This window comes from Carassius auratus, chromosome 13, assembly GCF_003368295.1.
Source record: "Carassius auratus strain Wakin chromosome 13, ASM336829v1, whole genome shotgun sequence".
In the NCBI taxonomy this organism is placed as follows: Eukaryota; Metazoa; Chordata; class Actinopteri; order Cypriniformes; family Cyprinidae; genus Carassius; species Carassius auratus.
Window position 1 is genome coordinate 5447409 of NC_039255.1, and position 71145 is coordinate 5518553.

The following is a 71145-nucleotide window of genomic DNA, read 5'->3' on the forward strand; positions in this document are numbered from 1 at the left end:
GTTCGTCTTTAATTTGTCAAATATGTACTATATATTTCAGTATCTATTTAAAAAGTAGCTGGGTGAAAGATAAAAGATCAACTGAGCTGAACTGCTTCACGTCATGGCCACATTAGCACCATCAATTTTCATTAGTGTGCATTAACTCGAGTAGTTTTTGCAAATGGTATTAAAGCATTCCATTCCAATTCAAAAATCCAAAGAGAACAGCCATTGGTGAGTATTAAAAGAATGCACACAGCACCACACAGCTGATTCCACATCAGTCGCATACAGGCCTGCGGAGCTCAACAGCTTCAACAGACACTTGAGGGATTGGCACTAGTTGTCACACACAGACAGTGTGAAATGACAAAGGTGAGGAAAGGAGAAGAAATCGATGAAGAGGGAGAAAAAGCCATCTCGCGTTTACACCAGCCCAATTAGAGCAGCTGCAATGAGCTGCTGACATTTGAAGGGAGAGTTATGTGTCTCCATGGCCAAGTTCACCGCAGCTCAGAAGTAATTACGGAAGCGGCAGAGAAATAGAGCGAAAGAGAGAGAGAGAGAGAAAAGGGATTTACAGGCTCCCATTCTCTAGAGCAACCTATTCTTCTCTGCATTTTGGAGAATAAATATTGAGGTTCATTTATCATTCGTCGATTGCTGTCGCAGATATAGTGATTGCAGCCAATGAGATGTCTGTGTTTTCCCAAACATTTGTCCTGGGTCAGGTCTGCTCATCACCTCTTAATGACTTCAGTTTTAGATCATTTATCCTCACAGGAGTGTGGCAACATGGGATTTGTTAACTAATAGTCTAGACCTACTTCATAACCAGAACAGAAAGAGAGAGAGAGACTGCAGGAAAGAACAATCACAAATGAGATCCCTTTAATATATCATTCCTTTTTAAAGGAAAGCAATTTACTTTTTGGTCTCTCGCTTCTCAGAATATCCTCCTCAGAAAAAGGCCCCAGTTAGAGTTTAGCAGATCTCAGCAATGACTCAAACTGCTCAATGTCTCAATGTCTTCAAGAAACATAAACATTATTCCCAGTGTCATGTCAAACCGCTGCAAATATGCATTGTGCATTGCTTATATCTATAGTACCATGGCAAAAGATATTACAATTCACCTTAAAATGTGAGCTTGCAGTCTGAAATTAATGTGATGGAACAATGCAAAATAATAGCAAAAAAGTATTTCTATTAAATCATTGAACATTGCATGCAAAAACAAAGCTAGTCCCGTTCACTAAGAATAATTCAATAAGATATTGTGACGAATCCTGTTCTGAATGAACTCTGAATCAACATCGGACTCACTTAATGATCAGCAAGATTCTCTGAAATTTCAGTGAAAACTGAATTCATTTTGAAACGCTGTGTAGGTATCAGTTATGCTGAGATCTGGGAACGTTAAACCTCCAAATGATTTCTTACCAGAACACATACAAGTTATTTTTATGTGTATAAAAAAACACCAATGCACATACAAATCCACTATGTCCATGATATTCCAGTCCAAAACAAGGATAGCTAATTCTTCTAACTGGCTCTTATTACCATGTAATATTAAGTGCTCTGAATAAGTTACTTTTTACGTAATGCATTCTAAATCTTAAATAAATTCTGATATCCTCAGATATTTGCTTAAAAGCCTCATGGGACCCTTAGTCAATTCTTAAATGATCTGTAACTGAGAACTCCTGAGTCTCCTAAAAGAGCAACCTCTGAGCCATAAAATTTTCCTCTAGGGAATCCGCTTCACAGCTGCAATCTGGAGAATAACGACACAGTACTGACTTTTTCAAGAACAGTTTAATTGGTAGGGCGCGCCTCCACCTTCAAACACAACTCTGCCATTTCTTCTCTCTCTCTCTCTCTCTCTCTGTTTCTCTCCTCCACAGCTGTCAGGATAATCTCTGCTTTGGCACAGCAAGAATAGCTCTGAATGAGAGGCAGGGTGTCTATTCTAGGCACCTGAGTGTCTTTATCGGTTCAAGGCTTGAGGGATGCAGAGGTCATAAGTCTGAATGAGACAATACAGAAAAGGTAAGAGAGAACAGTAGCAAGCAAAAAAAATAGTAATGGGGTAAAGGAAAAGATATATATATATAAGAGAAGACATGTAGATGACTTTTAGCACTGGATTTTACAGCTGGCGCCGTGAGGCACGTCCAAAAGATGATTCATGCAGGATCTTCTGGCCAATCATAAGTCTGACTGTGTAAAGTTTTCTAGATATGACTCATAAGATATTTCGAGCAGCAGCAGTATCTGGTATCTCACTGGCTTATCGATTTGATATGTGACAGGTAAATCTGATATTTCACGCCCTGAAGGAATCATTAATGTGTAGTCTGTCTGAGGTGTGTGTCAGTGATGACTGTACAGCTGCGGTACATTTATTAAACCTGCATACGTGCGTGTAAAGGATGACCTACGGTGATGAATACTTGGGTTGGAAGCTGTCACTGAAAACTTACATTCATCCAGAACTCTGAGATTTACTGGACATACTTTTTATCACATACACATCAATACTCGCTCAAAAGCTTTCGCCAACAGATGAACGTATTAGCTGATGGAAGAAATGTGGTGAATTTTAGAAAGCAGTGTGTAGTTTCCACAGGTTTGATGAATGCACTGTAAATTTAAGAGATTTTTAAGAGCACACTGAATTGTATTAGCAACACTTCATAGTCTTCAGGTCACATTGCAAAGAAAGTGATGTTCTTCTGGAGTACTTTTGCCTTGTTTTGAAGTCCAATGGTCTTTATTATGTCAGTATTACTCAAGAAATAAGTAAAAATTAAAAATTCATGCTTAAAACAAAAATGTACATATATATATATATATATATATTAAACATTATTGAAAGGGAAAACAAATTTTCATAACCCATTATTGACAGGTATTCATTTTTAGGCATAAGGTTTTGTACATTTTTTGAGACATTTTACATTTGAAGTAAATGTATTTTTATTTAAAGGGGTCACATGACGTTATTTGGTGTATTTGGTGTAATGCAATGTGTTTATGTGGTTTAAGGTAAAATAAAAATATATATATATATTTTCCACATAATGTACATTATTGTTTCTCCTCTATGCCCTGCCTTTCTGGAAATCATTCTGAAAAGCCAGGTGTGCTCTGATTGGCCAACTATCCAGTGCGCTGTGATTGGGCGAATACCTCAAGTGTGCGATGGAAATGTTATGCGTCTTGTCATACTGTGATGCCATGTGTCCCTGAGTACCGACTACAGTGAGAAAGTTGAATAAAGTTGAATATTATGCCATTGCGTGACCATTTGGGAGACTTTATGCAAATCTTCCCACATAGTGACATTGCAAGTGGGGTGTGTTAGAACGAGCGTGTGGTTGACTCTTAATTTTTATAAAGAATATCTCTTTCGATTTGAGTCTTTAGTCTTTGCAACTTTACAGATTTGAGTCTTTAGTCTTTAGTCTTTAGTCTTTGCAACTTTACAGATCTTCTTTATGCGCCAAGAGCTTGTAACACTCCAAAGAGAAAGGAAAACTTGAAATTACATCATAAGACCAAAATAATTAGTTAATAATTACGAAAATAATTAGTGTTTTTAATCAATTCCCCTGGTCTGCCACTGACAGAAAAAAACAACGACATACAGTCTCACCTTAAACTCACTATTAAACTCTATTTTAACATCAAGGAAATTACACACATCACATTTGTAGTCCATAGGAGAAAATAAGTCATTCAGGTTTAAAAAAAAAAAAAAAAAAAAAAATTAAATAATGGTGAGTAAACAGAATTGTCATTTTTAAGCACCCATTGCAGCAGCAATTTGATATGTATTGTGCGAAAACCATTAAGTTTTCATTTCAAAAACATCTGTCAATGTGAGACATCTTTTTGTTTGTTTTTTTCAATGTAAAATTAATTTTACTGACTGGTGTGAAAGATTTATATCTGTGTTGGGTCTCTTTTAAGGATAAACAGAACGTGGCGTTGTCTGTCATTTATTCTTATCACCCTTTCCCCCGGTGCTCTCTATATATCTTTAACCTTTCTTTTCTCTCTTTCATGTTTTGTTCCTCTTTTTCACAGACAGCCGCACCACACACCATCTCACATGGGATGATTCTGTCCCTCCGTCTCTCTTTTCAGAAACCCGTCTGCATTGGTGACATTTGATCCCTGTATGTCTGTGTGGATTCATATGGTAAGTTTGTGTTCATATCAGATTCTAAAGGACTGGGAAGCGATGTGTGTCTACAATTTCTATATGATGGAATCATGAAATCTCTCAAAAACAAGTCCAGGTCATATTTAACCCAAAAATAGAATTTGCTATAAAAAGTTCCTTAAGTCTGTTTTAAACAGTGTTAGTCTGTTTTTTAATGACAACTTTTGTGGAAGGTTACCCACTACACATGTAAGCTGTGTGTATTTATTTCAGCTTGAACATTAACAGGTTACAATAGTCACGCTTTATATTTATATACGCTTGAATTTCTACTCTTAGCTTATTTTTACCACACGTAAGCATGTTGAACAGAGCAAAAAAGGTTGTTATAATGCACTTCAAACCATTGTTTAGGGGAAAAAATTGACATAAATGAGTCATCTGTGGACATATAATAAGATTATAGAGGTATAAAGGCCAATTCCACGGCACCAGATGCAGACACAAGCCGTGGTCACACTAGACTGTAAGCATGCAGAATATCTTCAGATACTGCAAGCATTAAGCACTTTTTTTAAACACAAATACATTAATAATAATAAATACAAAAAATAAAAAACGTACAATCTACAACACTTTCCAGCAACACTGCAGTTTTCCATTTATGTTCTTTTAATTCTGCTACACAGTCAAGATGTAGTATATTGACCTTCTATTCGTCAGATGTGATATGAATTGGTGTTCACTGAACTTGAACTTTGAAGCACAGTGAAATCCCAAACTTCTTTGCGTGAGCTTGCATATCAGGGTTGCCAGATTGGCCGGGTGGACTAAATTTGGCTGGTTTGGTTTGTTTTCAAACATCCATCAAACAACATGAAGGAAAGTGCATTATTCTTGTTTGTTAATTTTGTTTGGATTGTCATACAATATGTTGCAATGAATGACACGTGCGAAATACCTGCAAATTATGTTGCTTATTCTGATCGCTTATATTGGGCACTTTTTGCATTTAAAGTTGACTGAGCCATTTTGTTTGGTTCAGTTGTAGAATTCACATGTCTAATCTTGTAAAATGCGCTGTGTGAGCTGCTATTGGTTGTTTTGGCTGAGCGGATGATTGTCTTATCTTCTAAGATCCATGTGATGTTATTGACAGGTTTTGTATTATTACACTTCAGTCCACTGAGGACTGTATATTCTTCTGATGCTCCAAATATAGTAACTTTAAAACACACTGCTGATGGAAACCGAGACAGAGAGAGAGATTGAGATGAAGCGAGAGTTTCTATCTCGTTTTACCTGCTTCACTGGCTTTGTGGATGTGTAAGCAACAAAAGAAGCTCTGTGTGTGTGTGTGTGTGTGTGTGTGTGTGTGTGTGTGTGTGTGTGTGTGTGTGTGTGTGTGTGTGTGTGTGATAGAGAGAGAGAGAGCTAGTGAAGAACTGATTGAGTTTTCTCTTTCAACACTCTGTTCGTCCTCAACACCTACACACCTCTGAAATCTAATTTAACTCACACTTTATTTATTCTGCGCCTTTCCAGCAAACAACGTCATACAAAGTGCCTCACGTGAGCGGCATGACAAATAAGAATGATCAAAGGTAGAGATAATAAATAAAATAAACATGTATTAAATTGAAGTCAAACAAATAGCGCAAAAGATATGACAAACTGAATAAATATGAATTTCATTAGCTTACCAAATTAATAAGAAGGATTAGATAAGCCTATAAGGCAAAAGTTATTTACAGACTTCTCAAACATTTATTTAACAACAATTTAGTAACACTGTTACGTGTATATAAGAATATTGTGATACATAAATTCACTTAAAAATATGTATTATGTATGTTTAATAGTCAGTATTGATCAATATAGTATAAATATTGGCTGATATTGCATATTTAATTGTGCATGCTAATGTCACTATTTTTTATCTGCAGCTTTGCCATCAAATAAAATTTTAAGATTTTTAAAATAATGTAAACTTTTAAAAAAAAAACAGTTAAACCTTAATTGCAAATATATATTACTGTACATTATAATATCATGACGTATAAATTCACTTGTAGTGATTTGATGTATGTATTTTACATTCATCTTAATTTTTTAGCTATTCATTTGTCAGTTGATATTGACTGATATTGGATATTTAATTCTACATGTTTCTCCTAGACAGCAATACGATTAAATTTAAGCATTAGTTGACTGCTGTTGAGCCAGTATTGCAATAATAATTTATGTAACCAATGAGATTTCTGCAGTTTCCCAAAGGTTTGTCGCAGGTCAGTTTTGTTAATAACCTTTTAATGACTTTCTTGACAGTTTTAAATAATTTATCTGCACAGTGTGGCATCATGAGACTTTTTTGACTAATAGTTCAGTACTTGGTATTCTATGAGAGAACAGAGTGAAAAAAATAACAAATGAGTTGCAATTTTATCTCTTAGACAGCTTGGGGTCAGTAGGATTCATAATGTTTTTGAAAAAAGTCTCTTCTGCTCACCAGAGCTGCAATTATTTGATCAATAAAAACAGTAATACTGTGGAATATTATTACAATTTTAAATGTTTTTTCAAATTTAATTTATTCCTGTGATGCAAAGATGACAGCATCATTACTCCAGTCTTCAGCGTCACATGATCCTTCAGAAATCATTCTGATATGGTGATTTGGTGCTAATTTGAGTCTTGCAAAGAGTCTTGCAACATTATAGATGTCTTTACTGTTACTTTTGATCAATTTATTGCATTCTTGTTGAATAGAAGTATACATTTTTTCTAAACTTCTGAATAAAGTAACTCTACTCTTGCTAACAACTGTCTCATTTTTGACTGTTTTATTTCTTCTTAGGAATTCTGAATATCTCCCGAATATTTCTCAGTTGTTTTGAAGAAGTTTTGTTATTAGTGTCTGTATCTGGAGTGAACTGAGATTTTGGCGCAGTTAGTGGTGGATAAGGCTGCTAATTGAAATGCGTGTTTGTGTATGACTGCGCGGTTGGCAGCAGCCGGGGTCGATGTAATTGGGTGGGTGGTTAGCTGTTGGGTCAGAGCTCTGAAGGTCAAAATCATGGAGAGAGCTTGAAACCAGCGACCCTGTATAATGAGAACAGCGGGAGAGGCCAGACGGATCAGTGCTCAGGGGATCTGATAAGAAAAACATTTGTCTCTGTTACTAGTCTATTGTCTGCTCTGGCCCAACAGACAGAAGTTAACACATGCATCTGATTAATGTTGAATCCATCAGCATGTACAGTACACTAAAATATCTTGACTGGATGGTTGTGTACACAGCTCATTTAAAGGAGTGATTAAAAGTTCCTTACTGGCACGGGCAATTCCAAGAAGAAGATGCATGTAACCTTTGCATTTCACAAAAGGTTCTTTACTTTAGACAGTGGAATGAACCTTTTTCCATGATAAAGAACATTTTGTGGAATATAAAAATTCAATGGAGATTTAAGATTCTTTATGGAACCAAAGAACCTTGCATTGAACTTTTTTTTTTTTTCTGGTATAAAGAACATTTTGTGGAAATGGAAAGATTCCATGGATGTTACATGTTCTTCACTGAAAGCACAGATGCTTCTAAAGAACCTTTAAGTTTAAGAGTGTAGATTATTATTATTATTATTATTATTATTATCATCTTCATCATCATTATTATTCAAATGTTCTTAATAGAACACTTCTTTTTCTTAGTGTGAAAGGAATTGCTCTGAAATGTTATTTGGGGAACCCAAATTGGGTCTTCTATTGCATCACTGTGAAACCCCTTGATTTTTAATAATGTATACTGTACTAATTTTACTTTCATTTTAATGATGTAACTTTCAAAATCCAGAGTCTCAAAGGATCAGGGAAAAAAATCTATTCCCCGTGAAATGTCCACTTTAAAAACCTGTCCAGTCTGTCATTAGATAGGATATCCTTCGACCTGTACATCTACATATCACACGCAAAACCACAGTAAGAGAGAAATGCAATATTAAACCTCATTAAAGCTAACACAAGGTGAAAAACAGCATCTGCCTTTTCAGAAGCCATTATTAAAGCACAGAAAAAAAAATGCAAAAACACAGATATAAATAAGAAAAGAAAGATGGAGCATGTTTTTCCAAAACCTTTCATTCCAGCATCAACACACTGCATTAGTCATATCTGTCTGCTCCGCCTGTCCTTTTTTATCCCTCCAAATGTTCCTCAGCATGAGCACCAGAAAGAACAGAGCATCTATCTGCAAATGCTTAGTCTGGCTTACAGCACGCACACCAGTCGACACAGAACCAACAACTCCATCTGATCCCAGCATGCATCCGTAGGCCCGCTGCACTGTGAGAGAGAAGTCTTGGAGAGGAGAAAGCAGCAAAACTGCAGGAAATATTCAGTATTGCACACTCAAGTGCAATCATATTAAATGAAATTTTCTGCCACTTACAAAGAATTGTAACGATTAGTTCTGATTATGCTGGTGAAAAAAATGTGTGGAAATTGTGTTTTTTCATACTTAGACTTCTAACATTTTGCAGCTTATCTGGTCAGAAAGAACTGGAATATCTGACTCAATAAGGTCAAGTAAAGCTTTGACAACACGTTTTCTATAAAAAAAAAAAAAATTTGGAAAGTTCAAATATAGTTCAGGTTAGGTAAGATTTTGAAATGGTTTTAAAATAAGTTTCTCAGGTTCACCAAGGATGCATTTATTTGATTATAAATACTGTAAAAGAAAAATAGTAATATTATGAAATATTATTAGTGTTTTCTCTTTGAATATATTTTAGAACATAATTTTTCCCTGTGATGTAAAGCAGAATTTTCAGCATCATTACTCCAGTCTTCATTGTTCCTTCAGAAATCATTCTAAGGTGCTGATTTGCTGCTAAATAATTTTATTATTATTATTCTTATCAATGTTTTTTTATTATTATTATTATTATTATTCTTTGATGATGAATATAATTTATTTGAAGTTTAAATCTTTTGTAACATTATAAATCTCTTTACTATCACGTTTGATCAATGTAATACATCCTTTGTGAATTAAAGTATTAATTAATTTTTAAATTTAGGATTCAGATTTTCTTTTAGTCTTTAATCATGAAAATGAAAAAGGACCTGTAGAGTGTGTGCAACAGCACTCATTATAGACAAGTTGTTATGCTGATGAATTGACAATTAGAGATGTTAATGTCCAACAGAGACAGTACTGGATAATGTCCACTGTGTGTGTATGTGTGTGTGTGTGTGTGTGTGTGTGTGTGTGTGTGTTTGTGTGTGTGTGTGTGTCTGTGTCTGTGTGTCTGTGTGGGTGAGCTGTCAGCATGTATTAAAATGCATCTTGTGAATTCCCCCACTGTTAAACAATAGCTCTTCAAGGCAGCTGTTGAATAAAAGAACCAGACAGCTAGTCTTATTGACAGCACTGCACTGTTGAGATAATATCAGAGCGACTGCACAAAAAGAAACCAACCGCACAGACACAGCATTTCCTAGAAATCTCTCTCATCTCTCGCCACCATAGAGAGGGTTTGAATTCATCTGCAGCCGTCTCTGTTTCTGCCGTCCCTCCGGAGCAAAACGTCTGAACAACTGCATCCCTGTCTGTTAGTAACACAGAAAGCATGACATTTATGTTGGTGAAAGGTAGACGTATCATGTCTGCACATACACTTAAGCGTAATTCACAGAGGTTTAGGTACTTATCAGCTCTTCTCAAATAAATCTCACTGCTTGTATTTTATGCCTTTTGCTCAGATCATTGTCATATTAGCATTCCCCTTTATGTATCTTATAAATTGATTATTTTTACATTTTGCTATTTTGCAAGAACAAAATCACAGAATGAGTACTTTTAAATCACATTAATGCCACATCAAAAAAGTTTTTTAAATGTCTGTGGAAGCTATTTTTCTGCTCTGTATGTAATGCAATGGTTATTCACAATTTCTGCATGTTTCTCCTGAATTTTTCCCCAACATAGAGGGGATTTTTTTAGCCCAATTATTGTTGTTACACACAGAAAAAAGAAAATAATAATAATAATATAATGAAATAGATTTATTTATTTATTTATTGCTCTTAAAGACATCTGTTATGTATTATGTATATGTTTGTCAACTACAAACTTGAACCCTTTTATTCTCACCAAGGCTTCATTTATTTGATCAAAAAACACTGTAAAATACTATTTAAAAGAACTGTTCCCTATTTTAATATATTTCAAAATGCAATTTATTCCTGTGATGGCAATGCTGAATGTTCAGCCATTTGTGCTTAGGAAACATTTCTTATTATCATCAATGTTAATATACTTTTTTCAGGAATGTTACTTAATGCATAAACTAATAATAACTCATTAACTAATTAACTTTAATTGATAAAAGTTCATGTTAGCCCAGGTCCCTTAATTAATATTAGCAGAAAAACTTTGGATTCTAATAATGTAATAGTGAATTTTGAAATTAGTATGAACTGAGATAATAAATGCTTCACAAGTATTTTTCATTGTTAGTTCATTGTAAGTAATGCAGATAATGTGAACAAATGTAACCTTACTGTAATGAGTTATAAAAAAAAAAAAATCTTAAACTGACCTAAAATTTAGGTAGTGTACAGTATGTGTGTTTATTTATTGATGTATCTGGATAAAATATTATTAAAAAGGAACATGAATGTAAACCTAAATATTAGATATTTCTTGCTGGATGGTGTAAACTGTAAAAAAAAAAAAATCGTTTATTTCTGCTGAGATGTGTTAAAAGTAGTTTATTGTGTGTGTGTGTGTGTGTGTGTTTCTGTGTGTGTACATTTAACAAAAAGTTTTTTTTATTTTTACACCTCTAAATAGTCTTCTTATTAACAGCTACAAACTTTTACTACAAAATCTTTTCTTCATCTTATTAGTTCAGTTAAATTTCTCCAAGGTTTGGAGTTCAAAACGTTTCTATGAGCGATAATATCTCTCTATGAGAGATAAAGTTTTTGTTGGGTGCATTATTGATCCATGGACTGTGGAAATCTGTTTCCAAATACAGTAAGTGTCTCATTACAAACAGAAACTCATTAAGGGTGTGGGGGACAAGGTGGCTTTAGTTTCAGGCCAGGCGACAATTAGCTCTTTCCCTTTGAAAACTTACTAATGAACAGCGAGTCTCTTTCTCAGACACAATCACTTTAAATCAACCCTTAGACCTCATCTCCTCTTTTCCAGGCCAATTTGCTGAGCATATATTAGTATTTACTGTTCAGTTTCACTGAATTAAACAGCCTGAGCAAGACTCAACAACAAGATCGGTTTAGCTAGGCCCACATTTTTTCCCACAATTTAATTAATAACAGGAAGAGGGATTGTGTTTCTCGCAGTCTCCGAGAAGACAGAATATCAATCAGCCTCGGCCTGTCACGTGCTGCTTTCATCCCGGTTCAGAAAGCAATAGTTAAGGAAGCGCTTAAATCCCGACTGACAGCAATACGAATCAGAGCTTTAATGCATTAGCATAGTCCCTATACTGTCACAGCGACAGATGGCCGGGCCGTCTTTGCATTTCTTTGTTAAAGATTATAACATGTTGTAATTTTTTACAATGCAATTAGATGCTAATGATCCAGGATGAAAAGGTGCCTTGCGCAAACTTTGTCGGGATTAATTATCCTCCGCATCTGTATGAACACATTTCAAAATATGCCTCCTCTCTTTAAAAATATGTAATTACGAGTGCGGTACTTTGAAAAACAAATAATAATTTAATAGTTGTTGTAATATTAGAAAGCATTGAGAGATCACAGCAGGCTTCTTTCCTCTTGAGAGAGTCAGTCTGCAATGATCTGAACTATGTGAACAGGAAAACTGAAGCTACATGAGTTATTGCTATATTAATTTTACCATATACAGACAACAAATAATGATAACCATTGTTGTACTCGGACTGCCATCCTTTATACCAGTATTTGGCAACAAGTGACTGTGTTTATGAGTGAGACTTTATGCTTATGAATCACTAGCCTAATACATTTATGAATCACTCAGTCATTTGGTTCAAAAACACTGATTCATTCAGGAACAAAACAAGTGCGGGTTTTTTTTTTTTTTTTTTTTTTTTTGATTGAACCACTGAATCAATCACTGAGACAATTGTTCAGTAGCGGCTCCTTACTGTGATTAATTGTGACCCTATTTCATAATAAACTCAAAAAAACTGACCACATGCACACACACTTTTGGCAGAGATCTAATCTCCTTGTGTTCAGCCAGTCGATGGCACGCTGATGTTGATTGACTGGCTCGAAAGTACACTCACACAGAATCCTACTACAGAATTATTGTTAATATTGTCTCTGAATGTTGATTTAGAATTTTTCATGTTGTAGTGGAATTTAAGTGAGGAAACGAACATCATGTAACATAAAACAAACACAAGAAAACTATATAAAGGCTTTTTATGTGAGCACATTAACTCTTTTTAATTAATTGAAAACACGATTCCACATAGGAAAAACAGACATGCCAGCTACTTACTGACCTGATGAAGACACATATAGCTAAAGCGGACTGATATCGTCTAGGTCTGGAGTGAAATAAGGTAATGTGAAAATAAGCTGTCTGAATGGCTCTCAATTGGAGCGTGCTGCAGTTCCACTTTTCACCACAGATTTACATTGTAAAATTGTTGGGGCGCTGTTGAGTGATGGAGCTGATGAGCTCTCAAGCCACCTTTCCACTATCTCTGACAAATGACAAATGACATTTCCAATGGAGAGAAGTGTGTGAGCTGTGTGGAGTTCCGATCATACGCATAAAATTCAGATCTTTTGTCAGTTCATCCGGAACACTGAGTAATCCATTGAAGGAGTGGATGCCGATTTGCCATATCCTTCATACTGATATTAATTATTTTATTACATGATTTCTTGTTTGACTATTAATCAAGTTATAGCAAGAGTGAAATGTCTAACCTTATGTGTGCTGTATTTCTTTTCCTCAAGATTAATGTCCACATATTATGTGTGTGTATCCAACCGTAATGATAAGACACTCGCCAGAAAGCCTTGCATTTTAGATAAGTTCTCTGTGTACGTGTGTTAGTATCTGTCTGTACAGGGAGAAGCTCAGACAGTCCCAGGAAAAAAGATCAACTGCCAGTGTCCAGCATATCAGATATACGTCTTTGGAGAGTTTTATCTAGGTTTTGGAACCAATCAGAATTTTGTTGACTCATGTATTGACGCAATTAGTATCCTCTGTCAGGGTATAACTGTGGTTGATTTTGTATTGTACTGGGGGCGGCCTGCGAACTCCTTCGAGAGTGTTGAAGCTGACTTCTGCTGATCAAATTGCAAACTATTTTCTTCAAGTAAAATTATTATTATTAATTGAACTCATCTCTGACTCCTGGTCTTCATTGCGACATATCTGGTCCTTGGGTTTTAACTGTAAATTCCCCTACACCATTTGCACACTGTAATATTTTCTATGCACTTTACTGTCCATGGCACTAGTGTAAATTGTTCATATGTTCATAGTTCTGCCTATAGTGTTCATACAATTTTACATAATCCATCTGTATAGTATGTTCATAGTACACCTATCTGTATATCATGCTGATAGTATTTAAAATCCTATGTGTGTTTTAAATTTAATGTTGTAAATTATCTCCATAATACTTATCTGTATAGTTATTGTACATATTGTAGACTTTGTATATTCTGTACATACTGCTTATTGCACTTCTGGTTAGATGCTAACTGCATTTCGTTGCCTTGTACCTTACATGTGTAGTGATAATAAAGTTGAATCTAATCTAATCTAATCTTTTGAGCTTCGGATGCATTAAAATATTTGAACTGTACGACCAGATGAGATGTAGTCTAATCAAAACTATAAGTGCAAGGTTACAATTACCAATATTTTTACATTTTAACTTTATTCTGTAAACACTATCTCTGTAAAATGGCACTTTAGAATAATCATGGAAGAAATGTTTACTGTACATTGTGTGGATATATTCATACAGTCATTAAATTCATTAAAAGTATTAATTTTAGCAAGGTAAATAAGCTGAAGGTAAAGGTGGCCATTTCTGTGCAACTGCAAAATTGATATATTATCAGCTAGTTAATTCACTTCAGATCCACCTTGTATCATTATTGGATAATGTAACAATGTTTAAATGAGGCAATCAGTCCTTTGGTAAAAAATAGTTTTAATTTCCTTATTTAAAAAAATTGGATCAGGTTGTTAGCAGCCCTGAATTATCTCATTTTTTATTTTTATTCTACCTCATTATCTGTCTTTTAAAAGCTCCCCTTGGAAGCTAATATTCCATTTTTATTCAGACAATGTAGAAAAGCTGCTAATTGCTCATTTGTTATTATTTCCGAAAGTGATTTCCACAACTGATCCTGCTTTTAGAGGCACCTCAATCATTAAAGCTTTTTACTGAAGGCTACCTAATTACCTTTAATCATTCTTTAGAAATCATTTTCATGTAGGAAATGTCCTGCAATATATTAAAGTAATTCCAGAATTTGCTAAAGGGCAGGGTCCTGGCACTACATATGCATTCAAGCTCTGACAGTTTTCCGGTTGGCAGCAACAATAGAAATTTAAAAAGTGGCAAAAATTATAAGTAAAATAAAGATATAAACATTTTGTGTGCCACAGATGGTTCAGTGTGTGGGGAAAAAACAATACATAATTTTTATAACTTATAAAAAATTATTTTGTGTCTGGATTCACTAATTGTTGTCCTCTGCATTATCATTATTCACTTATACTCCACCCCAAAATGAAAATTTTGTTATTAATCACTTACCTTAATATCGTTCCAAACCCGTAAAAGCTTTGTTCATCTTCAGAACACAATTTAAGATATTTTGGATGAAAACCGGGGAAGCTTGTGACTGTCTCATTAACTACCAAGTAAATTACACTGTCAACGTCCAGAAAAGTATGAAAGATATTGTCAGAATAGTCCATCTGCTATCAGGTCAACTGTAACATTATGAAGCGACAAGAATACTTTCTGAACGAGAAAAAAACTAAAATAATGACTTTATTCAACAATGTATCTCTCTGCATCTCCGTAGAGCCATTTTGGAGAATATCTGCTGAACACAAGCAGTTTACGCTCTTCTGTGTCAGCCGCGATAATTATATTATATTATATTATATTATATTATATTATATTATATTATATTATATTATATTATATTATATTATATTATATTATATTATATTATATTATATTCAACTTTATTGTGACTGCACATGTAAGGTACAAGGCAATGAAATGCAGAAAATATTTCAGTTTGCAAATGGATTACTCAGTGTTTCTGAATGAACAGACAGTAGTGCAAGTAATAACAAGTTTACTGTTTTTTGGTTGTTGTAAATAAATAAATAAATCAGTCAGATGTAGTGATGAGGAGGGGGAGGAGTCTGTGTGTGTGGTGTGGGGGGGTTAAGCGCTGGTTTGATGTTAAAACCTCACACACAATGAGGTAATGACTTCCACAAATGGGGATACAATAATACATATAGAAATTACTTTCCCTACATCCAAATATGCCTACTTGGCCAACATATACTTTCAAAAAACAAATTGTATACTAGTAATTCATAGCATTTGTAGAACAGTAGCCAAAATGTACACTGATAACCCTCAGTACTATCTCTGGCGAGATTCTTAAGTGCACATTCAGTAAATTCGTTAGTTAGTTAGTTTGTTTGTTTCAATTTAGTTTGTTCACTCTAACGAAAATACTTTTTAATTGGTCGCAAAAGTTTCAAAACGAATGTAGTAACTATTCAGACTGTAAGACTGTAAGACCAAGTATACTTAAAGAATAAACTGAAGAGTATATCATGGTTTAAGGTTTGAATAGTTCTACTCCCAACCACTAGAATATGGAAATAACCTGTACCTACACTGCCCGAAATATAAAATTATGTCTTGTTTTCAGCCCAATCTCACGGCAATTCGTACTTATTTGAGAAGATGGCTCATTTGTACGCATTTGTACGATCTCACTCATATGAATTCATATGATTTGAGAAAACTTTTATGCATTTTAAGAGTTGGAAAATTTGTATGAATTCATACAAAGAATGACCTAACCCTGCCCTTAAACTTACCCATCAGAGAAATCATATAAAAACGTAAAAAATAGCCACCTCATAAAATACTTACGAATTGGCTATGAAATAGCTTTGCTTGTTTTCCAGTGCAATGTTTATTGCTATGGCTTATGAATTTAAGATTCTCATCCCTAACTGATTATAATTCAAATAAACTAAAAATTTAAAAAATTAAACAGGTTTCTTTTTTAAATCAACCCTTAAAAAAACTGAATGAGAATAACCTTTGTTGATAACGTCAGGAGTAATCATTAAAAACATTTCCCTATGCTAGCTGAAAGCATATTAATGGTGGGCTGCACAGCAAAAACACCTACAGTATTTGAAGAGCCCTTGAAACATGCCTTTTGTACAGTAACTGGTTTGCATAATTGCCTTCAGATTCATAGGTTTTGAGCATTTAGCAGTACATTTTGTGTGATGAAAAGCCTCTTTCTTTTAGCTTTAGTGTGCAAAAATGTCCAGTTAAAGGCAACCCACTGCATTTTAACAGGTTTGGTGAGTACACTTTATACAAACGTTCACTTGATCTACCCTGCCAACCTGATGGCTTTGTGTAATAGTCTGTACCCACTTGACATTTCTCGTTTGGCATTAGTACTTGTGGGCTTTCAAGGCTGTCAAGACTAGCTTTTGGAAAGCCCACATCCCTGCGCTGTCATGGTAACAGTCTTCAGCGCCAGGTAAGTAATGAATATTTACATTTTGAGGGATGGTTATCCATCATCATATCCCTCTGAGATACACTCATTCTCTCAGGGCTTTGAAAAACTTGCAGAAGAGATAACCTAAGATACCTTAAATTGTAGGTCAACTAAGAGCCAAGAGCATAAGTAGAAATAACTGCATAAAATAATATAATATTCCTATCGATTTGGGGTCTGTAAAAAATTTTTGCTGTTTCTGAAAGAAGTCTCTTAGTCTCACCAAGACTGCGTTTACTTGATTATATAAACCGTTTGTGAATATTGTGAAATATTATTACAATTTTAAATAACTATTTCTATTTTAATGTACAAGCTGAATTTTCAGCATCATTACTCCAGTCTTCAGTGTCACATGATCTTTCAGAAATTATTTGTATATGCTGATTTGCTGCTCAATAAACATTTATTATTATTATCAATGTTATTAACATTTGCTGCTTAATGTTTTGTGGAAACTGTTATCCATTTTTGAGGACTGAAATGGAGAGTTCACAAACAACATTTATTTAAATATAATTGTGTGTGTGTGTGTGTGTGTATATATATATATATATATAATGACTTTAGTGTAACTTTTGATAAAAGTAATGTATCTTGCTGAATGAAAGTATTCATTTCTAATATATTATATTCCATATACTTCCATATAATTTTATTTATCAAATTATATATAGATATATAGAGATAGAGTGAGAGAGAGAGAGAGAGAGAGAGTTTGAGTTCAGATGCAAAAAGACAGTTCAGATGCAAAAGCCTCTAAGTGCCATCTAAAATTCTCTTTTTTATTAATCTTCTGTGTTAAGGTTCAGTAATGCAATTAAAGTGAAATAAGTGCACAAAAATGTAGGAGCCTGATAAAAATGAGTGAACTATGCCTTTGATTGTAGACGTGTACTCAAATGATCAAACATCAATTTGTTAAATGCTAAAACCATTTCCAGGGTTCTAGTTTGGTGGTGACTAGTTGATTCTTCGACGTTCTGATTTCATCAAATGTGACTTAAAATGTTTCTAGTTTACCACTGCAAATAACCCAGAAGCACATCGTGCCATTTCAAACACAACCTTCTTTCATTAAACACATCAGACAACTAGTGGAGATGTCTTTGAAAGGATCTCTGTGTTCTCCCTGAGAGCAGTAAGAGTCTCTCCGGGTGAAAGTCACTGCAGATTGGATCAAGATCAGACAGTGTTGAGAAATGCTATGGGACCGAGCGGCAAAGAGCCTTATTATTTCTTTCTCACCTCTAATTTACTCCCGTACATTTAGAATCTTGTCTCTTTAAGTGCTTGTGTAATGGAGAAGAGTTATGCTGATGCATGTTGAGGAAAGACACTGACTCACTCAGGAAAGGCGTGAAATTAGTACAATTTCTCAGAGGGGCAGAGGACCAAGCAGCGTAAATTGCTCTGTTTCCAATGGACAGAAACCAATTTCCAACGCTCTGTGCGATGCGAGGCCTATAGAGACCCTACTGGGGCATTTTTCAGAAGCAGGCACTGGCAGATTACGTCTGGAGGGCTCTCAGTCGGCATGGAGAAAAAGCAAGAGGTGAAGATTGGGTATCACTATGACCATTTTATATTTCAAATCAATGGCAGATTGCAGTCATTACAGTAACACTTTAAATCTGAGACGATCTGCTTAGGAATGCCAGCATACATCGTCTTATTTGAGAAAGTGACTAAGTTCACTGCACCATGAAAACATACAGTAAGATTCGTTTGATTGGTTGAATATTTGACTGCTTACATTTACACATCAATGAAGCCTGTTCACTCTGGTCTCATGAGAAGCCATCAGTATGTATGAGACAACAAAATTATGACCCAAACATAAACTTAACCATTAAGCTCAATCCCAAAAGTATTAAATGGCATACATTTTTACAGTCCACATAAATCAAACAATTTCACCATCTCACAAATTATGAGTTGCTGTGAAATTGTGTTGTACGTAACAATAGAGTTGTTAAAAAGCACAGATGCTTTGGTACAAATCAATATTTAATTTTAAAAAATGTAATGATACCAGCCTTTCAACGGTAGCGAGTACCCGGTCGATTTAGTAGCTGCTAATAAACAAAGGTTTCAATTTACAAAAGGTTTCTATTTTTGCTATAACCAACAAACTATAAAGAATATATAAATAAGATAATCATTGTGCAGTATAGACAGATTTTTCTTGTGCTTCAGCTGAATTGAAGTGATATCAGCTTCCTTGATTATAAAGGCAAAACTCTTTGCTCAGTTATTTGTATCTAACCCAACTGTTATTTGAAGTGAAGTGATATAACATTTGGCCAAGTGTGGGTAACCCATACTCAGAAGTTGTACTCTACATCTAACCCATCCAAGTGCACATTGAGTAGTGAACACACACACAGCATGAACACACAAGCAGCCATTGCTTTGGCGGCCAGGGAGCAGTTGGGGGTTTGGGGACTTGCTCAAAGGCACGTCAAGGTATTGAAAGTAGAAAAAAGCGCTGTACATTCACACCCCCCACCTACAACTCCTGCCAAAACTGAGACTTAGACCCCATAACTTTAAGTTACACTGCAAACTCTCTAACCATAAGGCCACAACTGCCCCTAATTTGAATATAAGCTTTCATTTTCATGCGGCAAAATAAACACTGGAAAGTTTTGAGCGTAACAACTGTATTTAAATGTGGGCCTGAATCTAAAATTATGATGTTTGACAGTGATAATTGAAAAAAAAAAAAATAATAATAATGTGTCAAATTAGATCTGTGCATGGAGTCTTATAGTGTTAATTAATAGACCTGACACTTTTTGTTACCTGTAATCTGTTTCTATGTTTTATTAATTTAATTAGACCTTTTTGATTCAATGTTTATATAATTTAACAATATTGGAAGCCTACATGCTAATGTGTCTGATGGAATGATCATCAAGAAGGTGAAACCTCTGTGTGTGTGATATGATGAATACAGTGATTGATTGAACTATTTGCATTTAATATGGTTTGCATGGTCCGATGTGGGAAAAATGCATCTTTCTCCTTTGACAATTAAAATGTCCTTTGCAAAAAATATATTTCTTCAGAATGCACGACTATTTTAAAATGTACATCAGTGCAGAAACAGGCACCTGGTCTGTAATAAGTTAACAATAATGAGCATTTCAAAGTGTCAACACAGTCTGAGATTTCTCTCTCAACTGTTAACCAGATGAATATGTTTTAATTTATGTTAAAACACCTTTTCATTCGAATGTTTCCACCCACAGCGCTTATTTTTAAGGAGTTAAAGAACAGAGATATTAGATGTTTTGACAACGTGCTGTGTTTATTTGAAGTATGTCAGAGTCAGTTTCTCTCTGGACAGGGGCTGACGAGGCATCTGATTCGATCAGGGAAAACCAAAGACCCCAAACTGACTCAAATGATTCGCGAACCCGCTCCGAACTCTCGAACTGAAACAAATGATTCGCGATCCCGCTCCGAACTCTCGAACTGACACAAATGATTCGCGATCCCCAATCTGACTCAAATGATTCGCGAGCCCGCTTTGAACTCCCGAACTGACTCAAATGATTCGCGAACCCCGAACTGACTCAAATGATTCACGAACCCGCTCCGAACTCCCGAAATGATTCAAATGATTCGCGATTCCCAAACTGACTCAAATGATTCGCGATCCCGCTACGAACTCCCGAACTGATTCAAATGATTCACGATCCCGCTCCGAACTCCCGAACTGACTCAAATGATTCGCGAAACCCGCTCCGAACTCTCAAACTGATTCAAATGATCCGCGAAGCCGCTCCTAGCTCCCGATCTGACCCAAATGATTCGTGATCCCGCTCCAAACTCTCGAACTGATTCAAATGATCCGCGAAGCCGCTCCAAGCTCCCGAACGGACTCAAATGATTCGCGAACCCACTCCGAACTCCCGAACTGACTCAAATGATTCGCGATTCGCGATCCCGCTCCGAACTCCCGAACTGACTCAAATGATTCGCGATTCCCAAACTGACTCAAATGATTTGCAATCCCGCTCCGAGCTCCCGATTAAAATGATTCACGCTCCAAACTCCCGAACTGACTCAAATGATTCGCGAACCCGCTCAAACTCCCAAACTGACTCAAATGATTTGCAAACCCGCTTTGAACTCCCATACTGACTCAAATGATTCACAAACCGAAGTTCCCATCCAAATCAAATGACACAGCCAGCGCTGCTATTTGCTTAGTTCTCTGATTTCATAACATTTACTGAAATTAAGGTATGAAAAGTATGTTGTTAACAAATAAAATATCAATATTTCCATTCCGAACTGCTTTCCATGTCGAAACTTCCACAAACATAACCAGGTGAGCAGATCACTCTCTCACACTAGAACTCTTTGACCACAGCTGCTGTGCTTCAAAAGCTCTTGCAGCAGCTCAACACTGGTTTTCTCTGAGGTGGTCGGATCACATCAGATTGTGGTTAATCTTGCAGATCATGACTTATGTCTACTCTTCCTCTCACTGCAGTTTGGTAATATAAAAATTCCTCCTTTGAACTCCCACCTCTTCTGTGAGTTTTATTGTTCTGGGTCTGAATTTGGGCTCCTGAGGTCTCAAAAAAGAAACATTTTCAATCTCCAAGGTGATCGTTATGACAACACCAGTGTTGAGCTAGTTACTAAGAAATAGTAACTAGTTACAGTTACAGTTACTAGTTACTTAATTCAAAAAGTAACTTGTTGATTACTTACACCAAAGAGTAATGCATTACTGTTAAAAGTAACTTTTTTGTTACTTTTTTAAAGAACTTTCTTTAATGTTCCCATTAATGCGCTTTCATGTGTTATGGTCTATACAAACACAAAGTAAAACAGAAAGTAATTTTTAAACACATTTTGATTAAGTCAGACCAGCACAAACTGAATATTGTATATCACAAGAATTTCTGCAATAAATAACAAAACACATGAAATGTTGTTTAAAAATGAAATCTATGTTATCATGCTAAGGAGCTGACTGAAAGCCAGCGACTCCACAATAGAGACAGGCTGCATGTTTTCAACAATGTTTCACCTGTATGAGAAAAACATACAGAGAATCACTTAAGACACTTTGCTGTAGACCCATTCCACATAATAATATTCATTAAAACTGTATGTTAACAATAGGAGCTTGCTGCATGAATCCGTGAGTAGGCTACAGCTTACAAATCCATGGGAACGGATTGCGCAAGTGTGCGCGCAGATTATGAATTCGTGGGTACAGATTAAAAAAACTGAGGGTACGAATTTCAAATCCTACAATGCGTCGCTGCTGCAAACAGGTTAGGCTGCACTTCAGTCAAAATTTATTATTTTTTTAAAAAGTAACAGACAATGCACCATATGGTAACGTTAATGGAGTTAATTTATTTTAAAAGTAATGTGTTACGGTATTAGTTAATGTCAAAAGTAACTGCGTTACAGTAACGCGTTACGATTCTACAAACGATTCTCCCGATTCTCCCGATTCTCCCTTTTCAAGACTCCCTTTCATGGTCTTTCCACATCACCTGTGCCATTAAGAAGGCACACCAGAGACTTTACTTCTTGAGGTGTCTTAAGAAATATGGTATGTCTCAAAATATTTTAAAGAAATTTTACCGTTGTATAAATTAAAGCACTCTAAAAACGGCTGGGTTATTTTTTAACCCAAAATGCTGGGTTAAGTCTGTTGGGTCATTTTGTTGGGTTATTTAATTTCTTTTTAAACACTTTTGGGTAGTTTCAATTTACCACGTGTTGGGTTAAACCTGCTGGGTTGCGTCGCTGGGTTGTTTCAGGCCAGCGCTGGGTTATTTAACGCGCCTTGAAGATGTTTAAATCGCTCCCCAACTGTCACTTTGGAAGAACAACGGGGCAAAGCCACGGCTTTCAACTGTTTTAAGGTAAGTTTTTAAATGTTTTCATTAATAATTATTTTAAATTGGCAGAATTATAACTTTTTTTGCGGCAACAATACTGTTAAACGTCTACAGGCCAACATTATTTATGTTAAATGATGAACTGTTTAACGTAACTTACCTCAAACGGCCAACCTACGTTACGTGACTCGCATAATCGTGAGACGACAGATTAATAGTTTTATTAAGTTTCAGACAGTGACGGATGGCTGAAATATGCGAATACCTGTGAAAATAGAGGAAAAAGTTGTTTCTGACACTGAAAAGCGAATTTAACATTTAAGTGAGTCAAATGAGTTCAAAAAGTGAATACGACTTTCTGCTCTAATGTAAACGCCTGCAGTTGTCCATATCCACATGTAAATCATACAAATTACGTACAATATAGTCGGACTGCAGGTCTAAAAGAACCGACGATCTAGTTCAAATAAACCGGTTCAGTAATTCTCGAACAAATTTCCCGGAAAAGAATCGACGTCTCGGGGCATTTCAAAGTGCTCGCACGCACAGTGATTAACTTAGGCCGCGTTAGTGAGGTGTTTTGATGCTTTTGTGGTTTATAAAGTCTTTTTACATACAAATTATAATTCAAAATGTGTTTTTTTCCTGTCAGAAAAGCACATGGATACATTTGTGAGAGAATAACTCGTCGAGTGCAGTCTTACTGATGCGTCTAACGGTAAGTTCGTGTTTATTATACATTTTACATAATTGCTTGTCTGTTATAATCAACTAACGTTAACCCTCACGTAACTTAAACGCACATATATTTGTATTTCGTGCTATAGTTAAAGCTAACTTTGTGTTCAGAATGTACCTAATTTAGCAGCGTAAACATCATATACCAATTTCCCAGCTCGTGTTTTTGACTTGTCCTTATCACTTTGGTACACCTATAAGTGTTTATATATGGACTGTTTTAAAGCTGCGGAGTAACCCAGTACCTGCGTGACTTGTCATAGAAATGTCTGTGTGCGCGCATTCAGTGTGATCTCCCTTATCTGTGCCAGTGACTGTGTGTGTTTGATATAACCAGCATATTAACATAAAACTGTGATTTATAATAACTGGAACATCCCATTGATTAGACAGTTTCAAAGCACACCTTTCAGCCAATCACTATATCATATTCTGCTTAGATATAACAATTTTTTTTTTTTTTTTTTTTACTTTATTTTAAAGGTTGGAACAAACATGGAATTCCTTAACCAAGCAGAGTCCACAAAACCCCATCCAATTGTCGTGGCGATTTAAAAATGCCAGCAGATCTCTCAGGAATTGATCATAATCAATGGACAGGTAAGGATATTCTGGACTATTTTCCAAATAAATTGCAAATTGTATATTTAATTGCATTTTTCCACATGTGGACGCATACATTGTGACATAGTCCAAACGCAATTGAAAAGCATTTAAATTACAGATGCTTTACACAGAAAGCTGTCAATTTGTGTCAAGCGTGGGACTATACTATGGGGCATGTTTTTTATTGGGATATATTCTGTAGTTTTTACCCCAAATCTCTCACTGTTTGCACTCTGATGCACATCAGCAAAACAACATTGCAGTTCTACTCTTATTTACCTATTTGCATCTTACCCTATATTTTATACCTCAGGTGAAAAGCATTTGGTTAATGGTGAATATTGACCAATAGTACCATGTGGCTCTAACTGTTAGCAGGGGATAGTAGTTGCATTTGGGATAAAAATGACAGAATTATTTATTGTGTGAGGTGCCAAGAATATAGGGAGATCCGGGTTGCACTCTCTCTTCTTTAACACACATCTCTCGGAGTGGCAGCAGCCTTTAGTAGTGCCTTAACCTCCATTGTTCAAAGCATTTGGCACAATTGTCCTTGAGTGACATCACCTCCCAATACAAACACTCTCCATAGTATGGTCCCACCTCTGGCAAAAATTGACAGTTTTCCATGTGAGGCTAAAGTAAATTGCTAAAGTAATTGCGATTCCCTTTGAGTTTTGGCAGGTAACGTGCAACACAGTGAAAAAACAGACATGGTAATTAGTAACACCTCATGTACTCGTTCTTATGTTGCATCTATGCTAACATTAGTCTGTTTCTCTCTTATTCCGAGGTCACCGTAGCCACCCGTATCCAGTACGTATCCAGACCAGATGGTAGATCAGCACCTAGAAAGGACCTCTACATCCCTGAAAGACAGCGGAGACCAGGACAACTAGAGCCCCAGATACAGATCCCCTGTAAAGACCTTGTCTCAGAGGAGCACCAGGACAAGACCACAGGAAACAGATGATTCTTCTGCATAATCTGACTTTGCTGCAGCCTGGAATTGAACTACTGGTTTCGTCTGGTCAGAGGAGAACTGGCCCCCCAACTGAGCCTGGTTTCTCCCAAGGTTTTTTTCTCCATTCTGTCACCGATGGAGTTTTGGTTCCTTGGTTTTCCTTAGTTGGGGACAATTAATATCAAGCCATATCATCGACTTGATCGCACAGAGGGACGATACATCACTGAATCAATGATGAACTGACTTTAACTGAAAACTGAGTGTTTACTGTTGTCCCTTTGCATTATTACAAACTATTTTCCTATTTAATACTGTAAAGCTGCTATGATGCAGTATTTGATCAATATGAGAGGCTTATTACTCATAATAAATGGAAAATACAGCTGCAAACGGACTTTGCTTTTCCATTTGAAATTTGGCAGTCACTGTGCATTCATGAAAACTGAAAAGGTAATTTTTGTTCGTTGTTTCTGAAAGTGTTTTTGTTCAAGATTTGCAATTGTGTTTGGATTTTGTCACAATTTGTCATGTGGAAAACGCAATTGAAAACATAATTTGCAATTCCTTTTGAAAATTGTCCTTCCGTTGACAGGCTCTAAAGCAGAGTACACTGCTCTCAGGTGTACAGTAGATCTTTGAATTTTCATTTTTGGGTGAACTATATATGTTGAACTACCCTAGGCAGTGCACATCTATAGGAGTCTTTATATACTTGATATAAATTTAAGGACATCTTTAAATTATTTTACATTTAAATTTAAAGAATGTTAATTGTCAATGTCATTTCACTGTGTATTTAAATAGCTAAACATGTCAAAATGTAATAGTTAAACAGCTAGACAGGTCATTTAGAAATAATTTTCTTATTTATTGCAACTGTAATTCTGTGATTTTTATTTATTTATTTATTTTTTTTTTGCATTTGCTGGAAACAAAAAAAGGGAAAATTCCATGTTGTCATTGGTACACATTTTTGAATATCAGATGGCATTAAAAATATTTTTTTACAGTCTAAATAACCTGTATTCTTCATTATTTATTAATCCATGATTGCTTTGTTAAGCAAAAGTGAAATTATGAGAATAACCCAGCAAGAATAACCCAGAATCATAAAAATGCAAACCCTCAAATGGTAAAAATGACTCTAACTTGGGTTTTCTAAATAACCCAGCATGCTGGGTTAAAATGTGTAAACCAGCATGCTGGGTTACTTTAACCCAGCACGTGTTCTGTCCAATATTTACCCAGTGCTGGGTTGCCAATTGGGTTATTTTTAACCCAGCCATTTTTAGAGTGAGTATTAAAGTAGTAAAGTATAAAGTATACTGACAGGTAATATTACAGTGTGGTTTGGAAGGGCTACTTCAAGTGAATTGAATCTTCTGACGAAGGTGGTTAAAACCGCATCAAAAATTATTGGGGTTCCACTGGAATCACTACAGGATATTTATTGGAAACGCAGCACTGGGAAGGCACTGAGAATTATACAGGATGTTAGTCATCCGGCACATAGCCTCTTCTCCCAACTCCCATCAGGGAGACGTTGGCAAAGCATCCCAACACGTACGTCACGTTTTAGGGACAGTTTTTATCCACAGGCCGTAAGGCTACTGAACGATAGTGTAAGAGGAAGGAGGGCTGAGGTTTGAGCGTATGTTTTTTTTTTTTTTTTTTTTTTTTTTAGTTTATTTTATTCTATTCTATCTTATTATTGACTGGTGCTGAGAGAGTGCTGAGGCACATTGCATTTCATTGCTGTGGTACTCTGTACGAATATGCATATGACAATAAAACTGAACTGAACTGAACATAACCCGTTACTGCCCAACACTGGTTAGAACTGATGTAATTGGAGGTCAAAATGAAGAAAAGTTGCAGTGATATTGCCTGTAATTCAGTGCAAGCACAACATCTATTAGGATATATTGAGCCCTCGGGACACAGAAATAGCAAGGGATTGAAGGGTCAGAAAGTACCATGTTCCTCCTCACAGAGGATTGTGTGCTATAGAAGGTTCTGGAATCACTCAGGGAGATTAAAAGGAGAGTTCGAAGAGGGAAAAGAGAGCGAGAGAGAGGCTTTGTGAATCTACTGAACCTCCGTTGACTTTATAAATGTGATTGGATCTACAGCGCAATTGGATTACAGAGCTCTTATTTCATTACACATTCTCTTCTTTATTGTATTATTTCAGAAAGAGTTGGAAACAAGTCTAATAGCTTTTTAAACAGGTTCCTGTCAGTGGCGTTTTAAGCGGCTGTTATTTACCATGAGCGTCTCATAGGCAATCGATCAGACGCCTTCATTTCAGCATTCTGCTGTCACTCTGAGATGAAGCTGTGAAATAGATTTGAGGACAGGAGGGTGGAAAACTGAACGAAAGCCACATTTCTTCACACTATTGTTCTGACACAGAATAACGTAAGTGAAATGGAAGAGAGCTGCAAAGAACTTTACTGCACTAACTTTACTGCAAAGAACATTTATAATCCAGTATTGATCATCGTTCCTTCTGAACATTTAAGAGACTAAATATTTACAAACAGCATCATACTTTTTGTTAAGTATATATATACATATATATTTCCTTTTATTTTGGGTTGAACTGTTACATATATGAGATTCATACATAAACCCTATTTACAAGAAGTTATGAATGTATATCTCGCAACTGCAAACAGTAGAAAATAATCGCTCTGATTTAGCATTACTCTAAGAGAGGATAAACGCTCTAGGACCATATCACTTTACCACTGTATGAATCAGTCCTGCAACCTGTGTAAATGCAGACCAAGGCATAAAGAAGAGGTGATTTGCTGTTTGGTGAAGCTGCAGTAAATTCACAATGAACGAACAGTCAGGAGAAGATGAAAAACAACAGGGGAGACCCATTAAGAGAGGGAACAATCACTCCTATCAGGATCATTATAATCAGTAAGCGCACGTAATAAATGATAAACATCTTTGAAAAGCATCTTCACCACAGAGATAATGTCTGTTTGTTAAAAAGACAGGTGTTGGACACCACATCCAGAAGATAATGAAAATCACAGGACTCCGTATTCTGCAGTTACAGCCTACTGTAACTATGCAACTATGTTAGACAAATCAGTTTTTTATTATTTATGTATTCATTTAACTTTGGGCAGAACTCACACTTCAACTTTATTTCGCTGTATCTATGCTGGTGTACTCTATCTTCTGTAAACTTCTTTCAGAATAACTGAACATGAAATATATATGTTAGGGGAGAGAGAGAGAAAGTAAAGGAGAAAGAACAAACTCAGAGAGAATTTGGGAAAAGTAGCAGAGGTCTTTAACTTTTAAAATATCTCCAACATATCAGTCCAACCTCCAAAACCCCTGAATTCAGAGGCAAGCAGCACCTATAGGTGACACAATCTCTTAGTCCTGTCCCACACTCAGAAAACTTTACAAAAGTAATTCTGCAGATTGTCTAACCCGATACTTTTCAGTTCCAGCAGACTTATTGAACAACCAAAACAAATGGAGTCATACCGGAACACCTTGCACAAAATTAAACCACTCGCTCCTGCATCTCAAGCCATGCATTTATCTCCAGCATTGTGCTATTCTGCTAAATCTGGATGAAAATAAACCTCAGTAAAACTATTAAGACAAGAAACATGGGATCCTTGTGAAGCATACATTTGTAATACAAATCAAAGGTGGCGAGCTGCATAAAGGACCAAAAAAAAAAACACCATAAAAAAAGGGCCATAAAGGCAGTCCATATGATTATACACTCTCAGAAAAAAAGGTACAAAAGCTGTCACTCGTTCCTTAAAGGTTCATATTAGTACCTAAAGTGTGCATCTTAGCTAAAAGGTACAAAAGTGTACCTTTTTAAAAGGTATCGCCCCAGTGACAGCTTTTGTACCTTTTTTTCCCTGAGAGTGTACTGCAAGTAATATGGTAGTTTTTTGAGAGGAATACAAGGAAACTTGATTGCTGACGTGTTGTGACACTTTTGACATAACATCTAGCACACTACATTGTAGCCATTCAAATATGCAGAACGGAGAATGAGATTAGAAAGATTTTAATATACAAGAAGAAAACTGAAGATTTACAGTGATTTTGGGTTCCTCACAAATCAGTTGTATGAGTAAAAAACACAGGTCATATATACGTATAATGTCTCTTTTATATATTGTTTTTAAGTTGTTCAGGCTCAGTCACTATGATTTCTTATTGCATGATTTAAAAATGTTTGGAACAAAATGAAGACCAAAGAACTATATTCTTCACATACTAGTCAAGTCAAGTCACCTTTACTTATATAGTGCTTTAAAAAAAAATATATATATATATATTTTTTTTTTTGCTGATGTATATATATATATGTATATATATATATATATATATATATATGTATATATATATATATATATATATATATATATATATATATATATATATATATATATATATATATATATATATATATATATATATATATATACATCAGCTGGCAAAGTGCATTTAACTTTACAGTTTTCCACTGATTTAAGATCAAATTTTTACTGCAGCAGACTGATATGAACCCCTAAACACAAATCACAGTCCTTATCTGAGACAGGGGAAGGTTGTGTTAGCAGAAAAGGCTGCATCCTGTGATCTTTCTGTTTTCGTGATTGGTGAACCACATGCCAATGTGATGCAATTAAGTTCCTCTCAGAGCAATCCCCTAACCCTCCTCCAGCTCCAATTTATTCCACAGCGTTACAACCCTCTGGTGTTTTAATGACTGGTATTTTGAAAACTGCTACAAACTGTAATAAGATCTTGTCACTGGTTTGTCCAAATTGACAAAGTTACTGCCAAATAATCGTTTTAAGAATTTTGGCAAGCAGTTGCAAGTAAAGTTTGATGCTTATTCATTTATTATTTATAAAAAAAAGTCAACTGCTAGAAAAAAATGCTTGTCCAATTCATATCTGCATTAGTGATGGTGGATTTTCATCAACTCTTAAGTCATGGTTAAACTAATAGGTGGCAACAAGTATTTTTTTGACATTTTGACATTATTCATTTATCACATTTTATACTAATTATTTTTAGTAAAATGGAATGTGTGCAAATATTTTTTGGTGTTTCGAGGATACAAAGACTACACCTGTAGGATGCAGCCAAAGGCAAACTTCCAAGGTTAGCTAAAAAAGTGTAACGCTGCAGGGACGGAGACCAAAGGCTGTTTATTACTGGATACCAATGAAGGAGAAGCTCACTACGCTGAACAAACTGCTTCTTTGTGAAAACAGCTTATGATTTAATGAAACTACAAACTATCTGCAAATCTTCAACATGTTTCCCTTTAAAAGTGTTGTCTGAATTGATCTATTTTTTCTTTTTTTTTTTCTTTTTTGGAGTTTACACCAAAAATAGCAGTTTTATAAGAGAAGCAATAGACAATTTTTTGACTATTCAGATACTTCTCATTCATTTCTATGATATCAGCGAACAGTGACTGACTGTCACACAACTCCGACAGAAATGTAATGACGTCAGTGCTGTAATCAAGGCACACAAATTAAATATTAAACTTTCTCCAATGGTAGTGCTGGTATCTCATAATAATACGGCCATCTCTGATTGAGAAATACCTTATGATTTAGTTCACAGTAAACAGTCCCTAACATTAATCTCTAATGAATAATTCCTTGCATCTCATTTTGTTTCTATTATTACCAAAACTCAAGAAATTCTCGTGTGACTGAGTGGGCGGGCCTTTGCTTGTAAACACTGGGGTCTAATTAAGTCTTCATGGGTTCTACTTTATTGCACACAGATTGAATACTGTTTGTGGTAATTACAGCTAGACTCCTATTATGAATGTGTTTCATGCCTTAATTTAATTACATTTATTAATCAGTGCTAGAGAGCAAAAGAGCTGCAGAGAGGGAGGTGAAGAAGAAAATATAGAGCCGGGAAGAGAATATGGGTTGATGGGGGTGTTTATTTGTTCTAGTTTAGGAAGAGAGATATTGCATTGTGCTTTGCTGCCCATAATTGGATCTGATAATGATAAATTATGGAACATTTCCAGGAGATAAAACATCGCCCAGGCGCTTATTTGAAGCTGGGGCAATATACATCAAAATGAGAGGTGTGGAACAGCCATCACCATCAATTTCATTTATTTCTCTCAAGGAATTATATCTATGAACAATGCTGCAGTAGCTGCACAAAGCCAGATTAGGGATGAAAAGTGGACTGGTTGTGTTTAAAGTAATAAGGGGGAAAGCTGTTTAGTGGATAGATTGAGTACACAGCCAAGCCCAAAAATATTTGGAGCCACATAAGTCACATTTTAAAATGTGCAAAACTTTAATTAGATAACACAATATCAAGTAAAGCAGCACAATTACATTTAAAGCAAATAAAATAAATAGAAAATAAAAAATAAAAATAATCAGCAATACAGAACACATTACAGAAACTATGTGATCTTTGAGATGGTATGGTGTAATATATACATTGTTTTTCTAAACTCAGAAAACTAGGGGGAAATTGTAGTTCTGCTCTTTGTAAAAAGGACTTTGCTAATAGGTAGATAAAACAAATCAGTGAACTTTTTGTCTTTGCTGTAATGGAAAGCTGTATTGTGATTATATTAATAGAGTGCTAGTTTAAACTATATTGTGTGTGTGTGTGTGTGTGTGTGTGTGTGTGTGTGTGTGTGTGTGTGTGTGTGGTTGACATGAAGCTGATGAAAGTAGAGGCCGTTTCCACAGCAGTGCCAAGGATATGAGAGATCACAGGCACAGGCACTACCTATAACAAAGTGTTTTCTGATAAGATCCCTTGAGGAACAAACAGCCATAGAGAGAGGAAGAATCCAGGCACCTAGGCCAGAGACTGATAGAGAGAGGTAAAGGGTAATGAGTAGGAGAAGGACAAAAATGACAAGTTGAAGTTCTGCAAAAGAAAGGTCTGCTTTTGATATGAAGAAAACATTAAATAATCTGGTCGAGGTGCCAGATGAAAAATATAAATATTATAATCAGTTTTGTTTAAAATCCACAAAATAAATTTTGAAACATAATAGATCTGGACCTAAAACAGAAATGAAGCGATACATATGAATGACCAGAATATGTTAATAAATAAATAAACGAATAAATATTAGCCTATTATTAAATGGTGAGTGTGTGTCTTTGTAGGATAGGATAGTGGGGGAATATACAGAAAGAGAAAGATACAGGAAAAAAGCAGTGGCGATAATTAATTGCATCTTCAAAATGCAGCTTTAAAGATTTACGATCATACAAACTGCGTTTGTGATTTTATATGAAGCTATGTTCCTCAAGAGGGCAGCAGAGAGACAGAGTGCACGCTGCACAATGCTGGATTTCATGGAACCTGACTCTCCTCTACTGTTCATTCAAAAAACTATTTTCCATTACAGCTGGATTTTCTTTTTTTTTCTTTTTTTACTAAAGCGAATGTCATTTCAATATGATCCAGAGATAAGAGGCAGGTCTTAAAAATTCCTATTTCACTGAACACAGATGGCAGTGCTAATATTATTGCCTATGTTTGCAAATAGAATACTAGCTCACTACACAGTTTTCTGCAGTAATTCAGTGACACATTACCTTATAATGTTATGTGAATGTAATCAGTTATCAGTTACCATTTAAATAAATGTTTTGGGATTTAATATATATATATATATATATATATATATATATATATATATATATATATATATATATATATATATATATATATATATATGAACAGTCTGATACATAAGTCCAAAAGAGATGTTTAAAAAATTCTGAAATTAGTATTATTTTATTATATACTGGAAATATAATACAGTATACTGGAAATGGTAGGTCAAATGGAGTGCATGGCATTGTGAGATACAGTATTCCACTGAGTGTGCTTTTTTGTATACTGCATACAGTTATGTACATATTTAAATATTTGCAAACTTTTACATACAAAATTATATTTTTGTCAAGATAGAAAATGTTTGAAAAAAATAATAATAAAAAACACTTTAAAAAATAAAAATAATTTATTTGAAATTTATAAAATAGTTATTTAATTAAATGTGAATATTTAAATATTTAAAAAAAAATGTGCAAAACAGAAATATTGTTATGCTGACTATCATTTGTAGTGGGAGGGGGAAAAAAACTATGAACTAAGAGATGCTCTTTGAAAAATATTTTTCAAATCTGGAGAGACCATGTTAATCAGGCTTTGCACAAATTCAAATTTCAGTTCCATTGCATAATTTATTATACTGATTGATGGAGAGGAAAACTTTATTTTAAAAAAGAATGCTGCACAATAGAATTAGCCTCATGTTTTTTCAAATCCTGCTGCAACATTGCTAATAAAGTTAACACCATCGTTGCCCCTTAAATCCATTCCACACACTTACTGAAATCTTATCTGCACTCCTCCTCTCTCACACCATGTCTGGAAGTTAGTGAAAAATGATTGGATTTTGCTCAAGTCCCCTTATACTTTAGAGAGAAACCTCTCGTCCTCATTCTGAATGTTTTCCACACCTACAGCTTTACTAAACATGCTATTATACACCTCCAACATCATACGCTTGCTGTGATAACCTGCTGACGGCTGACCCACAATCAATTATTTACTGCTGTGAGCATGTAGACAAACTCGATAAGATCAGACGTGAGGGATGATGAGAAAGTGATTAACAAACCAGCATCAACACAAACCTCAAACATTAAAACTTCAGCCTCGCTGGTGCAATAACAAGCGAACAAAAAGTTTAGTTTAGTAGGACAATTAATTTACCATTGTTTTTTGTTTTTTTTAATTAGGCTGAAACCAAGTGGATTTAATTTGGTTAAAAAGGTTTAGAGTTCCATAGAACATAACTGTCCATAATATGGTGTACCATTTGTTATTTTATGACAACCAAATTACTTTATTTAGCAAGTCCTCTTCCACGTTTTCAATATCTGCATTAGTGTTAGAAGTGCTGTACACAGGTGTCAAACTCTTTAAAGGTTGAGGGCCGTATTTTTATTTATTTATTTTTTTGGAAGCAATAATTACCATTTATGCAGAGTGTGTTTTTGAGATAGCACCTAGGTTTAAGCCCGTCAAGGATAAATATGATACTAAAGCTATTGATTGGGATCCATTGACTCGGCTGATTCGTTTAGAAATGAAGCTAGTGATTTGGGCCACTGAATCATTGACTCAAATGATTTGTTCACAAAGACAGATTCATTCAGTAACAAATGAGCCCAGCTCATTCACTGTCAGAACTCAAATTTACAGTTCATGTCTTTCTTTCTTCAGTCATAAATACATTATTTTTGAGGAACAACAGTTTTCTATGCAAATATATTTTCTAATGTAATTTATTCCTGTGATTAAAGCTGTATTTTTAGCATCATTACTTCAGTCTTCAGTTACATGTTCCTTCAGAAATCATTGTATATATGCTGATTTGCAGATTGTTTTTTGTTTATTTAAAAAAAAAACAGTTTCACAGTCAAGGTTATGATATGTGTTTAAGTTAGGTTTAAAATATATTTAAGTTGTTGATAGGTGGCTAAAAAAATACTCTTCACCTAATATATGAACATGATAATGCATGAACGTTGAAGGAGTTGGTTTGGTTGTATGTAGAGTGTTCGTTTTCATAAAGCTTCAGTTTCTGGTCTGTTGTGTACAGGACACAAGAGGGCAGCAGCAGTCCTTCATGAGAGCGTGGAGGTAATTCCTCTGCAGCCCTCTGAGAATGATGAGTGAACCTTTTCAAAAAAAAAATACAAAAAAATAAAATAAAGGTGTTTCTGCATCAACAGATATTAATGGAACCGCGAGTCATTCTTCACTCTTAATAAAAGGAATTATATATATACAGTATATGTATGTGTGTTTAAAAATACTTAAGTTGTATAAGTGTCTATCAGGGTGGCCATCGTGTCATCAATGTATACCAAAAAGCCTGATTTAATTTAATTTAAATTTACATACATTTGAATTCCAAAGGTCTGAGATCAAGTGAAAATATTTCTATTTTAATATAATTTAAATAAATGTATGTATGCATGCAAAATATGCATATTTATTTCAAGAATGCATGAATACTGTAATATACAAGATCATTTTCTAATGTATTCTATGAACTCTTAGCCCAGTACTTAAATAATAATAAAAAAAAGTCACGACCTGAAAAATGTTCTCAAGTAAATTAATACAGATAGAAATTGGTCAGTCGTGGACTGAAGATGTTTATTTGGTGTACATTAAAAACTGAAAATTAACAAACAAAACCTGATGACCTAGAACAAAGTTTAATATGACTCCAGTCCAGGCAATCTGGCCGCGCTAATTTCCGTTGTCTAAAAAAAGGAGAATCTTGCTCTGCAGACGCAAACACGTTACTAACAAATGAAGACCTGAAACATCATTCTGTAGTGTAGGAAAAACAATCGCAAAAGTGTTTCAAATATGTTTAGAAAGAAAACCAACTACACATTGCAAATACTCGGGCAGTAAAAAGTACATACTCAGGCTTTTGTGTTAAAATAAGAATATCTGACAAAATATATTTAGTTTACAAAACTTTGATACGTGAGACTACACTTAAAGCATCTGTTAAATGGTGTTTATATATTATCATACATGTCCATATTGCACGAGAATCGTCGGAAAACTTGGTCCTCCCTCCTAGCACAGACAGAGAGGTCGAAAGTTAATCTGTCTCAACAGAGAGTAGAAGCAAAAGATTGAATAGAAATCATACAAGCATCTTAGAGTACATGTAAGACTGAATAACACATAATACTTGGTTTTAATCTCTCTCTCCCCTCCGTCTTGTTCTGTCTCCAGAACTGTGTCATTTCACTGGTCCTTTGACTCATACAACAGTTTGGCAGCCTAGAGACAAATGGCATGGAAAACATTATATTATATAAAACAGTAAAAATAAAACTCACTAGGTGATTATCAAGGGGAAAAAAAGTGCAGATTAACATTACGTTTTCTCTTGTTTCTAAATAAATGCGACTTATAGTCCAGTGCAACTTATATATGTTTTTTTCCTCATCATGACGTATTTTTGGACTGATGCGACTTATACTCAGGTGCGACTTATAGTCTGAAAAATACGGTAGTTTTGGAGATTTCTTCCTTTTTAAATAGAATATACCTGAAGCTGACTTGCCTTAAAGGGACTTAAGGCAATTTATTTAATTAGAGACCTATTTATGTAATTACATGTAACATTTAGAATATATTCAAACACTGATTTTGCTAGAAATGTAAAATTAAACTTGATTATATAATAAATGTGATTACTGCAATTATATCACAAGCATCTCCGATTTAGATTTCAGTTAAAAATTAAGAATGGGTAAGTTTGAAATGATCATTTCTCAGTGAAAAAAACCCATCACTCATTTCAGAATTGGTACATGAATATATTATTTGACCTCTTTTATACCTCATTTTTACAGTGCAATCTTTCACGCACACCTACTTTGTGCATGGCTGTGAGCCAGGCAGACGCGACGCGCTTGTCATCAGCAGTTTCCATGTGGAGCTCCTGAAGGTTCAGAGATCCTGGTGGCTTGTACTGAAGCACCATGCCACTGGCTCGAAGAGATCCTCCTGAAAACAGGTCAAAGATCAGAGGTGGGTTTGCACACAAAAGATTTGTGTTTAACAGATGTCATTCACATAATACGACAGTAACATGGTGCTGAAGTGCAACTGTAATATCTCCAGCAAACATAAATGATGGGGAAACCATGAATAACTTGATGTCTTGAACACCATAAACATGCACAAGCAGCCGTTCATTAGACTGCCTTGCTTTGACACTATTACTTCCAGCCATGTCACAGGAAATGAGTGCATGCGAGGTTACTCTCATCATGTGAAGGGAACAACAAGGAAAACAATGGCACAAATTTTAGATGAGGAAGGAGAAGATATAAAAGAGAGATAGAGGGACGCTGACCTTCAGATATTTGACTGTCCAGCAAGCTCGTGTACGAGCATACATCTTTCTCTTAATGCAGAAGAGAACAAGGAAATTGAAGACAATAACATTAAAAAGGAAAGAGACATAAACAGAAAAAGTCTGTTCAAGTGTATGTATGCATCATAAGAAGATGTACATAAATTGAAGGGAACAACAAGGAAATCAAACTAAATGGCACATATTTTACACGATGAAGAAGAAGAAATAAGAGAGAGAGAGATAGAGGGACGCTGACCTTCAGATATTTGACTCTCCAGCAAGCTCATGTACGAGCATATATCTTTCTCTTCATGCAGAAGAGAACAAGGAAATTAAAGAAAAGAAGAGAACGTTAAAAGGAAAGAAATATAAACAAACAGAAAAAGTATGTTCAAGTGTATGTATGCATAATAAGATGTATATAAATTGGCCTCAAAAAGTTTTTGAAGTCAGTCAAGTCACACTTAATGCTTTTGCATGAATCTAAATAAGTGGCATTTATGTGTGAACTTAAGATGAACTGACTTCATAAACACATTAAAAATCCCCAGTGAGTTTTAAAGTCATTGCAAAAAAATTGTTTATCTGATATATGTAATGCAGTGACATTCAGACATTTTACGTGTCCAAAAATCTACAGGGGACACTTTATAGTGTGTATGTTTCAGATGTATAGAGTTAAGTTCACTCAATGTTAATAGACATCAGCGTTCAGTTAATGCAGAAACTGACAAAGCATTTGTATAGTCATGTGATTATTTGAAGATACATTGTGAAGCTTTCCAAGAAAACTCTCTATATCCTATCATCAGTATCAGATCAGGCCATATTGTCTCATTTTATTAACAGAATTATTCTCAGTTCATAATCATACTTGCGTGAATTCATATTTAAAAACAAACCCCATGTAGGATTCATGCTGAACCCTCACTTCTTCTGAAATAAGAGAGGTGGCAGTAAAAGTCTTTATTGATTAGTATTACAGGAAGTTATGAGCTTCTGGGATCCATCCAGAAAAGATGCCCATTAGAAGTAATTTATCACAATCAAATAAGAAGACTGTTGATACTCTATAAACGTGGGGCATGTGATTACCAGACAAACATAGCACTCACTAATTCAAGTTTGGTCATGACGGTCAACTAGCGGTCCAATAGCAACTAACTAAATTATTGAAGACAACTAGTAGTAAGTCTACCTGAACTTATTGTTTAGCAGCAGTGCTTTATAATTGAATAATTTTAATTTAATGGTTTCCACAAAAATATTAAGCAGCACAACTGTTTTCAACATTTCTAATAATCACAAATGTTGTTTTTTTAAGGCATCCAATCAGCATATTAGAATTTCAACATTTTAAAACACATTCAAACAGAAAACAGTTATTTTAGACTGTAATAATATAACACAATATTACTGTTTTGCATGCATTTAATTACACAAATGCTGCCCTGGTGAGAAAGGTGATTCGTTCAAAATATTCTAACAAATGTACCGACCTCAAACTTTTGAGTTTAAAAGTTAAAAAAGGACTTTAGTGTTTCAAGTCACTTAGGATAAAAGCGTCAATCAGAGTGTATGCAATGCTAGCAAATGTGCTAAAATCACTAACAAGTTTTTGGTCCTGTTTTCTATTATATTTGGCTAGTGTCCAGAGAACAGTCTTAAAAATCAATGTGTGTATTGCTGTGAAACGTTTGTCCACATAAAGCCTCACCTCCCGGGGTTGAGCTCTCAGTCAACACCTGCATAGTGGAAATGCGAGACAGCTCCACCTCAAAATGACTCTCGCCATCAAGAAAGAGATATCTGAGAGCAAAAAAAAAAAAAAGAGAGAGAGAGATTCAAGACAGAATAGATCACATTTAAAGAAGTGAATTTGTGGGTTCTACCTTTGATTATTGGACAAACGGCAGACCATGGTCTCTGATTTCTCTGAGGAATCCACTTTGACCAGGAAAGTTCCTCCTACAATGCAAGGTTGTAAAAGGCTATAAAGTTTGTGAGTGGAAAGACTTATTAATGTATTTGACAACGTTTTCCACATAAATAAAAGAGCTCATGAATGTTTAAAGCACCAAATTCTAAGTAGTCAATCAATTTGGTTACACTGCATTAATACACATCTTCAAACATCAATGTTTTCAGAGTCACAAAAGACTGTTCAGACTTCCATTATGAGGCAGAAGAATCCAACCCCAAAAATCTATTACATCCAGATGAAGACGCACACATCTGGATGATATATACTGTACTACTATTCAAAGGCTTGTGGTCAATAAGAATATAAAACGTTTTTGAAAGAAGTGTCTTCTGCTCACCAAGGCTGCAATTATTTTTTAACAAAAATACAGTAAAAACAGAAATACTGTGAAATGTTAATACAATTTAAAAGAGCAGTATTATCTTAGAATATATTTTCAAAATATTATTTATTCTTGTGATTGAAAAGCTGGGTTTTCAGCAGCAATTACTGCAGTCTTCAGTGTTTTGATGAATATATTGTGCATCTGCTGAAAAAGGTAAGAATTCCTTTAAATAAATAAATAAGTTATTACCGACTAGTGAAACATTCCTTATGAGCCAAGCCTCTTAAATCTTAAAAAAGTGATCATACATTGTTTTGAAATATTGTGCATTCCTAGTTGTGATCATAGATCAGTCTTTGTATTTTATCAGATTTCACCAGAACAACATTTTCCATACACACTCAAGCAAACACAGTGACTATATTCTGTTTCAAGCAGCAGTTAAGATGAGTCTCAGGTAAAGGATTACTTATTAAGTCAGTGTACACTGAAGTTAGCTACTGGATGAGTTGCATAACATGCATATGCTTTCCCTGGCCTGTACTTAGTGACATCATAAACTTCAGTGAGCCTGCAAAAGAAAAGTGGTTTCAAGTTAAAAGCATCCCAGTGTGCATTCGTTCAACCCACCGGCAGTGAGCACTTTAAGCTGTTTGTCGTAAAACTCCACCTCTTTCTGTGAGATGAGGCTGCACTCCGAACACTGCCTCACCGGATCCACAAAACACATCCTGGGAAGAGCCACCTTCTGACTGCAGCATTTATCACAGAAACAGCGACCGCAGCGCCGACAGTGATGCTGCCGTACACAGAAGAAACACAAAGCATTAAATCCATCAGAATTCCATCAAACAGCAACAAAAGAGTAAAACATAGCATGGCCAAATTAAAGGGATAGTCCTTCCAAAAATGGACATTTACTCTCCCTCATGTTGTTCCAAATGTGTTTCAGTTGCTTTCGAGCACAAAAGAAGATATGTTGAAGAAAAGTGGCAACCTAACAGCTGCTAGTATCCATTGACTTATATAGTATGAAAAAAAAAAAAAAAAAACTTTGTAAGTCAATGGCTACCGTCAACTGTTTGGTTACCAACATTTTTCAAAATATCTTCTTTTTTTTCGCTTAACAGAAGAAAGAAACTCATAAACGATTGGAAAAACATGAGGGTGAGTAAATGATGACAGAACTTTCATTTTTGGGTGAACTACCCCTTTACCAGTTATAAATAAGTGATAAAACCAGAATCAAAATTCAAGATAATTTCAATAATCCACTTTAGACCTTCCACTAACTACAAGTAACTTTGCAGCTACATGTCAACTAGCTCTCTTTAGAGTATTTGTAGAGCTCAGGGCTGGTAGAATAAGTTAACACATACTTGCAAAGTTATTTATAGTCAGTATAATTTCTGTTGGGGAACCGTCAAAATAAAGTGTTAGCAGATATTAAGCAGACAGTTTTTTTTTTATATTACTTACAGTTGCAACTCTAAAAAATAGAATATCATGGAAAAGTTTTTTTATTTTTTGTTATTTAATTCAGTAATTCAGTAATTTAACTCATATTCTAGATTCACTGCACACAAACTTAAATATTTCAAGTGTTTTGTTGTTTGTTTGTTTTTATTCTGATGATTATGACTTACAGCTTAGGAAAATTTTAAATTCAGTATATCAAAATATTTGAATATTTTCTCAAAGATCAATCAATCAATTAAAAAAAAATTATATATATAAAAGATTTACAAAACATAAATGTTCAAGATCTCCAAAGAAGGTCTAATTATCCACTCAATTCTTGGTTGGGGCAGCTTGGATTCTGTGACTCTCCAGTTTTCCTCCAGACTCCAGACCTCGATTTCCAAATGAAATGCTAAATTTACTTTCATCTGAAATGAGGACTTTGGTTGTTGCTTGTGCACCTTTTCCTACTACACTTTTTCCTTCCAGTCAACTTTCTGTGAATATATTTTGATACAGCACTCTGTGAACAGCCAGCCCTTTCAGCATTGACCTTCTGAAGCTTACCCTCCTTGTGGGAGTTGATGATTGTCTTCTGAACAACTGTCAAGTCAGTAGTCTTTCCCATAATTATGGTTGCATGCTCTAAACTAGTCCAAGGGGTACCCAGTACAATATTTCAGTTTGTGTGCAATGAATCTAGAATATAAAGAAGTTTGCTTATTATTATTATTATTATTATTAAATTACACAAAAAAAACCTTTTCCATGATATTATTTTTTTTAGATGCATCTGTAATATGTCTAAAGTGTTATCTTTGAGGAAAGATGAGTTTACAATTTGATGCATGTGAATATATTACTATTATTTTATTTATTTAGACAGAATTGTATAGAATTGTAAGCTCTAACACAGAACACTTTCATGTAACCAAAAAGATTCAAAGATTCAGACATACAACAAAGGCAGGAAGAAGGAGGAAGCAAAAAAGGAGAAAAAAGGATACAGGAAGGAAAACTTGCAACAGCATATTATTGCAAAACTAGAAACATAGACACTTAAAAAGAAAGAAATGAAACTGTTCAAGTTTAAGGAAGACAATCATAAAGGGTCATTCATACATACACCCAGATTAAAGCAAAAAAGCAGGTAGTCAACTGATTATTTTTTTATTGTAGGTATGTGACAAATCTGAATGAAGATTGATGAAATGTGGCAATTACCAAAAATGAGGTACACCCACATACAGGGATATATATAAGTATATATTATCTATCTATCCAGATGGATAGTAGATAGATTTTTTCAGTTCAAATTGTCAAATACTATTTTTCAATCAGTATATTCCATTTGTAATCAGATTTTCAAAAGATACAGACAAAAAACATCAATAAATCTAGGACATCCAGATGTAGGAAAGGCACTTATGAGCAACAAAAGCCATTTGCGACTTGTCACTTGAAATTACTCCTGACACATGACGGGTCCATGTGCTTACCTTCCTGGTGATGAAGTCAAACTTAGTGTCACACTGCATACATCTGGGGCACTAAAGAAAGATTATAGTGAAAAATAACCTAAATTCTTTAAATGCTCTTTATAACACAAATAGAAGAAATATCAAACATATTCAGAACTTTGTATGTTGCACAAGTCAATTACATTTGATAAGATAGTTGTGGAAAATCCTCCCAGAGACTTTAACTGAATTTAGGCCACATATCTGGGCTTAACAGCAGTACAAGCAGAAGTAGAATAAAACGCTTCAGGTCTGACCGCATTTTAAAGTCTACGTATGCAATACATATTTTTGCAAACATATCATGAGCTTAATAACTGATTAACATGCTTACATAACATAGTACAGCTTTTTGCTCCTCCAACAAAGAACAAAGTCAAAGTTTTTACTCATTTTATAGTTTACAGTAGTGCACTTACAATAGAAATCTGTGAGGCAAGATACCACACCAGAATAAACATTATAATACACAATGCAATGCAACAAGACTTAAACATGAAATGACATTTGTGTAGTAAATTGCTTACTTAACCCATTCAACTTCAATCACAACCAAGTAAAGCATGGTAAAACTTGGTATGTTTCAGAAATGAGTGAAACAGTGCACGTGCACATTTACAGCGGCTGGTTGTGCAATTATTTTCCCATAGGGATTTTTTTTTTCTTTACTTAATCTTTGTTTAATCACACCACTACAAATTTTTATTTGAAGAAAAATAAAAGTATGTGAAGATTGTACCGTGTCTGGTAGCCATTGACTTCCATAGTATCCATGGCTATCAACAACTGTCACCAACATTCTTCAAAATCTCTTCTTTTGTGTTCAACAGGAGAAAGAAACTCATACATGTTTGGAACGACATGAGGGCTAGTAAATGACAAAATATTGTTTTTTCGATGAACTATGTAGGATTTATGCATTCTCCCAATATTATTAATAAGTAGGCGTGACCTTATATTTGACAGTCGCTTTGCCGCCATGCAGAAGCATTGGATAAACATTTATTTTTATGACGAATGCCCCAAATATCAATCTTTTAACGTTACCCATATGAAGAGTTCACAGTTACCCAAAGTCGTAGACGAGACGTTCGCTATTATACACACACAAAAACATGAATTTAACTTACATGAATCTGAGATCAAATCCGTTCAAAAGCCCCAAGTCTTGCTATCTTTTTTTATTTGTGACACCATCTAAGAAACTTACAAAATATTTCCCACTGGCTCTTGTTGCCTTGAACAAACAACGCCCAAAGATAGAGACAAACCAACCAGAGCATCATCTGAATCATAACCACAATCTGATCGAAATTCATTACCTCTTTGTCCGGAACCCACTGCGGCTCATCCAGGGAAAACGGACTGGTGAAAGCACCGTTCTCCGGTACCATGCGGAGTCCGCTCGGGCTCCGGACCAGCTTTTTACCGTCAGGCACCGCGGACATGTTTGTGTTTATGAGTGCGCAGCTGCTGAGAAGAACAGTACAGACATCAGCAGGACTACAAGTCACGAGGCTGACTCCAGCTCTTTATTCGCCAGCTCCTTATTCGCCGAACTATCCATTCCACCTTAAAAATGTCTAGTGGTTGTTAATCCTTCCCTGTCAGTGCTATTGGTTGTATTTTTTAAAGGGACAGTTGCTCAAAACTGGCTTGCTTCAGACAGCAGTTAACAATGAACGGTAAAAATATAAAGTTATGTAAAAATGTATTGTATGTTTCAATACATAATGCACGTGACTTGCGAATGCAAGTTCTTTTTTTTATTTAAACGCCATGCCTTACTCAATGTCTTTTTCAACATACCCTGTATGAATAAAACAAGATAATATTGTTTGCAGCTCTTATGTAATCTTTATTAAAATGTATCCATTACTGTAAAAGATTAAATAAACATACATTATTTAACTGTCACACAAAATCTTGTATTACTGCAATTTCTGATGTGCTGTTGAAGAAACGTGCCCTACTCAACTGTATTCCGACAAAGCATATTGGGCATGTCATTTTTTTATTTCAAAGGTTCTCAAAAAAAGGATTACCTACAGGGCAAGAGTAATTCACTCTCTAACGAAATCCTTTATTAGACCATCTTCTGATTTTTTATTATGGAAATATAACCCAGACAAAAAATGCCCTCCAAAGCATCTGTATTTGACGAAAAAGCATATTGGGCATGTCATAATTTTTTTTTTGAAAGGTTCTCAAACAAATGAGCATGTAGAGGGCAAGAGTAATTCACTCTCTAACGAAATCCTGCATTAGAACATTTTCTGATGTTTTATTATGGAAATATGACCCAGAGAAAATGCTCTCAATAGCGAATTTATGGGCCGAAAAAGCATATTAGGCATGGCATCATTTTCTTGTTTCAAAGGTTCTCAAAAAAAGGAGCATGTAGAGGGCAAGAGTAATTCACTCTCTAACGAGATCCTGCATTAGAACATTTTCTGATGTTTTATTATAGAAATATGACCCAGAGAAAATGCCCTCAAAAACAACTTTATAGGCCGAAAAAGCATATTTGGCATGTCATCATTTTTGTGTTTCAAAGGTTCTCAAAAAAGGAGCATGTAGAGGGCAAGAGTAATTCACTCTCTAACGAGATCCTGCATTAGAACATTTTCTGATGTTTTATTATGGAAATATGACCCAGAGAAAAGGCCCTCAAAAGCAACTTCATGGGCGAAAAAGCATATTTGGCATGTCATAATTTTTTTGTTTCAAAGGTTCTCAAAAAAAAGGAGCACGTAGAGGGCAAGAGTAATTCACTCTCTAATGAGATCCTGCATTAGAACATTTTCTGATGTTTTATTACGGAAATATGAAAGCATATTGGGCATGTCATAATTTTCTTGTTTCAAAGGTTCTCAAGAAAAGGAGCACGTAGAGGGCAAGAGTAATTCACTCTCTAATGAGATCCTGCATTAGAACATTTTCTGATGTTTTATTACGAAAATATGACACAGAGAAAATGCTCTCAATAGCAACTTTATGGCCGAAAAAGCATATTGGGCATGTCATAATTTTCTTGTTTCAAAGGTTCTCAAAAAAAGGAGCACGTAGAGGGCAAGAGTAATTCACTCTCTAATGAAATCCTGCATTAGACCATCTTCAGATGTTTTATTATGGAAATATAACCCAGAGAATATGACCTCCAAGGCATCTGTATATGCCAAAAAAGCATAATTGGCATGTCATCATTTTTGTGTTTTAAAGGTTCTCAAAAAAGGGACCATGTAAAGGGAAAGAGTAATTCACTCTCTAATGAAATCCTACATTAGACGATTTTCTGATGTTTTATTACGAAAATATGACACAGAGAAAATGCTCTCAATAGCAACATTATGGCCGAAAAAGCATATTGGGCACGACAACATTTTCTTGTTTCAAAGGTTCTCAAAAAAGGAGCATGTAGAGGGCAAGAGTAATTCACTCTCTAACGAGATCCTGCATTAGAACATTTTCTGATGTTTTATTATGGAAATATGACCCAGAGAATATGCTCTCAATAGAAACTTTATGAGACGAAAAAGCATATTTGGCATGTCATAATTTTCTTGTTTCAAAGGTTCTCAAAAAAAGGAGTACGTAGAGGGCAAGAGTAATTCTGTCTGTAACAAGATCCTGCATTAGAACATTTTCTGATGTTTTATTATGGAAATACGATCCAGAGAAAATGCCTTCCAAAGCAACAGTATATGCGACAAAGCATATTTGGCATGGCATAATTTTCTTGTTTCAAAGGTTCTCAAAAAACTGAGCATGTAGAGAGCAAGAGTAATTCATTCTCTAACAAAATCCTGCATTAGAACATTTTCTGATGTTATATTATGGAATTATAACCCAGAGAATATTACCTCCAAAGCAACTGTATATGCGAAAAAGCATATTAGGCATGGCATCATTTTCTTGTTTCAAAGGTTCTCAAAAAAAGGAGCATGTAGAGGGCAAGAGTAATTCACTCTCTAACAAAATCCTGCATAAGAACATTTTCTGATGTTTTATCATGGAAATATAACCCAGAGAATATGCCCTCCAAAGCATCTGCATATGTCAAAAAAGCATATTGGGCATGACAACATTTTCTTATTTCAAAGGTTCTCAAAAAAAGGAGCATGTAGAGGGCAAGAGTAATTCACTTTCTAACGAGATCCTGCATTAGAACATTTTCTGATATTTTATTACGGAATTATGACACAGAGAAAATGCTCTCAATAGCAACTTTATGACCAAAAAAGCATATTAGGCATGGCATCATTTTCTTGTTTCAAAGGTTCTCAAAAAAAGGAGCATGTAGAGGGCAAGAGTAATTCACTCTCTAACAAAATCCTGCATAAGAACATTTTCTGATGTTTTATCATGGAAATATAACCCAGAGAATATGCCCTCCAAAGCATCTGCATATGTCAAAAAAGCATATTGGGCATGACAACATTTTCTTATTTCAAAGGTTCTCAAAAAAAGGAGCATGTAGAGGGCAAGAGTAATTCACTCTCTAACGAGATCCTGCATTAGAACATTTTCTGATGTTTTATTTTGGAAATATAACCCAGAGAAAATGCTCTCAATAGCAACTTTATGAGCCGAAAAAGCATATTTGGCATGTCATAATTTTCTTGTTTCAAAGGTTCTCAAAAAAAAGGAGTACGTAGAGGGCAAGAGTAATTCTGTCTCTAACAGGATCCTGCATTAGAACATTTTCTGATGTTTTATTATGGAAATATGACCCAGAGAAAATGCTCTCAATAGCAACTTTATGAGCCAAAAAAGCATATTTGGCATGTCATAATTTTCTTGTTTCAAAGGTTCTCAAAAAACGGAGCATGTAGAGAGCAAGAGTAATTCACTCTCTAACAAAATCCTGCATTAGATCATTTTTTGATGTTTTATTACGGAAATATAACCCAGAGAAAATGCTCTCAATAGCGAATTTATGGGCCGAAAAAGCATATTTTGCATGTCATAATTTTCTTGTTTCAAAGGTTCCCAAAAAAAGGAGCATTTAGAGGGCAAGAGTAATTCACTCTATAACAAAATCCTGCCTTAGAACATTTTCTGATGTTTTATTACGGAAATATGACCCATAGAAAATGCTCTCAATAGCAACTTCATAGGACGAAAAAGCATATTTGGCATGTTATAATTTTCTTGTTTCAAAGGTTCTCAAAAAAGGAGAATGTAGAGGGCAAGAGTAATTCACTCTCCAACGAAATCCTGCATTAGAAAATTTTCTGATGTTTTATTATGGAATTATAACCCAGAGATTATTACCTCCAAAGCAACTGTATATGCGAAAAAGCATATTAGGCATGGCATAATTTTCTTGTTTCAAAGGTTTTAAAAAAAAGGAGCTTGTAGAGGGCAAGAGTAATTCACTCTCTAACAAAATCCTGCATTAGAACATTTTCGGATGTTTTATTATGGAAATATAACCCAGAGAAAATGCCCTCCAAAGCATCTGTATGTCGAAAAAGCATATTGGGCATGAAAACATTTTCTTGTTTCAAAGGTTCTCAAAAAAAGGAGCACATAGAGGGCAAGAGTAATTCACTCTCTAACGAGATCCTGCATTAGAACATTTTCTGATGTTTTATTATGGAAATATGACCCAAAGAAAATGCCCTCGAAAGCAAATGTATATGCGAAAAAGCATATTAGGCATGACAACATTTTCTTGTTTTAAAGGTTCTCAAAAAAGGAGCACGTAGAGGGCAAGAGTAATTCACTCTCTTATGAGATCCTGCATTAGAACATTTTCTGGTGATTTATTATGGAAATATGACCCAGAGAAAATGCCCTCCAAAGCAACTGTATGCGAAAAAGCATATTAGGCTTGTCATAATTTTCTTGTTTCAAAAGTTCTCAAAAAAGGAGCACGTAGAGGGCAAGAGAAATTCACTCTCTAATGAAATCCTGCATTTGAACTTTTTTTGATGTTTTAATATGGAAATATGACCCAAGAAAGAGAAAATGCCCTCCAAAGCATTTGTATATGATAGTGTAGTGGGAATCACAACTTAAATATGCAGGATTACATTAGAGAGTGAATTACTCTTGCCCTTTACGTGCTCCTTTTTTGCTATTGAGAGCATTTTCTCTGTGTCATATTTTCGTAATAAAACATCAGAAAATGTTGTAATGCAGGATCTCGTTAGAGAGTGAATTACTCTTGCCCTCTACATGCTCCTTTTTTGAGAACCTTTGAAACAAGAAAATGTTGTCATGCCCAATATGCTTTTTCGGCCATAAAGTTGCTATTGAGAGCATTTTCTCTGTGTCATATTTTCGTAATAAAACATCAGAAAATCGTCTAATGTAGGATTTCATTAGAGAGTGAATTACTCTTTCCCTTTACATGGTCCCTTTTTTGAGAACCTTTAAAACACAAAAATGATGACATGCCAATTATGTTTTTTTGGCATATACAGATGCCTTGGAGGTCATATTCTCTGGGTTATATTTCCATAATAAAACATCTGAAGATGGTCTAATGCAGGATTTCATTAGAGAGTGAATTACTCTTGCCCTCTACGTGCTCCTTTTTTTGAGAACCTTTGAAACAAGAAAATTATGACATGCCCAATATGCTTTCATATTTCCGTAATAAAACATCAGAAATTGTTCTAATGCAGGATCTCATTAGAGAGTGAATTACTCTTGCCCTCTACGTGCTCCTTTTTTTTGAGAACCTTTGAAACAAAAAAATTATGACATGCCAAATATGCTTTTTCGCCCATGAAGTTGCTTTTGAGGGCCTTTTCTCTGGGTCATATTTACATAATAAAACATCAGAGAATGTTCTAATGCAGGATCTCGTTAGAGAGTGAATTACTCTTGCCCTCTACATGCTCCTTTTTTGAGAACCTTTGAAACACAAAAATGATGACATGCCAAATATGCTTTTTCGGCCTATAAAGTTGCTTTTGAGGGCATTTTCTCTGGGTCATATTTCTATAATAAAACATCAGAAAATGTTCTAATGCAGGATCTCGTTAGAGAGTGAATTACTCTTGCCCTCTACATGCTCCTTTTTTTGAGAACCTTTGAAACAAGAAAATGATGCCATGCCTAATATGCTTTTTCGGCCCATAAATTCGCTATTGAGAGCATTTTCTCTGGGTCATATTTCCATAATAAAACATCAGAAAATGTTCTAATGCAGGATTTCGTTAGAGAGTGAATTACTCTTGCCCTCTACATGCTCATTTGTTTGAAAACCTTTCAAAAAAAAATTATGACATGCCCAATATGCTTTTTCGTCAAATACAGATGCTTTGGAGGGCATTTTTTGTCTGGGTTATATTTCCATAATAAAAAATCAGAAGATGGTCTAATAAAGGATTTCGTTAGAGAGTGAATTACTCTTGCCCTGTAGGTAATCCTTTTTTTGAGAACCTTTGAAATAAAAAAATGACATGCCCAATATGCTTTGTCAGAATACAGTTGAGTAGGGCACGTTTCTTCAACAGCACATCAGAGATTGCAGTAATACAAGATTTTGTGTGACAGTTAAATAATGTATGTTTATTTAATCTTTTACAGTAATGGATACATTTTAATAAAGATTACATAAGAGCTGCAAACAATATTATCTTGTTTTATTCATACAGGGTATGTTGAAAAAGACATTGAGTAAGGCATGGCGTTTAAATAAAAAAAAGAACTTGCATTCGCAAGTCACGTGCATTATGTATTGAAACATACAATACATTTTTACATAACTTTATATTTTTACCGTTCATTGTTAACTGCTGTCTGAAGCAAGCCAGTTTTGAGCAACTGTCCCTTTAAAAAATACAACCAATAGCACTGACAGGGAAGGATTAACAACCACTAGACATTTTTAAGGTGGAATGGATAGTTCGGCGAATAAGGAGCTGGCGAATAAGGAGCTGGAGTCAGCCTCGTCTACAAGTCAAACAGACACACCTTCAGCATAAGAGTCCTTCATCACACTATAATAATAATACTATCTTCAATTTTAGCATCTAAACAGCTATACACTTTTTTTTCATAATCCGAATAGAGTTTTGTATTGTCCAACTACAATGGCCCGAAACGTAGACCTATTTAAATGGCAAAATACATTAGTTTCAAGCCAAGTGTGAAACATTATAATAAAACAATACCAGTCCCTGATTTTACAATAAAAGTACTCTTGGATTTATTTGTAGTGGTATATAATAATAATAATAATAATAATAATAATAATAATAATAATAATAAGGACAACAATAATGTAGACAGTTTTAAAAGAGGTGTGACATTGTTCAAGAGAATTGTGCAATGTCCCGTCTTTCATTATAGGTCATGTAAAAAAAATAATTAAAATAAAGTAAAATCTTTTTTTTTTTATTATTTTTTTTTTTTTTTTTTTTTAGTTTTTATAACATGTAATTAAATATCGGCTGATTTTTTTTTTTTTTTTTTTTGCCATATTTCAGTTCGGCAGAAGTGTTCACTCGGTGATCTCAGTGTTTGGTCGAGCGCAATGAAAGTGCCACCGTGGCCTTAAAAACAAACCCGCATTATTATTCCTGTGTAGCAGTACGTGTTTTTCTTAACCTGCATTACAGTGTGTTCAAATGTAAATACACACTAGCACGCTATCGGTACAAATGTAACGTATTCAAGTGTGTTTTGGTGTAAACGTTCAATCTGGATCACCATAGAAGGAGCAGAGGGAAGAGAGAGGAGATCTCCAGAGCAAAACTCCTCCTGTCCAAAAACAACATGTTCTCCAAATTCACCTCCATCCTGCAGCACGCCGTCGAGGCGGTGAGAGCTTTCAAAACTTAATCTGACCATATTTAAATGACTGTTTGACTAGGGAAATGATGAAGTGAGAGTCGATTAGTGTTTATGTGTTGAAGGCCTGTTAGCAAAACACATGAGATAACAGCTTATGTAATAAATAACACATGACAGACAAAACCTCTGAAAATGTTTTAACTGTCTCCTCACATGGTTTCAAGGGTGTGTGTCCAGCTCGATCTTCGTTTATTGTGTTTTTATGATTCGTCGGGGCAAAGTAAGCCTTTGTTGGCTGTTTGTTTATTTTAGCAGCTTTAACGATACTAAATCTTCCGCAATTTCGGCTGGTTTGAACTAAAGGTCTTTATGTACACAAAACTTTTGCGGTTCTAATCAATTTAAAGTGATATTTATAACATTTTATAAAATCCATCGGCTATTAAATGTGAAATGTACATTACATTAATCGGCGTTAGCCAGTTAGCATACTAGCAGCTCATTTGCAGGATGTAAACAAAACGGCTGTTACTATGACTCGCGTACAAATGTTTGACTATCTTTACACGGTAACCTCTAAATGCACATTCGTGTATGTTTATATTCATATTCCTTTGCAAAGTACAAATACTGTATTATTTTATGAACATAAGTGTAACCATACAGCGTTTTGACACTTTATAAATGTGTCAAAAGTTGTATAAATGTCATTACATTAGACTGCATTGGTCTCAAACTCAATTCCTGGAGGGCCACAGCTCTGCACAGTTTTGCTCCAACACTAATCAAACACACCTGGTCCAGCTAGTCAAGGTCTTCAGGATTACTAGAAACTTCCAAGCAGGTGTGATTTAGAGCTGGTTGGAGCTAAACTCTGCAGAGCTGTGGCCCTCCAGGAATTGAGTTTGAGACCACTGCATTAGAGGATAAATAATCTATCTATGCAGTTGTAATTTATGTTAAAGATAGATTTCCCGATTACTATTTTTGAGCAAAATGTTACTCAAAAATAAGTTTGTTAATTTCTAAACAAATGATATGCAGTTCATAGGACACCTGTGTGAAATATGAACAAATACTTATGCTTAAATCACCAAAACAGTTCAAATTAACTGACAGAAAGTTCTTTTAAACGTATTCCGAGAAAAGCAGCATTTGTTTGCACTTACACTTGATTTTTATATATATGCAATGACTTTCAGACATTTCTAAGGAGCCATTTATTAGGGATTTTTAGGAGTCATTGTAGTATACTGTAATGGAGTGGTAGTGTTACACACATGCATGCATTGTTGCTGTAAAATACATATCATATAGTAGACATTTTGTTTTTTTATGATTTTGTTATTCAGCTTGCTCCGTCACTGCCATTGCAAGAGGACTTTGTCTATCACTGGAAGGCCATTACACATTATTACATAGAAACCTCAGGTAAGAGATGCAGTGATAGTCTTGCTTATTGTGCTTTTATTTTTATTTTATTTTTTAACCAAAGAACCATATGTAATCATCTTTTTACGTTCTTGTAGACGACAAAGCCCCAGTGACAGACACCAACATTCCCTCCCACCTGGAGCAGATGCTGGATATTCTGACCCAGGAGGAGAGGGAGAGGGAGTCAGGAGAGACGGGACCCTGTATGGAGTATCTTCTCCATCACAAGATCCTGGAGACGCTCTACACCCTGGGCAAAGCAGATGTGAGTGCTTTACTTAGAATCAGTGCTGGGTTTTTTTTTTTTTTAATCAGTTGTTGATGTGTAAATATGAGGAATGTCATCTGATTGCTTTTTAGTTTAGTAGGCTCTGATCCAAAACCACCTTATGCAGCATCTTAACTGAAACAGAACCTCATAAATAATAAATCTGGAGCTCTCACACACTCAACAGTTTGTTTCAGTAGAGTTTTCCAGTAGCATAATCATGCCTACATTTTGGAACATGCTTTGTGTCAATTACATTGCTGTTATACTTAAAATTGCTATCTATATGCGAGCAGCTCATAAGGCTTTGGAAGAGAGCAGAGCGACTCTTCTTAAATGTGTGCCCAGTAGAGACTTGCTCATTTACTGTGAGTCATGTTTAGTAAGAGAGACTGTCAGTTGCTTTGACTCATAAGGAAAATAACTGCTGGCTGTGAACAGAATACACAGCTGCCAATCCCATTTAACGAACTTTCACACTGGATTATATTGCTTTAAAGAGTATTTGTATTGGAGCTCATCATTTATTTTAGTAATCTAAACTGGAATCAGTGCAGTCCTGTGGCATGGGTTGAGTTGACTGTTAAGTTGACTGATTAACTGTAATATATAGTTCAACAAGTATTTTGGTTCTAATTGTTATAAACTGTATAATTATATATCTCTAAATGCTGATTATGTGAGCTGTGTTCAAACATTTGTTAAATGTTGACCATACTTTCTTTATTAATGCTAGAAGATATTTTGTTTGGTTGCCATTAACCATTAAGTGACCCTAAAAGGCTTTCTATACATTTCTTTCCATATAGTATAGGGCTGCACAATTAATCAAATTTCTAATCGTGATTACTATTATGGATGTAATTATGTAAATGTTCAAAGCGGCAATTATTCAAAGTCCACTTACATTATTCTGCTTGCTTAAGATGCATTTTTTTATCTCTAGATGTTAGGCTAAGGGGTTTTCCCTATTATTTTAATTTTAGTCTTAGTATAACATTATAATACAATTCATATATAATTTAATGAAGATACCAATCTGATGTATAGTTGACATTTGAGGGGATTGATATTATAGAAAAGCATTAAAGGTTTTTAAAAAAAAAATTCAGATTGTTTATTTTCATATAAATATACAGCATGCAATTGCATCAAACAATGGTATAAACGTCATTCAATGTAAATTGTGATTTTTGTAATTAATAATCGCAGTTACAATTTCAAGGGGATAATCGACAATTATGATTTTTCATAATTGTGCAGCCCTAGTATAGATACTTTATTGTTAAAATAATTAATCATTATTTTAATTTGTATTATAGCAGTATAAAGTTTTTAGCACATTTGCAATAAAAATTAAATGAAAAGACAAATTTTAATCAACTTGCCTGAGAGATCATTTTAATTTCTACCTTTTGCAAAACTTGCAAATGCCACCTAATGGCAGTATTAATGTGCAATATATGAATTTATTAATGTGCAATACATTAATTTATCTCATGCTTTGAAACATCTACCTTTCAAAAGGGTAGTGTCGGGTCAGTAACGTTTTTTAAAGAAATTAATACTTTTATCGACAAGGATACATTTAATTGATCAGAAGTAACAGTAAAGACATTTTATAAGATTTCTGCTGTTCTTTTGAACTTTATATTCATCAACATAAAAAAAAGTGAAACCATGGTTTACACACAAAATATAAAGCTGTACAACTGCTTTCATCATTGATAATAATCAGAAATGCTTCTTAAACCAATATTAACCTATTAGAATGATTTCTGAAGGATCATGTAACACTGAAGACTGGATAATAATATTTCACACAATATTACTTTTTTTTTTTTTTTTTGATTGATTGATTGCAGCTTTGGTGATCAAAAGAGACTTATTTCAAGAACATAAAAAATCTTGCCAGTTTTCTTAATACCTTAAGCTTAATAGCTACAGTTGAAAGTGCCAGTAAACCAAGAATTAAACTTTTGTTTGTCTTTTTTTTTTCCTCCTGTGTGCTCCTCTTCAGTGCCCTCCTGGAATGAAACAGCAGGTTCTGAGTTTCTACACCAAGCTGTTAGGTCGAATTCGCCAACCGCTCCTGCCTCACATCAACGTGCACAGACCTGTACAGGTGATCAGAATTACAGTTTTAAACTCGCTTCGCACTTTAAAGGTGAAAAAAAACACAAAAAAAACAGCTCAAATGCTTAAGCAACCATGCATGATTTATCTGATGGTGTTTCTTCAGAAACTGATCCGCCTGTGTGGCGAGGTTCTGGCTGCTCCTACAGAGAATGAAGAGATCCAGTTTCTGTGTACTGTCTGTGCCAAACTTAAGCAGGACCCTTACCTCATCAGCTTCTTCCTGGAAGTGAGTGATCGAGAGATATGGGATCTGCTTGTCTAGGCAGGATTTATTATGGCACAGTGGCTGTATCTTCCATTTTCATGTCTCCACGTGTTTCTGCAGAACAAGACTAAAAAGTTGGAGGCTGCTAAAGATGGCAGAGCTGGTTTGGTGAAGGAGGATCCATGTTCTCCAGATACAGGACAGATCCAAAACCAGAATCCCAGTCTGGTCACATCAACACTAGAAGCAGCATCCTGTCAAGCCACCAGCCCAGGGGAAGCTAGCCCATCCTCCGTCCACAGTACACAGCCAAACAACGATAACTACAACCTAGTCAGCTCCCTTCTTAACCTCACTAAGAGTCCAGTAAGTGCCAGTACGACTAGCCATCCTTTGATTTTGATTCTATGTGTGTTAACTGATCTGGTCTCTTTCTCAGGATGGCCGTATCGTGGTGAAGGCATGTGAGGGTCTGATGCTGATAGTCAGTTTGCCTGAGCCAGCTGCAGCCAAAAGCCTCACCGAGAACACCAAACTCAGTCAACTTCTCACAGACCGCCTTGCACAGTTCTACCGGGCCCTTCCTCAGTCCATGGACCCTCTTGACATCGAAACTGTGGAATCCGTAAACTGGGGGTACATGACATCTAATTTAGTAACTATATTATATGTGACTCTAGACCACAAAATAGGGTCAATATTTTAAATTGAGGTTTATACATCACCTGAAAGCTGAATAAATAAGCTTTCCAATAATGTATGTTTTGTTATGATATGACAATATTTGGCCCAGCTGTCCCATTGCTTAATGCATTTAGATCATTGCAATATTTATGATGATGATTTTTATTGGCAGCAAACTTATAACAAATACATAATGATTTTCCCTGTATAACCAAGAGATACATGGGTCTGTTTTGAATAAGAATGTGTATTTGTAGGTTGGATGTGTATAATCTAAAGGAAGATGCTGCTGCTTTTGCTGGCAAACGTGCACTTATTTCTTTCCTATCGTGGCTGGACTATTGTGATCAGCTCATCAAAGAGGCACAGAAGGTAAAAAAAAATATATAATATTGTGTCATACTCAATATAAATCCTCAATCTGTCTACAAATGGCAGGAACATATACAAACAGTCAGTCATATTTCTAAATCAGATGGGTTTCATAAAAGGAGGATGAACATTCACATATTGAAGTGTTTGCTTTTTTTAACGTGTTTGTGTTTTGCTCTTCTGGTGTGTTAGACGGCTGCTGCAGTTCTGGCCCGGGCTGTGAGAGAACGGTTCTTTTTTGCCGTAATGGAGCCTCAGCTAATGCAAACGTAAGTTATGTAAGCTATCTCAGGTTTGTTAGCCAGTCTCACATACTTTGCAATTGCACTGGAACCCCAATGCTTTGAAGTGAACAGTAAAAAAGCTTTTCCTTCTCACCCATATTCACATTCTTTCTCAATTTTGTCTTATTCAAGGTCAGAGGTTGGCATTCTGACTTCAACAGCCCTGTTAAACAGGATCATCAGACAGGTGACATCAGAGGCCCTGCTTCAGGAGACCGTTTACTTCCTGTTGGGAGAGGAAACGGGGCCAGAGACGCTTGCCGGCATTACCCAGCATCCCCTGAGACACAGACTCATAGAACATTGTGACCACTTATCAGATGAGGTAACCCTGGCTGCCATGACTGCATTAATCAATGCATTTCATCCTTCTTAGACCTCCTTTAAAACAGTGATCTCTAGACCTGCAATCATGGAAAGTAGTTGGAAGTTCTAAATTATAAAGTGAATATAAATATTTGTCAGTGTAAATTTATAGATAAAACGGATGGTTAACTCATTCTAGATCTTCTGCAGCAATTTTTAATGTCTTAAAGTTCATGAATTTCTGGTCTGTTCTAGATAAGCATCATGACTCTACGGCTCTTTGAGCATCTGCTGCAGAAACCATGTCAGCACATTCTGCAGAACCTGGTGCTGCGCTGCTTGGAAGAACGGAACTACATGGAGAACAAACAGCCAGAGGAGCGTGAACACCTGGAGAACGGCCAGCCGCATGACGCCGTGTAAGAGCTGCTGTCTCCACTGCTGCTAACCTTCCAGATCCTTCAGAACATGCAAGATCATTATGCACTGCAATTTCTAAATGAATAAAACTTAATTGCAAGTCAACCAAAGTGATACTTTTTTAATTGTGTTTTGGTTGGATGTTGTATAATGATACTGTTTGTGATGGGATTTAGAGTTATTGAGTAATTAAAGGTGAAGTGTGTATTTATAAATTTTTTTCATATGTAAAGAATTTTTATCTTAATAGAAGTTATAATTTAAGCCATTTGTATGGTGACTTCCTCTGACACTGTAAGCAATGCTCTGTTTGAACATGCATTGTAACATACCAACCTTATCATGACCAATGAACTGAATTTAAGACTGAATTATCTGTTTGGCGATCAATGGCAAACGGGGAGAGTGTTTGGGAAAACATGTTTGACAACAATCAAATTACACACTTCACATTTAAATGAATGCCTAATACAACATCCCATGCCTTTGAGAAATGAACGAGAAAATATAACGTGCATACTCATTCAGCTGTTGTGCTGAATCACAAACTGGAGAAGATTGCATGGGCTAGAGCTGATTATAAAACACTGGTGACAGCATTTAAAAGACAAGGTTCAAGAAGTGGTTGCATTTAATAGTTCACAATCCCAAAATGGGTTTGATTTATCAGAAATGTGCTCGACATTAATCCATAGCCCCTCAATAAGTGAAAGTGACATGACTATATTACTCCATAAATGGGACTATATTATCAAAACTGTATTATGGTGTTATTGCAATACATTTTATTCCTTTAATAATTTTGCTGTAGTTGTGCTTTATACTATCATTTAGTTGATTTTTGTTCTTATGTCATCTCTTGTGAATCTTCAGAGATCATAGCAGCTGTATCATTTTAGATGTAATAAGCAGGTAATCATCTAATTATTTTTATATTGCTCCTCCAGAGATCTGGAAGAAGACCCGTTGTTCTCCGATCTTTCCCCTGATAACAGAATCTCCAGCCCTGATTGGTTAAGCTGCTCTCCATCACCAAGCACAGAACACGCCAAGCCTGATGGGAAGACGGAGGTTCACAAAATAGTTAACAGGTACCACCGGACACCTTTTCGTGTCACATCTGACCAGCTCTATGCGACAGATTTATCATTTTGTTACAAGATAATAGTTCCCCAGATAATAATTCAGTGTGTTTTTCCTGTAGTTTCCTGTGTTTGGTTCCTGATGAGGCAAAGTCATCCTATCAGGTTGAGGGCACAGGCTATGACACCTACTTGAGAGATGCACACAGACAGGTCAGAAATAAATAATATAACAAGAACAAAATCTTAAATTCATAACCTCATCTCCTCATCAATTTTATAAATACACTTAAAGTGACATTGGTGTTGCTAATAATGCATTGTAAGTGTTTTTTGATATTGTCCTGTTTAAATGTGATTATCATTCAAATTTGGTTGCATGTGACAGTTTCGAGACTATTGTGGAGTTTGTCAGAAGTGGAACTGGCGTAGCAGTCCAAAATCCTTTGAGAAGTGTAATCTGGACAGTCCTTTTTTTGAAGGACACTTCCTCAAAGTGTTGTTTGACAGAATGGGACGAATCCTCGATCAGGTGTGTGAACCTAAGATGTTTACTACTATATGTGACAGCTAAGTGATGTGAAGTGAAGTGATGTGACATTTAGCCAAGTATGGTGACCCATACACAGAATTTGTGCTCTGCTCTTAACACACACACACACACACACACACACACACACACACACACACACACACACACACACAAATGACTCCTAAAACTATTTGCAATATAGTGTAAGTTGCTATTTATATATTACTATTTCTATACTTGTATGGTGTTTGTGTCATTTTAGAATGCTTGTTTTCTTTTTCTTTTTACATAGATTATGCATTTTATTTTTGTTTAAGCAACCTTTAAGTCAGTGTCGGAAGCCCTGCTGATGTCTCTCTTGGTTTCTTTATCTCCACCCAGCCGTATGATGTTAACCTGCAGGTGACGTCTGTGTTGTCTAAGCTGTCTCTGCTGCCTCATGCTCATCTTCACGAGTACTTGCTGGATCCGTACATTAACCTGGCACCAGGCTGCAGGTCTCTCTTCTCAGTCATCGTCAGGGTACGTCTACTGTCCTCCACACTGAATCACTACTGTAAACACAGTTTGTGCAAATCAAAAGGATCCTAGCAGTATTCAGGGTTCATTCATATATGTTAATCAATACAGCATTATATAATTGCTGACTGTCCTTTGATGGTGACCATATTAACTTATTTTTGGATGATTTAAATGTAGGTAACTCTTGACAGGATTAATTTATAGTTTTTATTTTAGACGCCTCATGGACTGTTTAACTCATTGTGTATATGGATGTTTTTGTCAGGTGGTTGGTGACTTGATGTTGAGGACTCACCGCATCCCTGAATTCACCCCTAAACTCCTGCTGGTCAGGAAAAGACTTCTGGGACTAGAGCCAGAGGGGATGAGGTAAGACTTGGATGTATTTAGCTGTATTTGCACAAAAATTGAGACTAAAGAAGCAGTGTTCGAACATGTATCAATGTTTCTTAATATTAAATCAGTGTGAATATTTTTCAATTCAATGTAAATTTGAAATTCATGTTTTTTCTTCCAGCGTTGATCACGTGACGTTGCTCGAGGGGGTCATTGTTTTGGAGGAATTTTGTAAAGAGCTCGCTGCTATTGCATTTGTTAAGTTCCATGCATCAGTCTCCACTTCTCCCGATCCTCTTGCCCACTGTGCATAGGAAACAAATAGATGAATAAGTGTGGGAGGGGGTGACAGGAGCGACAAACCAAACTGCACTCATCCCTCAGAGCAGACTGTTGCCTGCGGCACGACTCGCATTCCAGGATGTTTCATTCACGTTATCTCTGGGATGTTTCCATAACTCTGACTGAGCGTACAGTTCTAAAGGCATCCAGAGAGGAGAATTTCGTAATGAGACGAGGGAATTGTGACTCTAGTGGAACAGCCCATCTGGAAAGGATTTTGTAGCATTGACATGGAAAGAAAAAAAACTGTAAATCTTAATGCCAAAAAAATTGGTTCAAAAAGAACAAATAGAAATCGACTTAAAATTTGATTCAAGTAATGAAACAATATATTGTCAAAAAAAAAAAAAAAAAAAAAAAGCTGAATGTGCTAAATTAAATATTTAATTATTGGTTGTTTGTCATTTGCAGTATCAAAGATACTGTCATCTGTTGCTCTCTGTTCTTCCTAGAAAAATAGTTATAATACAAATGTCAAATGCATTTGTAATGACAAATTACAATAACTCAGGATTCAATGTCTATCTGTTTTTAAATAATTGGAGAACCAGAAAACATGCAAAGGTTTTAAGCGAATCCTCTCTCATTTTTCTTTCTGGTAGTGAGTGTTGTATTATTTTTTTATATTTAAGTGAACTGAAAGCAATGCAGACTGGATAGATTTGTGTTTGGGCATATTTGCACTCAAACCGGTTTCCACTGGTGCATCTCTAGAGAGCTGATCATCCTTTATGTTCTTGACAGTGTTCTTAAATCATTTCAGTTGTTAAACCTGACGTGTTATGTGTGTGCCTTGGTCTCAGCTAGACACTAGCTGTGTCCTTCATCCTTTATTTATTATAAATTTCAAAAAACAATTTTAACAGAATAGTTCACCTAAAATAACAATGATTATATATTCGTCCTTATGTTGTTGAAACTCGAGAGCTTCTATGAAACAACATGCAATAAGGATAATAAGTGATACACATAAAAAGTACCTTAAAAAATGGTTCATGCCACTTCTGTGCTTTATGTCTTCTGAAGCCACTGCGGTAGTTTTCTGAACTAAAAGGGAAAATGTAAGTCATAAATCAGTAATTTCAGTGAGTTTCTTTTTGTCACACTGAGCTATTGTATGATTTAGGAAGACATGGAATATATTGCACAGGTCATATGGATCCCTTTTATAATACTTTAGTGTGTTTTTTTTTTTTTTTTCAAAGCTTGGTAGAAAAAAAAATCACAATGAGGGAATAGGAAAAGTAAGAAAGAAAATGTTTTTTAATAATATTAGGGTGAGTAAATTGTGACAAAATCTTCATTTTTAGGTGAACTATTCCTTTTAAATCTCCAAAACGATCAGCTGGATTAGAGTTTAGCTGCTGCCTTACAAGGGATCTTTAACATTGTATGTTTGCATTATATGGCAGTGAGGTATTATACCAGCAATAGTGTTACTCATCAGGCTGCTCACTTCATCTGCTTCTGCTCTTTGTAAAGGACATGCTGTGCTAAATGGCATCATGGCTTTATTTAACAATCTTTACAGGTTTCAGATTCATGTATCTCAAACATTACTTTGCATTTTTCCATCCGTACTACAAGTGTATATTTTTTTTTTTTTTTTTTTTTGTACTCAATTTTTATTGTCTTGTCTTGTTGGGTAACAATATAAAAGAGATGTTGTGACAGTACAGATATATATAGCAATACATTCATCACCCTCCCATCCCACCCCCCCTCCCACCCCTACCGCATGGGATACAACAAAACTATCAGTGTAGCACAGTCAGTGTTATAGAACAGTTCACTTAGTGTCTTTCCAGTAAAATGTCCTGAACTCTAGCGATTCCATTGCTCCATGTTTGTATAGTCCGAGGTGTAGCGCCGTTGATCTTGGCAGAAGAAAGTTCAAGAAAAAGAATCTCTAAGAACGTGTTCAGCCAATGCTTATGGGCTAAGTTGTGTGGTGGAACCCAAACTTGAACAATGATTTTTTTGGCTGCTGTAAGACCAGCTAACCAAATTTTTCTAGACCTTTCATTCATGTCTTCAAGTTTAGAGTCATCATTGAGAAGGTGTAAAACAGGGTCCATAGGGAGCTGAATATCAATCAGATCAGACAATGCTTGTAACAAGTTATTCCAAAAATCATAGATCTTGGGGCAGTCCCACATTATATGCATAAAAGTCCCCAAAGTATTTTGTGAGCACAAGGTACAAAATGGGTGTGGAGCATGACCAATCAAGTGTCTGATTCTAGGAGTAAGATATGCCCTATGAGATATCTTCATATGAATAAACTGATGATTAGGATTATGAGAGGAGCTACATATATTATCCCAGCTTGTGTTCCAGTCTATTTCTCTACGTCTGAGCGCCATTGCACGATCCCATGCTAATGTACTAGGCTTAGGAGATAAATATGATAGTAACCTAGCATACAGAAAAGAGACGACACTTTTTGGGGTCACCTTTATCCAGCCGACTACTGGGTGCTCCTTCATCTCTGAGCCCCATACAACCTTGTGTGCTTTGAAAGCTGACCTAAGTCTGAAGTAAAAGAATAAGGAATGTCTAGGGATACCGTAAAGTGAAACCAAGTCATTAAAGCTTAGTAAAGAATCTTCACCATTTAAGTCTCCAATGACCCATATACCCTTCTCTGCCCATACATCATGAATGAACGGCTTATTTCCAGACAATAACTTGTTATTACGCCATACAGGAGATGTTTTATGCCATTCTGATTTAAAACCCACTAATCTCTCAACTTGTCTAATGATCTGAAGCATGTATGTCAATACTGGGCCATACCTCAATGTACAATGGTTAATGGAGAGACCAGAAAATAGAAAATCCCTAAGCCTAATGGGAGCAATTATGTCTTGTTCTATTGTCTTCCATGGTGATATAGAATTTGAATCCAACCACTGCTTCATTGGACGCAAGATAAATGACCAATGATAGTATTTAAAGTTGGGGAATGCCCAGCCTCCTTCTAGTCTGTTATGCTGTAGTGTGGTCCGTTTAATACGTGGTCGCCTCCCATTCCATATATATTTTGTGAGTAGCGAGTCAACCTTGGACCAGTAATCCTTCGGCGGAGGTAGTGGTAGCATTGAGGAGATAAAATTAATGCGTGGTAAAATATTCATTTTCACTACTGCTATGCGAGACGGGACAGATGCAGGGAGAGCAGACCATCTTTTTGTATCTTCCTCAACCTTCTTCAAAGCATTTGTGTAGTTTAATTTAGTTATGGTTGTAATAGATGTTTGAATTAACACTCCTAGATATTTGACCTCTTTGGCAATTGCAATATTAGTAGGTAAAACTAACTGACTTCTATCCCTGTTAATTAACATCAAAGCAGATTTAGAGAAATTAATTTTAAAACCGGATAGTGCACCAAACATATTTAATGTTTTAATAGTGTTGGGAAGTGAATTCTGTACATCTGACATATATATTAATGTATCATCTGCATACATTGACACTTTGTGAGTAGAAGTGCCAATGTGAATAGGAGAAATAGTTATATTATTACGAATATACTGCGCTAGTGGTTCTATGGAAAGATTAAAGATTAAAGGGGACAGAGGACAGCCCTGTCTTGTACCACGGTTTATAGTAAACAAATTTGAAATGACACCTCCTATACAGACTCTAGCAGAAGGATTCGCGTACAGCACCTGAATCATTTTAATAAACTTAGGACCAAACTTAAATTCTTTAAGGACACGCCATAAGTACTGCCATTCAAGCCTATCAAAGGCCTTCTCTGCATCTAGAAAGAGAAGGCCACAAGAAGAGGGGATTTTCTGCGCTTCACCTAAAATGTGAATTAGTCGCCTAATGTTGTCTGCAGCCAAACGGCCCTTCATGAATCCTGTTTGGTCAGGATGTATTAAATCTGGCAATACTGACTCTAGTCTGTGGGCTAATACACGGGAATAAATTTTGAGGTCGGCATTAATAAGTGATATTGGCCGGTAGCTTGCACAGTCAGAAGGGTCTTTGTCCAGTTTGGGGATAACTGAAATAAGAGCAGTATTAAGGTCTTTGTGGAAATGCCCTTGTTCAATAGCAAAGTTTATAGAATCGAGCCAAAAAGGACCTAAAGTCTCCCATAAAACTGAATAAAGCTCAACCGGCAAACCATCTAGGCCTGGGGATCGCCCTCTCTTCATACTTTTTAGCGCTAATTGTAATTCCTCCAGTGAGATAGGCAAGTCAAGATGTTCTGCATCCTCTATGGAAAGAGTAGGAAGATTCAGGTTGTTAAAGAAATTTGTATAATCATTCTCAGAGGGCTGACAGTCGCTAGAGTACAGTTTTGCAAAAAAGGATGCGAATGATTCATTTATATCTAGAGTAGATGTCACCATTTCTCCTTGATCTTTTTTGATGCACGCTATTGTTCGGCTCTTCTCCTGACGCTTCAGAGTTAGGGCAAGAAGATGACTTGGGCGGCTACCTTGTGAATAATATTTGTGCTTAGTAATATGCATTAAATACTCTACTCTATGTCGTAACAGATTGTTTAGTTCAGCTTGATGTGTCTTCAATTGAGATTCCATGTCTTTATTATAATTCCTTTTAAGTTGGCCTTCTATTCGTTCACATTTTTGTTCTAAATCTGAAATCTGACGTAGTCTATTATGTTTGTTGTGAGATGAGAATCTGATTGCATTGTTCCTGAGGAATCCCTTTATGGAGGCCCATAAGAACATTGGGTTCTCTACACTGCCCTTATTAAAGTCTATGAATTCGTTAAGTTCAAGTTTTAGTTGATTAAGGAAGCTTTCATTCTGTAGTAATGAGGAATTAAACCTCCACCTAGAAGACTTATAGTTTCTGATATCTCCAAAACTAAATGTTGCTTCAATAGGGTTATGATCTGAGATATGCCTAGAAAGAAGATTTATTGAGGAAGATGCAGAAACCAATTCACTAGAGATAAGTAGGTAGTCTATCCTAGAAAAAGACTTATGGCTTGGAGAGTAGTATGTGTAATCTCTTGATGAAGGATTATGTAGTCTCCAAAGATCCACCAAATTAAGGTCCTTTGCTAAATTACCTAAAGCCTTAGAAGAAGTTATCTGAATGTGAGTAGCGACATCAGCCGACCTGTCTAGGGTATTGTCAAAAACTGTATTCATGTCTGCACCAATAACCAGGTGGTACTCATCTAAAGTTAACAATTCTTTTGTAATGTTATGAAAAAATGCATAGTCAAAGACGGCTGGGGCATAAATACTAATAAAGGCTACTTTCCTTCCTTCAATGGAGGTACAACAGAATGCTAGCCTTCCTGAAGCATCTGAGTTTACTTTAATTATGTTTATAGTCAGATTACGTCTCATTAACACAGCTACCCCCTTGGCGCTACTGCCATCTGATGAGGCAGCTACCATTTTATATCTCCTGTTTTGTAGTCTTAGAGTATCATTAGGTTTAAGGTGAGTTTCTTGTAATAATGCTATATCAGCATTTTTACGATGAAGGAAATCTAAGACCTTGGACCTTTTGAATGGGGAGTTGAGCCCTCTCACATTAAATGACATAACATTGTATCTATCCATTGTCCCTATTGAGGTATGCCAAAAACAAACTGTGTGTAATAAGGTTAAAGTAAACTGCCAATGTGTATAATGAAATAAGAGAATCTACTGTCATGAAACACTTGCCTGTGTTAAAACATATCAATCCCATGCGGAAAAAAACACCCCTGAACACCCCGGCCCCCCTCCCCCTCCCCCATATTGTCATCTGTGAGAACCACGAAGCAATGTCTAACAATGAACCTATGCCTATTAGCCCCTAACTGGGACCGCTTCCACTGTTTCCATAACTGAAACACGCTTTTAGAAATAACCTTGGTTCAAAAATAAATAAATAAAATAAAATAATAATAATTTACAAAACGGAAGATAACCGCGCTGTTAGGTAAACTGCTTTTACATTACATCCAGTCCACAGGCTACTATTTAGCGACCCCCAGGTGGGATGAGAAAACGCTGCATAGCCTACTGAAAAAAAAAAAAAAAAAAAAAAAAAAACAACTTAACGTGCATAATAGCGTCATCATAAATTAAATAGAAAAAGTTTTAGCTCAAACATCATATGCCTACGCATGTTGTCCTGTTAGTAGTCATTCCATGTCTGTGAAGTGCAAGGATTCTCTAGCAGTTGGCCTGGCGTTGTTCCCATTCGGTTGAGTTGAAGCGGCGTCTTGTCCCACGAAGAACATTTCAGCCTCCTCTGCTGAATCAAACGATAATTTATCCCCCTTGTACGTGAGTTTCAGGATGGCTGGGTAGATCAAAAACGAGTCGATGCCTTTCTGTCGCAATTGGGCTCGGATCGTTTTGTACTTGTTTCTTCTCTGCACTGTCTCGGCGCTGTAGTCAGCGTAGAATTCAAGCGGAGTATTGTCTGAAAGTTTAGGTTTAGTATTACGAGCTCCCTGCAGTATGGCTTGACGATCGCGGTAACGGAGCACTCTGAAGATCATTGTACGCGGTCTGGAGAGGTTAGCAGAGAAGATTCGGTGGGCTCTGTCAATTTCTATGGATTTTCCGGCCAGTGTCGGGATCCACTGAGGGAGCATTTTACAAAGAAATCCGACTGGATCGTCTCCTTCTGCACCTGTTGGTAGGTTTATCAATCTCACATTGTTCCTTCTTGATCTATCTTCCATCTCGGTGACTTTCCTTCTGAGGGTGTCCAGCTCTGTAAGGCAGTGGTTGGTATCTTTTTTAGTCTGGCGAAGCACTCCTTGCATTGTATCGACTTTAGCGGACACCTTTTCCATATTTTTGGCGTGCGTGTTGATGTCGCTATTCAGCGATCTCAATAGCGTCCCGTTTTCAGCTATTTGACTTTCGACCATAGTTAGTGCTTTAGTCAAAGTCTCACTCAGCATTTCGGTTACAAGGTCCCTTAGTGTCTCCCTTTCCGCCTCTACCGTCTGCTTGATTATCAAGGAGATTTCCTCAGGGAGTAAACTAACTAGCGAGGTTCCTGAGCTAAGGCTAGCTTTGAATCGCTTGCCCGCGTCTTGTTTTGCAGGCGAACTTGCACTTTTCTTTGACGCCATTTCACGATATTAGTTTCAAAACTATCCAATATATTATATGAATGACCTTATTGCAGGAAACAAGCAGTTAAGCCACCAGTCAAAGGGCTTTTGGCAGGAGCTCAGTGTAAAGCGACCATCTCGCTGCGCGTCTCACCGGAAGTTCTACAAGTGTATATTTAAAGCTACATCACGTGAAGATTTGTGTCCATTTACAAGCATTGCACACTAGTGTCTATTTATCCATTTTACATGTCTGTCTTTTTAATTTTGTTTTCTTTAAAAACCAAAGGGTGTATCATCATAGGAGCAGCGCATGACTGCTTCAGAGAAAAAGAAAATTAATGCATCTTTTTATTTTTTCAAATTCTTGATCATGCACATTTTATACCTAGTTCAGAACTGTGTATATACAAGTGTACAGTTATAACAGTAGTGATGTCTGGTGTGAAATGCATGCAAGGTCATATCTGTTAATATGCAGCAGAGGAAAGCATATTCTCTCTCTATCTGCCCTTCCACTGTTGTTTTTGTTGCTGCTTTTATCTTCTTTTGCCTATTTATGGGGATATTTGTGATGCCTTATTTTAAGTGCAGTAATTGATTATAGTCTATAACCTCTCCAGTCCTGTTTTTGAGTTATGCACCTGAGAAAAAAATTGTCTTTGCTTTAATGCTGCCCATTTTATAAAAAATTAAAAAAAAATGTCGTAAAGCGTTAGTTTTCTCTGAATATGTAATTTAGCTTGACTTATTTATTCTCGTCACTTGTACAGCTGTAGCTCACTTGTTTTTTTTTTCCAGACGTGTGAGGAGGTATCTTCTGTTGAATTTGAGTGTCACTGCCATGTTGTCATGATGGGACACTTTTTAGAAGAACTGGGTTAACAGAAATTTTAGGGATGAAATCTCATATGATCTCAGTTGCTTGATTCTGCTGGGCCTGTTAATCTCTGTAATGAGGTTTGCGGTGTCCTGTGACTTCCTTAAATGCATTTTACTCCGTCCCAATTAAAACATTTGCTTTCTTCAAATTTGTTATGGATTGGTTTTGCTGTGAAGTTTATTCTGACTAAATTGAATGGTTTGACATTATTGCGTATGTCTAATGTACTTCAGCTCAGGAGTTGTATATGGGATGGGGGGTCTCTCCAAGTGGAACGTAGAATGAAACTATAGGTGCGTTCCATTCGACAGGGTCCCTACGCAGTGTTCACTGCTCTCTACTCCCTGAGTACGGTATATCAGTTGAAGTGGACTTCACTGACAATAACCGCTCATTTGGAACGCCCTGCAAACGTCATCAAAGAAAGTCAATGATGGGGCCGCGCAGATTATTATATAACATAAATATATAGGACTACATTCATATTTTAATTTGTATTTACAATCACATTTAAAATATGTACACTATAATAAAAAAGAAGAAAAACATTGAGTACTATATAATGAAAAAGGTATGTTATACATAGAGGTTATTAATATAGGCTGAAATATAGTGTTTTTAATAGTTTAAATAGTTTTTTTTTTTTTGTATATATATTTTTATTTCAAGGACAAATGCTATTGCATATACAAATTGTATTTTTTTTTTTTTTTTTTTACATTTTCAATCCCTCCCCAACCAACCCAGAACAATCTGCCTTACATGATATTCATTAGTAGTAATAGTTCAAAAGATGATGAAAATAATGATAATAATGATACAATAATGAAATAAATTAAGATAATAAAATTATGCCACAGTTAGACATTGGCAATGTTAATAAAAAATATATTAAAAAATAAATAAATAAATAAATAAAAAAATAAAAAAAAAGAGAGAAACAGCTGGACACCACAATCAAAAGTGCAAACCATGATCCAACAATAAACACAAGCCCTATATATTTACACATGTAAATACCTGGAGAAACACCTGAAGCACTTGTGCCGAAGCATCAAAGACCATGAGTTTGTCAAAAAAAAAAAAAAAATAATAATAATAATTATTATACAAAGGTAAATCCCACTACTCCCCAGGAAGAACATTTATGGCAGAGAAATAGGATAATAAGGGTTGCCAGACATATGAAAATTTATGGGAACGTCTAATCGAATATTTAATCTTTTCCAAATGTAGGTATAACATCAGATCCTGAAGCCAATGCGATGCTTTAGGTGGGTTTGCAGATTTCCAATGTAATAACACCCGTCTGCGAGCCAATAAGGATGCAAAAGCAATAATGTTTAGTTGTCTTCGAGTCAGATTCGATTCATCAGTTGGAGCACCAAATATAGCAAATTCAGCACAAGGCTTCAGTTGTAGGTTACATATTTGAGAGAGTGTATCAAATATGGTTGACCAGTAGACAGTGAGTGTAGGGCACGTCCAAAACATGTGAGTCAAATCAGCTTCTTCAGTGTGACATCTTATACAGGTCTTATCAAAAGTAGGATTAAAAGAAGCAATCCTTACCCTGCTTAGGTGCACACGGTGCAAAACCTTAAACTGTATAAGACTCAATCGGGCACAAGAGGTACTACCATTCACTCTATGGAGGGCATTGCTCCAGAACTCCTCTGAGAATACTGTTCCGATCTCTTTTTCCCATCCACTTTTAACTTTGTCTGTTCCTACATTTTTTAAGGACAGGAAAATTGTATATATTCTTGAAATAAAACCTTGTAAATGGAGGGGAGCTTCAAACAGAGAGTCTGCAGGAGACTTAGATGGAATATGTGGAAATGATGGGCTTTGGGCATTCACAAAATGTCGAATCTGAAAATAACGAAAAAGGTCAGCTTGATTAAGATTGAATTTGGAACGCAAATCGTTAAAACTAGCAAAAAGACCGTCAATATAAAGATCACCAAATTGAGCAATGCCCTTATCTTGCCATTGTTTAAATGCAGAGTCTAGTTTGGCAGGGAGGAATGCAGTTTAAATAGAGCTCGGGCGTAGACGTCATGGAATGGTGCATTGTGGGTAACGGCGGCCATTTTAGAGGCATCGCAAAGCAGGTTTGTAATAAGATAATAGCCAGTATCCAGAAAAAGTTATAGAACGTGACAAAAAAAGTTGCCTATACCTATACGGACAAACTTAATAATGAAGCCAAACAACGCTACTTAAAAAAAAAAAAGAGGTTGTAGGCGGAATCGATCCCTATGAACACATGAAAGTTTACCAAGCCTCAGTTTCCCTGATAATTTATCCTACCGGGTCTGTGGAGTGAGCGCTTACACCTCCGATCAATTTAAAAATGTCACTTTCACTTTTTAAAAAGTCACTGGAGGCTCACCTGCAGATCATAAATGGATCTGCAAATTAAACGTGGAGAAAACAATCTTTTTCACTAAGGAAATGTTAACATTAACCAAGCATCAGTGGTGACACACACACGCACACACTTATCAGATTCTGCGAGCTATGAAGCTTGTCTATGCGGGTTTGTTACACTTCAGGAGTAATTACTCACCTATCATACTTGCAAAAATCCACTGTTTTCCTCCGGTAGTTCTGTAATCCGGTATAATATTGACGAACATTCACCTCAGACACAACCCACCATTCACCAAAACAAGACGCTTAACTTCCTATTTTGAAGTTCGTTCCAGTTTTTTATTTTTTTTTAAACAAGTTGTTCAAATTTGTTAAATACAGTCAGCACAAAAATATCAAAAAGCAAATTAAGTTCAGGATTGGGTCAAAAGAAAATGTTTAAACAAAAAATACAGACACTAAACTGACTCCCTCACTGGCCAAAAACTAGAGAAAACGTAATGTGTTTGTGTCTGAGTTTGTGTGTGTGTATGTGAGAGAGAGAGAGACCATACACAACATGTCTCACCATAACTATGCATTATAATATTATCGAAGGTGATGGTTTCCCTCCGTACAGTGGCGACCCAAGCCATCTGA

General features: G+C 35.6%; 2 protein-coding genes across 3 annotated transcripts; one reads left to right on the forward strand and one right to left on the reverse strand.

Moving 5' to 3' along the window:
• Positions 1–35410: 35410 nt before the first annotated feature.
• Positions 35411–44008, reverse strand: LOC113112415 (zinc finger FYVE domain-containing protein 21-like). 2 transcript variants are annotated; one of them, XM_026277964.1, is made up of 9 exons: positions 43815–44008; positions 42472–42522; positions 40142–40310; positions 39095–39170; positions 38920–39011; positions 37459–37509; positions 37200–37250; positions 36717–36847; positions 35411–36115 (listed from the first exon to the last, which is right to left on the reverse strand). In XM_026277964.1, the coding sequence occupies exons 1-9, from the start codon at positions 43938–43940 to the stop codon at positions 36080–36082; spliced, it is 783 nt and encodes a 260-aa protein (XP_026133749.1). In that variant the 5' UTR covers positions 43941–44008; the 3' UTR covers positions 35411–36079. The 2 variants fall into 2 exon arrangements, with proteins under 2 accessions (XP_026133749.1, XP_026133750.1); XM_026277965.1 differs by lacking the exons at positions 37200–37250; positions 37459–37509 and having other exon boundaries at positions 43815–44002.
• Positions 44009–50940: 6932 nt separating this feature from the next.
• LOC113112418 (protein FAM160B1-like) lies at positions 50941–60748 on the forward strand. The gene is made up of 17 exons (XM_026277980.1): positions 50941–51276; positions 52602–52680; positions 52779–52948; positions 54972–55076; positions 55194–55316; positions 55416–55661; positions 55735–55931; positions 56237–56351; positions 56544–56620; positions 56768–56960; positions 57197–57360; positions 58309–58452; positions 58566–58656; positions 58832–58975; positions 59357–59497; positions 59763–59866; positions 60015–60748. The coding sequence occupies exons 1-17, from the start codon at positions 51232–51234 to the stop codon at positions 60145–60147; spliced, it is 2271 nt and encodes a 756-aa protein (XP_026133765.1). The 5' UTR covers positions 50941–51231; the 3' UTR covers positions 60148–60748.
• Positions 60749–71145: the final 10397 nt, after the last annotated feature.

What these genes read in the sequence shown, in the direction of transcription:
- LOC113112418 (XM_026277980.1), top strand. Translation starts at nt 51,232, where the DNA reads ATGTTCTCCAAATTCACCTCCATCCTGCAGCACGCCGTCGAGGCG. An exon ending in TTATTACATAGAAACCTCAG is followed by an intron (nt 52,681 to 52,778) that starts GTAAGAGATGCA and finishes ACGTTCTTGTAG; the next exon opens with ACGACAAAGCCCCAGTGACA. An exon ending in ACACCCTGGGCAAAGCAGAT is followed by an intron (nt 52,949 to 54,971) that starts GTGAGTGCTTTA and finishes GCTCCTCTTCAG; the next exon opens with TGCCCTCCTGGAATGAAACA.
- LOC113112415 (XM_026277964.1), bottom strand. Translation starts at nt 43,940, where the DNA reads ATGTCCGCGGTGCCTGACGGTAAAAAGCTGGTCCGGAGCCCGAGCGGA. An exon ending in CGTTTGTCCAATAATCAAAG is followed by an intron (nt 39,012 to 39,094) that starts GTAGAACCCACA and finishes TTTTGCTCTCAG; the next exon opens with ATATCTCTTTCTTGATGGCG. An exon ending in GGCTCACAGCCATGCACAAA is followed by an intron (nt 36,116 to 36,716) that starts GTAGGTGTGCGT and finishes ATTTGTCTCTAG; the next exon opens with GCTGCCAAACTGTTGTATGA.